Below are 69,767 nucleotides of genomic sequence, written 5' to 3'. Positions count from 1 at the left end.
CCATTCCCAAGCAGCAAGGAGATGTTGCGCTGAAAGCGCATGTTGCAAACGTATGTTTCAAGTGTTTTAGATGTTTCAGAGGTATGTTGCAAGTGTTTCATATGGATGTTGCAAAAGTAGATCGGGATGTTGCAAATGTTTCATAGGCATGTTGGAAGTGTTTGTTCAAAGTGTTTTATCTATTTCAGATGTATGTTGCAAGCGTTTTGATCTGGATGTTACATATGTTTCACACATATGTTTCAAGAGTATGTTCCAAATATTTCAGTTGTTTCATTCTTATGTTGCAGTAAGTATTTTCACGTTGCAAGTGTTTTATCTAGATGTTGCATATGTTTGCCACATATGTTGCAAGTGTATGTTCAAAATGTTTTATCTGCTTCAGATTTATGTTGCATTTAAGTGTTTCATGTTGCAAGTGTTTCGTGTTTTAGAGGTATGTTCCGAGAGTCCTGGGGGCACGGCCTGGGTGCTGGGGGAAGGGGCACAGCGAGTCGGGGCCGGCAGATGGGGCGCACGACGTGCCTGGGATCCTGCGGACGGGATGTGCTCGCCTCATCCAGGCTCCCGGGTCCCGCCGGCGCGGAGAGAGGAGGGGGTCAGCGGGAAGGAGTGGCAGGCACAGCCAGGGTGCGTGTGCGGGGCAGGGCGAGGCGGATGGGGAATGGATGTGCTCATGTAGCAGCGGTAGGCGTGGGCGGGGCGGGTTCCGACAGCAGCATGCGTGGGGGCGTCCGGACATGCTCATTTGCTGGACGTCTGCGCGCTAGTAAGTCCCTTATGAGTTTAGGTAGTCTCTATATACTCGAGAAAGTCTATGGAGTTTGACTTGCATACTTCAATTAGAGGGGATATTTTTTACAGCCTAATAGGACTGATAAAACAATTGACGTTAAACCATGGACTCCAAAGAATGAACGCCACACACGTCTTTAGCAGAGTCGTCGTCAATGGACGTCTGATTCCGGCCACACTGGAGGAGCCGATGGAGTACCTCGCTCATGGGCGGCCTTGAGGACGGATCCTCGCTAGTGCAAATCACCCCGAGCTCGAACACGGCCACCATGTCGTCCAGGTTGGCCGGGTCCTGAATTTCACCGTCGACCAAGTCCGCGCACGGGCCGCCGTTCTTGAACCGCTTCGACGCCCACTTCGCTAGACAGCTCCCGGAATCCGTGCCGCCGTCCTGTGGCCCCCTTCCTGTCGTCAGCTCCAGCAGCACCACCCCGAAGCTGTAGACGTCCACCTTCTCGCTCACCTTCACTCTGCTAACATACTCTGCAGCCAAAATCTCAAGTCAGGTACATCACAGATTCACAGGCCACACATGGAAAGCCTTAGCCTTCCAATGTCCTGGGCTCCGGGCACACACCTGGAGCAATATAACCGAACGTTCCGCAGACAGCCGACACCGGCTCCGATTCGCCGGACTTGGCAAGGATTCGAGCAAGGCCAAAGTCAGCGATCTTGGCTCGGAACCCACGGTCGAGCAAGATGTTGCTGCACTTGATGTCGCGGTGGATGACGGGGCTCGTGAAGCCGTGGTGCATGTAGCTGAGGCCTCTCGCGACGTCGATGGCAACGCTCAGCCTCGTCGGCCAGTCCAGCGAGCCCGACGCGGCCGCGCGCTTGCCGCCGCGGCGGCGGTGCAGCCAGCGGTCCAGGCTCCCGTTCTCCATGTACTCGTACACGAGCAGCTTCGTGTTCGTGTCGCCGCCGGATATGCAGCAGAGCAGCCTGACGATGTTGCCGTGGAGGAGACCGCCCAGTGACCTCGCCTCCGCCTCAAACTCCTTGTCGTCGTTCGCGCCGGGCTTCCCGTCGTCGTTCCCGATCTTCTTCACGGCCACCGTCGTCGTCGTCGAGTGACCGTCCCCGCCGTCGCCACCGTGGTGTCCTCTTGCCTTGTGGCTGCTGCCGAGATGGATGCGGTACACCTTTCCTGACCCACCTCTGCCGATCAGATTCTCCTCGCTGATGTTGCCGATTATGTCTTGCGCGCCAAAATTCAGGGTACCGAACGGTATCACCTTCCACGACGTCAGAGCCCTCGAGTTATTCTTGCGCCGGAGGACAAACCATCCCGTGACAGCAACGAAGCTGATGGCAGAAATGCTGGAAATTGTTGCGGTTAGGATGATGATCATTCTGGCGGAACTATGACCTCCTCCATGGGGGCATATCCGGAGGAGCATGCCGGAGTCCTGTCTGGCGCACAAGCAATGGTTGTCAAAGAAGGCGGCGTCGAACACTGGACTCTGTAGTGCGGCTGGCACCTCTCCGACGAGCCGATTGGACGAGAGATTCAGGTAATTGAGGTGGAGATTGTTGAACTCCTGAGGTATTTCTCCGGTGAGCTCGTTGTTGGAGAGATCAAGGATGGTGAGCACCAGCAGCGACCCGATCTCTGCCGGAAGTAGCCCAGATATCTGATTGCTGCTAAGGTTCAGGTAATTCAGAGCTCCCAGTGATTGGATGGAAGGTGGAATCGAGCCAGATATCCGGTTCCCGGCGAGGTACAGCTCCATGAGGTTGGCGAGCCCCGACATGTTGTTCGTTAGAGGACCGGAGAATTGGTTGTTCTCCGCCCGGAAATTCTTCAACCCCGGCGCGGAGGTCGGCACGTCGCCGGAGAATTGGTTGTTCCCCATCTCGATCCGTGTGATTTTGGAGGATATCACACTGGGCATAGTGCCAGTGAAGCTGTTGTTCTGAATCATAACAGTCGTCAGGTCTGGGAACGCCGACCATACCTTCTCGGGGAACTCTCCGGTGAAGTGGTTGTTGTACAGCATGATGTTGTTCACCGTCTCGCAGTCCCCGAGGATCGCCGGGAACATGCCGGAGAAGCTGTTGTTGAAGACCACGATGTCGTAGAGCTTCTTGTTGAAGCAGAGGGTGTGCGGCAGCTCGCCGCTGAGGAAGTTGTTGCTCACTTCAAGGTTGCCCAACAGCGAGTGCTTCCCGAGCTCCGGCGGGAGGGGGCCGGAGAGCCTGTTGCTGAACAGCCGGATGTCCTCGAGGTTCGGGAGCCGCCCGACGCTCGAGGGGATCGGCCCGGTGAGGTTGTTGAAGTACAGGTAGAGCAACGACAAGTTCTTCAAGTTGCCGATGCTCTCCGGTATAGGTCCCGTGAGGTAGTTCTCGGAGAGGTCGATCTCTTGTATGCTCACGGCGGTGATATCTGGCCCAATTGCACCGGTGAAGTTGTTGTCATAAAGGTACAGGATCTCAAGCTTCTGAAGATTCCAAACCCACGCCGGGATTTCACCGTGAAGGCTATTTACGTGTAAAGCCAACGTCGTCAGCTCAGTGAGCGACGACAGTTTGCCAGGGATGCCACCAGTCAGGTTCATCCCTGACATCCACAGCATCTTCAGCTTCTTCAACTTGCCAAACTCGTCAGGGATGGGGCCTGGCGCGAAGGGGTTACTTGCCAGGGTTAGCGTCTCGAGCTGCGTGAGGTTGCCGATGGCGGCACCCGGGTAGCTCCCATTGAAGCTATTAGTGTCGAGGACCAACGACTTGAGCTTCGGGAACCCCGCGATCGCCAACGGCACACTGCCGCTGAAACCGTTGCTTGACAGGTTGAGGTGCTCCATCCCCGGAGACAGCTTGTCGATGTCAGTTGGGAGGACTCCGGAGAAGATGTTGTTCGACAGGTCGAGGAACCGCAGAGCCGAGCAGCGATAGAGTGCAGCCGCCGGGAACTCGCCGGTGAGATTGTTGTAGGAGAGGTCCATGTACGTCAGGTTCTTGAGGCTGCAAATGGACACTGGGATTGGACGGCTTATGTTGAAGTTTTGGAAGGAGAGGGCGGTTACTTGGCCGTTGCTGCATGCAACCCCAGCCCATTGGCAGTGAGTGGACGAAGCAGAGGCACTGCTGTTCTTCCATGATCTGAGGGCAGCAGGGTTGCCCCAATCTTTCTTGATGGTCAAGAGAGCTCGGAGCTCGGCGTCGTTGGCATGTGCCGAATCGGAGATGGAATTAAGCAAGAGAAGGATAAGGAGGACGACGAGAAGGTTAGGCATGCTACTGGTGATGGTGAATGAACTGGAGAAGCGTGTAGCAGTGTGTCGTTGCACTTGAGAGTTGAGACTTCAACCTTGATAGACGAATGTGATGTATAGTAGACCGTGGACCTGGGCTGAGTCCTGAGTATGTGTAGCTGCTGAAGCTTTGCCTCGCCGTGTTAGCTCCGGCTGGACTAATGACCTGGGCCGGGTCAACGGTCAAGTCTCTGCCTCTATGTAGTTTCCACTTTTTTCTTTTCTTTCATTTTATTTTTATTTTTTCATATTAACCTATCAATTTTGCTTTTATATACAAGGAATATTTTTTAAGATTTAGAAGTTTGTTTGGAACAAGTTATGTCAAAAAATTGTTAGACAATATAAACATGTGTATAAGCTATGTTATTCGTACAATTTATTATACAAAAATTATGTCAAAACAATTATGTTAAAAATTATTATGATAAATTTGTTCGCTAATAGTTATGAACAAAATTGAGTTATAAAATCATGCAAAAAAGTTGTCATGATAAATTATGTATAAAGTTACGTAAAAACGTATCGAAAAGGCTATGATAAAAAATGTGGTAATAAACTTTGTTTCACAAAAGTTATGAGCTTGCTAAGAAATTATGGATAAGGTTTATTAAGTAAAATGTTATACACAAAAAATATGAATGTAATTTTGTAATTTTCCAAAAACAGAAAGTTATGAAAATATTTTTTTTTCGAAAAGGAAATGTCTTGTCTGATCATACGCTGCTATTTTGTCCGGTGAACGTCTGTGATTAGCGCTTTCCCTAGTCTTATAAGTTGATAAGGGAAAGAGAACAAAAAATCAACATGTTGCAACAAGAACAACCAAGAGTCCTAGTAGTAGACTCATGTCCTAGGTTCGTCTCCCTGTGAGAACGAATTTTCTAAGGATTTAACGGCCTTGTGTATCCAGTGAGTGGTAGGTGGCGTTCCCGTTGACAACAAGATGCCTATGATGACTTCGTTAATCTCAAGGATTTGTCGATCTTCGAAGAAGCTCATAGTGATAGAGCTTGCGTGTGTACGTCCATAGAGATGAGTTTGTGTGCATTGTAATCGTCTGTCCTGTAATGTGTAACTAAAAAAATCAACAAAACGACAACCGAGACATTGCCATCGCTTTACTGTTTTGCATGTATCCAAGTGATATTTATACGTTTTCTTATTTTGAAAAACATGAGGGAATATAGGCAAAATAGGTGGTAAAATATCTTGCAATTGGATCTATTAGCTCTATTGTGATGGATAAACGATGGAACCCACGCTAACGAAGAAGCTGTTCTAGCACTCCAATAATATTAACTGTACACAGATTCGGTCATAATTTGCCGTAAAAACATGTTGGGAACTCTTCCAAAAGGAACTGAAGAAGAAACTATTATTAGGTTATATAAATTAAAAAAATCCAGAAGAGTTTCTCGATTTCGGTCTTTTTCGTTTTTCTTCTTCTGTTTTTTTATTTTGCCAGTGCTTTTTTGTTTAAGCGTACTCAGTTATGTGTTATGTATCCTGTTCAAGTATCGATGTTCGCTATCCTATGATCCGTATGTACGTGCCCGTAACCAAATTCAACGTATATTTTTATTCAGTTCCAACCGTGGATTTTCTATTTTTCTACCCGTAAAGGAAAGATTAGCAACCCTAGATAAATACTTAACATTCTTATTTTTGTTTTTCATAAATGTTTTGATTTTTTTCTTCAATTGCAAGACACAGACACCTTGCTAGTAATATTAAGGCCACGTCTGGTATGGCTTCTCCACTGGTTTTAGAAGTTGTTTGGAGCCGTTCTCTATCACATGGGATAAAAACAAAATTGCTTCACCCAGAAAGCCCATTAAATCGTGCTCTCATGGAAGTTTAAGATGGGATGGAGCCAACAATAATAGCTTCGTCCGGCTTCACCTCGTCCTAGTGGATTCTGCATGAAGTTTTATGAGAGCATGTTTTAAGAAGCTTTAAATATGAAGCTATTTTGCTAAACGGCTTATCTCCAACTCCACCGATAAGCTGTTTATAGATCTAAAGCCAAAAAACTGGCTTCAACTAGTGAAGTGAAGTCGTGTCAAACGAGGCCTAAAACTAGAAAAAAAATCTAAATTACTCCCTCTAAATTTGGCCTTGGTCTAGATAACCTCTTAAACTAAGTGTCGGTGCAAAAAGTGACCAACAAGTAAATATTTATAGTTTTGTCGTACGTTGCGATCGGAGGTGGCCTAGCACTCAATGACACAGGGTTTATACTGGTTCAGGCAACGTGCCCTACATCCAGTTCGAGTCGGTCGGTGACTTTATTCCTGAGCCTAGGTGCTCGAAGTTTGCAGTGGGGTAACAAACAAGAAGGAGAAAGACGGGGGTACAAGAGGTCCGGTCGAACTCCGATCGGAAGGGCCAAGAGCGACAGGAGCTCCGCTATGAGCTAAGTGTTTAAGCGTGTGCTTATGGTTTGAACCTGACGGTTCTGTGGTTGTGTACCAGTGAACTTGATCGATCTAATAAATTTAGAATCACTTGAATATTGGGAGAGAGCGTATCCCCTTTTATAGATGAAGGGGATGGCCTTACAAGTGAGAGGGAGAGAGTACGTATGCTTCTAAGCCTTGTTGTCCACGCCGGTGGGTACATGATGGTGGTAGACGCCCACAACACTGTTGGATTGTCGGATGCACGTGGGAGGTTGCGTCATTTTGTTCGGGTATGGCAGATGTCGGTACCTGCTATACTATTGATGCCCAGAGACATATGAGGAGTTTCACCATGTTCACTTGGTACGGTAAATGCCGGCGCCCACAACACTGTCGATGCCCAGAGGCATGTGGGGGGAGCCTTACCGTATGGGAGTTAATGGCGCTCACAATACTGTAGAGAAAATATCGGCGTCCACAACACTGTTTGTGTCAGGGAGGTTGCAGAGTACTATTTCTACAGGTGTACAGGGTACGGTCCCTGGTATCGTAGTTTGACTTGCGCGCCTTGCTTTGCTTTCTCCATTCGTTCCCTGGTTCTTTCTGAGCAGGCGTCCCTGGTCGGTTGGTCCCAGTCGGCTCTGATTGCTCTAGTCGAAGAAGAGCAGTGAGCAGGGTTTTTGCGTACCTCGGTCGGAGACGTGGGGTTAGAGTCGGAAGTAGTGCTTTGGCCAAGCCTTCTGGTCGGAGAGGCCGTCCGAAGGCGGGCTAGAGACCGAAGTAAGCCCTACGGTCGGAAAGGTGTGCCGGAGTCGGAAAACGGGCGTCGCTCCTCCTCGGCCAGACCTTCCGGTCGGTGATTGGATCACCCTTCTGGCCTATTATTTAGATACTTGGGCCGGCCCTATGAGTTGCACGTTGTCTGCTTGGGCTGAGTCTTTGTTGGGAAGCCGGTCTGCGAGGGACCTTGGGTTTATGAACCCGACAGGATCCCCCGAGCCCTCAGACGATTAGGGCAGAATCGTCTGGGAGATTTTTATCTTGACGGTGGGTGCGCGCGAGCGCACCCGCGGGTGTAGCCCCCGGGTGATTCAGGCAGAATCGTCTATGGGGGTTTTTGTGTTACCAGCGGGAGAGGTTTTTGTTTTGTCAGTGGGTGCACGTGGGTGCGCGCACCCGCGGGTGTAGCCCCCGAGCCCCCAGGCGATTCGGGCAGAATCGTCTGGGGGTGTTTGTTAGCGGGCGTGTGTGCGTGCTTTTTAGTCGAGATGGAGTTGTCAGCCAAGGCGTCGTTGCGCAGCCGAGGCGGTTTAGTTTTTTAGGGATCGGGTAAGATGGAGCTCGCGGATCCTGGCGTCGATGTGCGCCATGGGATCGGGCGAGGTAGTTAGTTTTAGGGATCGGACGAGACGGAGCTCGCGGGTCCTGGCGTCGGTGCGCGCCGTGGGATCGGGCGAGTCAAAGTAGTGGATCCTGGCCTCGGTGCAGCCCACGCAGCCGAGGTAGTTAGTTAGTTAGTTTAGGGATCATGCAAGCCGGAGCTCGTGGATCCTGATGGGGCGAGTTTGGGGTCGTAGACCCAGGCGTTTAGTGTACAGTCGAAGCGTAGCCGAGTGGATGGGGCGAGTTTGGGGTCGTAGACCAAGGTTTTTGGTGTGCCTTGAGCCCCCGAGCCCTGTTGGGCTTCTGGTAGGGGTCGGTTTGAGTTGTGTGCGCTACCCCGTCCTTGGTTTCTCACAACTGGAGGGGTTGAGTTTTGTCCCTTGTCCCGATCACTCGGGCTCGAGTGACGCACTAGGTGAGTTCGCTAACGGGTATGATCGAGTGGAATCTGGGTCCGTCGTTTGTGACGGGGTCGGCATAGCCCTCTTGTGACATTCCACTGATCCTTTACCTGCAACCCGGCATATGCTTGGGTCGTTCTGGAGATCGACCCGGGTGGCCTGATGGCCTCCTCTCGATGGAGATTCTGTGGGCTTGGTAAGAGGTTCAGGATCGAACAAGAAGGTTGAGATGACCCTGTTTGCTTTGGGGCAGGCGGGGCGAGGGCCGCATGGGGCTCATCTGTGTTTTCTCCCCTGGCTCTGTTTGATGTGGGGTGGCCTTGAGCCCTTCGTGGGCCAACCTTCGAACCTCGATCGGTCGTTGCTCATGTCGAATGAGGCAACTACCGCTCCGTGATGCAACACAGAGCGTTGTGATGCATTTCGCTGCATGTGCGATGCTTAGTTCCCGTGCCCCCAGGCGGTTTAGGGCCCGAATCATCCGGAGGGCACGGACGTATGGAATGAATGCGTGTATGAATATATGAAATGATTATAAAGAAATAGCGGGGGTTGGTAGTGTTACCTTGATGACTCGAGTGAAGGGGTTTGAAGAGCTTTAGTCAGAAATGTTCGACCGGGACCCGTGCTCATCGTTCGTGATGGAGTCAGCATGTCCTACATGGGGCATCCCTTTGCTCCTTACCTATCTCTCGGTGTTTTTCTGAGCCGTTCGATCGACTTAGGAAGCCCGATGGTCTCCCCTGGCGGAGATCCCGTTTTGGGTTTTTCCAAGTCCCACCTAGGGATACGGAGAGCTACCCGTGTGTGGTGGCGCTTTGGTTCTTGTGATCGGCGTGCGGTAGTGGTGGGCCATACCCTGGCCATGTCTCGCCTTACCAGGCGGAGTTCCATCTGACCAGGCATCGTTCCGTCGATCAATGTGCGTCCCATCGGTCAGGGTGCGTCCCATCATTTCCCATCCGCATTGAATGGGGGAAGGGAGGGAGTTTTTCGCTCTGATCTTTTGCCCCTCTTCGGCTGTCGTGTTTCCTCCTTAAATAGGGGGAGGGAGGGGGCTCTCCATCATAGTCCTTTACCTGTTCTCCAACTATTGTCTCTCCTCCTTCTTCCTCCTCACCGAGAGTGCCTGTATGCCGCGACGGTTCCTAAGTGAGAGGGTAAGCGAGGGGGAGGACTTATAGACCCTTTCATGAATTCGGAGCGTGATGTCGAGCTAGAGGCTGCCCGGGGCGGTGCTGGCCGTCTTTGCCTGAGAAGGGGTGGCTTCCGCTGAAGGGGGTGGCGTGCTGGATTCATCTATGAGGCCTTTTTTGGGATGGAGCCGTGTGAGGATTTTCTCCGATAGATCTTCACCGTGCGAGCCTTGTCGGAGGGGAAGTTGCTCAGGATCATACCGATGGAGGGTTCCGCTCTTGCAGCTGCTCAGGTTGGCCAGTTCATAAAGTTTGATGAGATTTCTTCCAACCATGGCAGCCATACCTTGGTAGCAGCGTCCTTGCCCAGGAGCTGCCTTGACTGCATGAGAAGGTCAGGAGCTCCATGCTCTTCTGCTGAGCATCTATGGGTGCAACACCCTTGAGATACCCGTTGCGCTCGCCGAAGTCAAGGGGACGGAACCAGGGGCCCCTTGACCTCCTGGGAAGTCCACACCCACGGGTGTGGTATTTGGAATAGAAGTAGTTTAGAAAATGTAATAGTTGTGGGTGAGCCCCCATGTGAACAGTTTTTTTGTATCAATGAATCCATCAGTTCTGTTCTTGTGATAGAACCACTATCCGTTCCTTGTTTTTTATCCTGGCATAACTTTTGTTTTTATCCTTTTCTTTTTCGCACCTGCCCATTAGTTCCGTAGGCTACAGCTGTTAAGAACCTAGGCATGGCCCACAGGGCTCGGCTGTTTATAACCGTAGGTCATGGCGGGGTGCGTTCGGTTGGGAGTAAGAATAGAGTCACGTGGGGCAATCAAAGGAATGGAATGTGCTTCCGTTTGGGGACAAAATTATTTACCATGTGATAGTAAAAAAGAGAGGTAATATTTAGTATTGTACCCTTATGGAGCCCCCGAGCGCCCCAGGCTAAAAATGTTTGGGCTGGGGTGCTTTTACAGGAGCAAGTGTTGACTAAAAAGCGGTAAGACCAAATTTAGGGGAAAACGACGTAGCTGTTCAATGTTCCAAGTGTTGGTGAGAACGTTGCCATTGTTGTCCTCTAGTCGGTAGGTGCCCAGTCGGATTACTTCGGTCACCGTATAGGGCCCTTCCCATGGTGGAGAGAGTTTGTGCTTTTCCTTCGTTGATTGGGTTCTCCAGAGTACGAGATCACCGACGTTGAGTATCCTCCCCCTCATCTTCCTTTCGTGGTACCTACGGAGGGTTTGTTGGTAGCGAGCGGAGCGGATGACGGTTGTCTCGCGGGCCTCTTCGAGCAGGTCGACTGTGTCTTGCTGAGCCTCCGTGGCTCGGTCGCGGTCGAAAGTTTTCACTCTTGGGGCACCATGGTCGAGGTCAGAGGGCAGCACTGCCTCAGCTCCGTAGGCCAGGAAGAAGGGTGTGAACCATGTGGATCAGTTTGGGGTCATTCTCAGGCTCTAGAGGATCGCTGGGACCTCTACAACCCATCGCTCGTTGTACTTGTTGAGTCGGTCGAAGATGCGTGACTTAAGTCCTTAGAGGACCATGCCATTGGCACGCTCGACCTGACCGTTAGTTCGTGGATGTCCGACCGAGGCCCAGTCAATCCTGATGCCGTATCCATCACTGAAGTCTAGGAACTTCTTTATGGTAAAGTTAGTTCCGTGGTCAGTGATGATACAGTTAGGAACGCCAAACTGGTAGATGATGTCGAGGAAGAATTTGACTGCCTCTTCCGAGCGGATGTTGGTGATGGGCTTGGCCTCTATCCACTTGGTGAACTTGTCGACTGCTACGAGTAGGTGAGTGAAGCCGCCTGGGCCCTTTTTGAGGGGTCCTACCATGTCGAGGCCCCAGACCGCGAATGGCCAGGTGATGGGGATGGTTTGGAGCTTTTGTGCCGGTAAATAGGTTTGCCGAGCGTAGAACTGGCATCCTTCACACCTGCGGACGACCTCCTCTGCATCTCGTAGCACGGTGGGCCAGTAAAAACCTTAGCGAAAGGCTTTTCCGACCAGCGACCTTGGGGCCGCATGATGTCCACAAATCCCGACATGGACCTCGAGGAGGAGCTGCTTCCCTTGGTTAGCGGGGATGCACTTCATGAGCACCCCTGATGGACTCCGTTTGTAGAGCTCGTCACCGAGCACGACGAAGGTCTTAGCGCGTCGAGCGATCCATCGGGCTTCAGTCCTTTCGGGTGGGAGAACCTCCTCGAGGAGGTAGGCGAGTAGCGACGCTCACCAGTCGGTTTGATCGAGAGCCAATACGGCGACGTTGGCGGGTGACGTCGTCATGGAGGTACCAGGATCGGAGCCCCCGAGCGCTGGCTTGGCGTTGGGGTCGGAGCCCCCAGGCGCCGGCTGGGCATCGGGGTGTGTCTGGATCGGACCTTCTAGGATGCAGGCGGACAGCTCATGGACGTCGTTGATGAAGACCCTGCTTGGGGATGGATCCCGCCTGGCGGCCAATTTTGCAAGAAAATTGGCGGCATCGTTGTCCTTTCGGTGGACGTGATGCAGCTCAATCCCCTGGAATTTGTCCTCGAGCTTGCGTACCTCTTGGCAGTATGCTGCCATGAGGGGGCTTTTGCAGGAGGACTCCTTCATGACCTGATCAACGACTAGCTCCGAGTCTCCGCGAACGTAGAGTCGCGTAGCACTAAGCTCGATGGCGATGCGTAGTCCGTTGACGAGGGCCTCGTACTCCGCGGCGTTGTTTGAGGCTGAAAAGTGGAGGCGGATGGCCCTATGAGTTGCGCGTTGTCTGCTTGGGCCGGCCCTATGAATTGCGCGTTGTCTGCTCGGGCTTGCCAAACGAACTAGATACTTGGGCCGGCCCTATGAGTTGCGCGTTGTCTGCTTGGGTCGAATCTTTATTGGAAAGTCGGTCTACGAAGGACCCCGGGTTTATGAACCCGATACTAAGATTTTGTTCAATTTAGATGCCGTTTGACATGGCTTCTACACCATCTTCGGGGAGCCGTAAACTTCACTTGCACGGCTTCTCTACCGGCTTCAGAGCCGTAAACTAACAGTTTAGTTCGTTTGGCACGTCTTCTCCACCGGTTTCAGAGCCATAAACTAACAATCTGATTCAATTTAGGTCTTGTTTAGCACGGCTTTTCCATCGATTTCAGAAGATTTTTTTTACTAAATGAGTGAAAACAAAACTTAGCCTCAGTGATAACCTGCTAGATTAACATTTGGTTCAATTTATTGCTCCCTCCAACTATTTCACCAGTAGACGATAAAAAAGTACACGAACTCGCATGTCATACATTAAACACACTTCTCCGTATATCGCAGTTCACACTCCGCACGGGAGCACCCATACAGTGGCAATACACACCTCAACGTGTCGCAAAGGCAGTACAGGGCGAACCCAAATAAGCAGAGCAACGGCTCCACGTCATCATTCCATCAAGCGAGCTTGCGCTTCTCCTCCTTGGCTCCTCCGGTGGCCTTCCCTTTCTCGCCTTCTACCGGGACGAGCTCCTCCTCGCCGGCCACGATCCCCTTGGCGTGCTGCGCGAGCCCAACCACCGTCGCGCCCACCGCCTCCAGGACGTCGCCCAGTACCGTCGTGTCTTCGTCTTGGCCACCCTGCATCACAACTAAGCCGTCAGCTACGCACACGCTTGCCGCAAAGAACAAACGCGACGTCGAACACCACCTTGCGCGTGCACGTACCTTCGCCTTCGTCGTCGCATCGCCACCGCCAGTCTTGCCGGTCCCTGACGCGCTTTCTTTCACTTCCCCTGCCTTCTGCTCATCAGCGCGCCAAGCGGTGTCCTTCGCCCTGTTCCCGGCCTGCGCAGCGGTGTCCCTCGACCTCTGCGCCATGCCGCCGGCCGCGTCCTTCGCAGTCTCCTTGGCATGTTCGGCGGTGTCACCCGCCTTCTGAAACATGGATACGGCTGTATTCTTCACCTTCTCCTTGGCCTGCACGGCCGTGTCCGCGGCCTTACGCGCAATTTCGCCGGCGGTGTCCGTGGCCCTGTCCTTGTGCTGTCCGGTCATGTCGCGAGCCTTGCTCGCCGTCTGGGACGCCGTTTCCTTGGCCTTGCTCGCCGTCTGGGACGACGAGTCCTTGGCCTGCTGCGTGGTTGCGCCACAGCCAGGCTCCTCCGCCTGGTCGGCGGCGCGGGCCTCGCGCTCCCTGCCTTGCTCCGCCTTCTCCTTGGCGTACTCCGCCACCTTGCGCGCGGTGTCGGCCGTCACCTCCGTCGCCTTCTGCGCCACCTGCGCGCCCGTGGAGACCGTCACGTCCTTGGCCTTCACCGCCGCCTGCTGCGTGTACCCGGCCGTCGTCTTCGCCGTCGCCACCGCCGCCTCCTTCGCCTTCTCGGCCGCGGCCTTGGCGAAATCCGCGGCCGTCTCGCCGGTGCTCAGCGTCACCTCCTTGCCTTTCACCGCCGCCTGCTTCGCGTACTCCGCGGCCGTCCCGGCCGCACCGGCAGTGACATCCTTCACCTTCGCGGCCGCCTGCTTGGTGTAGTCGGCCGCTGTCCCCGTGGCCTCCTGGGTCTTCTCCGCCGTGGCGCCAGCCGCGCGCGTCGCCGTGTCCTTCACGCCCTGTCCCGCGGCCGTGCCGGTCTCCCTGCCCTTGTCGTGCTTCGCCGCCGTGTCCTTCATGCCCTGTCCCGCGGTCGCGCCGGTCTCCCTGCCCTTATCGTCGTGCTTCTCCACCGCAGTGGCGGCTTCGAGAGCTAAGATGAGTACGTAGAGCGTGGCTACTGTGCTGATGAACGGAGGTGTGTGAGCTGATTGATGGTCACCGGTTGTGATCGCTCGACGCTAGTGGCTTCCGGCTTGGTGATGGCTGGCGTTGAGCGGTCCGGGTTTGATCGCCTAGGTTGCCGTGGCACCGGAGCGTGACGCGTGTCGGGAGGAGCTGCCACGTGCGACGGAGCGGATGGGATCGAGGAGCTCGTGGTGCGTCAGCGGCTCACCGAGAGGGGACAGGGGAGCACCATCCACCACCACGCAGCGTGTACCGCGAGGGGACACGAACACGACGCGACTCATCAGAGTCCGTGCGAGCCCATCTCATCCGCACGCGCGTGGACGGACTCTTTCCGATTTTTTAAATTATTATTATATTATAGGGCCATGCCCCTGTCTTAGCATTAGCAAAGACACCACCAGGCTTACAGCATTCAGGTGGGATACACCTGTCCATACAGTCTCAGGAAACACCCTCAAGTTTACGACAGAAATCCTCAACGAAGCACCAAGAAAAGCTAACTAAAACTGATGCAAAACTCTTTCAAAAACAGCAAGCGAAACGGATTCTTATCACTTCTTCATTGTTTCAAAGTCGACCAGCTTCAACCAGGATCTCTCCTTCCCATCATTTGCCTTAGTACTTTCTGAAAGCTTCCTCTTCACTTCCTCACGTACAGGCTGATCATCCCAGTTACGTGCCAGCTGGAACATCAGGGCATCTCCTATGCCCCTTACTTTGCTCAGCCACAAATTCTTGTTGGATTTGTAGCAATGTTCTTCAGCTTCTCCAATCTCAGCAAGAACTCTTGTTTTTTTCTCCTGGGAACACAGGACAACCCATGCCTGCAGCATAGCTGCAATTCTCAAGAGCAGGAGCCTCAAATCCACCCAAAACTGTCCCTGAAAACAAATGCCATTCCTTAGCTTCCAAAGCCCCCACAGGGCTGCAGCACAAAAGGAATTGCATAGTAAAAATTTCTTATTACTTAACCACAACTGTCCAATAGACAGGAAATCCTGACCTACATCTCTATCACAAACTTCAGAGAAATAAATCCACGTCTGCTTAGCTACAGCACACTCAGAGAAAAGGTGCTGCACTGATTCATTTTCAGAACAGAAAAGGCATGTCACATCATCTAATTTCTTTCTTATGCTCAGATTATCACGAGTCAAGTCTTATTTTTAGATAACAGCCGTAGAAAGAACTTAATTGTCGGTGCAGGAAGTGATCAACACGTAAATATTTGTAGTTTTGCTGTACGTTGTGATCGGAAGTGGCCTAGCACTCAATGACACAGGGTTTATACTAGTTCAGACAACGTGCCCTAGTCCAGTTTGAGTCGGTCGGCGACTTTATAGCTGAGCTCAGGTGTTCGAAGTTTGCAGTGAGGTTACAAATGAGAAGGAGAAAGATGGGGGTACAAGAGGTCTGGTCGGACTCTGGTCAAAGGGACCGAGAGTGATAGGAGCTCCGCTATATGCTCGTGGTTTAAACCTGGTGGTTCTGTTGTTATGTGCTAGTGAACTTTATCGATCTATCTGTTTGAGAGAGAGAGTGCATCCTCTTTTATAGATGAATGGAATGGCCTTACAAGTGAGAGGGAGAGAGTGCGTATGCTACTAAGTCTTGTTGCCTACGTCGGCGGGTACAAGATGATGGTAGGCGCCCACAATACTGTTTAATGTCAGAGGCACGTGAAGGTCGCGTCGTCTTCTTCTGGTATGACAGACGTCGGTGCCTGCTATACGTTGATGCCCAAAGGCACGTAGGGGGTTTTACCATGTTCGCCTGGTATGGTAAATACCGACGTCCACAAAACTGTTGATGCCCAGAGGCATATGGGGGAGCCTTACCGTATTTATCTGGTATGGGAGTTGATGGCGCTCACAACACTGTAGGGGAAATGTCGGCGCCTACAACACTGCTTGGGTTCTGTTATGCCAGGGAGGTCACAGGGTATTGTCCTGCAGGTGTACAGGGTACGTTCCTCAGTATTGCGGTTGACTTGAGTGCCCTGCTTTACTTTCTCTGTCCGTTTCCTAGTCCTTACCGAGCAGGCATCCCTGGTCGGTTGGTCCCAGTCAGCTCTGATTGCACCAGTCGGAGAGGAGCTGTAAGCAGGGGTTCGGCGCATTCCCGGTCGAAGAAGCGGGTCGGAGTCAGAAGTGGTGTTTTGGCCAGGCCTTCTGGTCGGAGAGGCCATCAGGAGGTGGGTCGGTGTCGGAAGCGGGTGTTGTTCCTTCTTCGTGAGGCCTTCCAGTCAGAGAGGCGGGCTGGAGTTGGAAGCGGACGTCGTTCCTCCTTGGCCAGGCCTTCTGGTCCGAGATTGGATTGTCCTTCTGGCCTATCGTTTAGGTGTTTTGGGCCGGCCTATGAGTTGCACGTTGCTCATAACATTTGTCTGTTGGGCCAAACCTTTGTTGGGAAGCCGGTCCATGAGGAACCCTGGGTTTATGAACCCAACAGGAGCCCCCGAGCCCCCAGACAATTGGGGTAGAATCGTCTGGGAGATTTTTATCTTGGCGACGGGTGCGCGCGAGCGCACCCGCGGGTGTAGCCCCCAAGCGATTCGGGTAGAATCGTTTGGGGTTTTGTTGCCAGCGGGGGACATTTCATTTCGTCGGTTGGTGCGCGCGAGCGCACCCACGGTGTAGACCCCGAGCGATTCGGACCGAATCGCTTGGGGTTTTTTTATCAGCGGGTGTATGCGTGCATTTGAGTCGAGACAGAGTCGTCAACCAAGGCATTGTGCGTAGCCGAGGCAATTGTTTTTAGGGATCGGGCGAGACGAAACTCGTGGATCCTGGCGTCAGGCGCAACTGAGGGATCGAAACGGACTCGTGAATCCACGCGTCGGGCGCACAGAGGAATTTTGGGCGAGTCGGAGTCATGGACCTAGGTGCAGCCGAGGCATTTTTTGGTGTCTTGAGCCCCTGAGCACCGTTGGCCTTTGGTAGGGGTCGGTTGAGTTTTGTGTGTTACCCCATCCATGGTTTCTCGCAACCAGAGGGGCTAAGCTAACGTCGCTTGCCTCGATCGCTCGGGCTCGAGTGTCGCGCTCGGTGAGCTCGCTAACGGGTATGATCGAGTGAAATCCGGGTCCATCGTTCATGATGGGGTCGGCATAGCCCTCTTGTGGCATTCCACTGCTCCTTAACCTACAACCCGACAGATGCCTGGGTCATTCCAGAGACCGACTCGGGTGGCCCGCTGGCCTCCCATCGATGGAGATTCTGTGGGTTTGGCGGAGGATTAGGATCTAATGAGAAGGTTGAGATGGCCCTATCCGCTTTGGGGCAGACTGGGCGAGGGCTGCTCGGGGCTCATCTATGTTTGCTCTCCTGGCTTTGTTTGACACGAGGCGCCCTCGAGCCCTTCGTGGGCTGGCCTTCGAACCCCGGTCAGTCGTTGCTCATGTTGAATGAGGCAACTGCCGCTTTATGACGCAACACGGAGCGTTGTGATGCATTTGACTGCATACGCAATGCTTTAGCCCCCGAGCCCCCAGGTGATTCGAGGTAGAATCGCCTAGGGGACGCGGGTGTATGGAATGAATGTGTGTATGAATGTATGAATGATTATAAAAAAAGAGCGGGGGTCGGTAATGTTACCTTGATGACCTGAGTGACGGGGTTTGACGAGCTCCAATCGGAAATGTCCAACTAGGATCCATGCTCGTCGTTCATGACAAAGTCGGCATGGCCTACATGGGGTGTCCCTTTGCTCCTTACCTATCTCTCGGCATTTTCCTGAGCCGTTCGATTGACTTAGGAAGCTCGATGGTCTCTCCTGGCGGAGATCCCGTTTTTTGGGTTTTTCAAGTCCCGCCTGGGAAGGTGGAGAGCCGCCTGCGCATGGTGGTGCTTTGTTTCTCGTGACCAGTCAAGTGGTAGTGGTGGGCCATACCCAGGCCATGTCCCGTCTGACCAGGCATCGTTCCGTCGGTCAGTGTGTGTCCCATCGGTCAGGGTGCGTCCTGTTGTTTCCCATTCGCATTGAATGGGGGATGGGAGAGGGTTTCTTGCCCCAATCCTTTTGCCTTTCCTCAACTGCTCCGCCTTTTCTTTAAATAGGGGAAGGGAGAAGAAAAAAACTCACAGACCCGTTCGTGATTCTAGAGCATGATGTCGAGTTGGAGGTCCCCCAATGTAGATGAGATGGTGCTGGCCGCCTTCGCCGAGAAGGGGCTGGTTCCACCAAAGGAGGTGGTGCACTAGAGGGTGCCGTATGTCACCGGCTTTGTCACCATCTGCGAGGCTTTCATCGGTATGAAGTCGTACGTGGACGCCTTCCAGCGAGTCTTCTTTAGGCGAGCCTTGTCGGAGAGGAAGACGCTTGGGACTACGCTGGTGGGAGGTTTTGCCCTTGCGGCTGCTCAGTTTGGCCAGTTCATAAAGTTTGATGAGATATCTTCCAGCCATGGTAGCCATACCTTGGCGGGCAGCGTCCCTACCTAGGAGCTGCCTTGACTACATGAGAAGGTCAGGAGCTCCATGCTCTTCTGCTAAGCAACTATGGTTGCGACACCCTTGAGGTATCCGTTGCACTCACCGAAGTCGAGGGAGCAGAACCGGGCGACTCCCTTGTGGTACCCATTGCGCTTGCCAAAGTTGAGGGAGCAGAACCGGGTAGGGCCCTTGCGGCGGTGGTTATGTCCGGCGGCGTGTGTCGTGGCGTCTCCTTTGGTGTCAGTCGATCCCGTCGAGCGGCCACAATAGTATTTGGAGTAGAAGTAGTCAAAAACTGTAATCGTTGAGTTCGTGGGTGAGCCCCCGTGTGAACAATTTTTGTATCAATGAATACATCAGTTCTGTTTTTGTGATAGAATCACTATCTGTTCCTTGTTTTTTATCCTAGCATAGCTTTTGTTTTTATTCTTTCTTTTTCGCACCTACCCATTCATTCCGTAGGCTGTAGCTTTTAAGAACCTGGCCATGGCCCGTGGGGCTCGGCTGCTCGTAACCGTAGGTCGTGGCGAGGTGCGTTCGGTTGGGAGTAAGAACAAAGTCACATAGGGTAATAAAAGGAATGGAATGCGCTTTCGTTCAGGGACGAAGTTTTTACCATGTGATAGTAAAAAGAGAGGTAGTATTTAGTATTATACCCTCATGGAGCCCCTGAGCGACCTGGGCTAAAAGTGTTCGGGCTGGGGTGCTTTACAGGAGCAAGTGTTGAATAAAAGCGGTAAGACCAAATTTAGGGGAAAACGACGTAGCTGTTCAATGTTCCAAGTGTTGGTGAGAATGTTGCCGTTGTCGTCCTTTAGTCGATAGGCGCCTGGTCGGATCACTTCGGTCACCGTATAGGGTCCTTCCCATGGTGGAGAGAGTTTGTGTTTTTCCTTCGTTGATTGGGTCCTCTGGAGCATGAGATCACCAACTTCAAGGATCCTCCCCTTGATTTTCCTTTCATGGTACCTATGGAGAGTTTGCTGGTAGCAAGCAGAGCGGATGATGGTCGTCTCATAGGCCTCCTCGGGCAGGTCGACTACGTCTTGCTGAGCCTTCGTGGCTTAGTCATGGTCGAAAGCCTTCAATCTTAGGGCGCCGTGGTCGAGGTCAGAGGGCAGCACTGCTTCAGCTCCGTAGGCTAGGAAGAAGGGTGTGAACCCTACGGATCGGTTTAGGGTCATTCTCAGGCTCCAAAGGATCGCTGGGACCTCTACAACCCATCGCCCAGCTTACTTGTTGAGTCGGTCGAAGATGCGTGGCTTAAGTCCTTAGAGGACCATGCCATTGGCACGCTCGATCGGACCGTTAGTACGTGGGTGTCTGACCGAGGCCTAGTCGATCCTGATGCTGTATCCATCACTAAAGTCCAGGAACTTCTATCCAGTGAAGTTAGTCTAGTGGTCAGTGATGATGTAGTTAGGAATGCCGAACCGGTAGATGATGTCGAGGAAGAATTTGACCGCCTCTTCCGAGTGGATGTTGGTGATGGGTTTGGCCTCTATCCACTTGGTGAACTTGTCGACTGCTACGAGCAGGTGAGTAAAGCCGCCCAGGCCCTTTTTGAGGGGTCCTACCATGTTGAGGCCCTAGACCATGAATAGGCAATTGATGGGGATGGTTTGAAGCTCCTGTGCCGGCAAATGAGTTTACTGAGCAAAGAATTGGCATCCCTCACACCTGCGGACGACCTCCTCTACATCTCATAGTGCGGTGGGTCAGTAAAAACCTTAGCGAAAGGCTTTTTCGACCAGCGACCTCAAGGCCACATGATGTCCACAAATCCCAGCATGGACCTCGAGGAGGAGCTGCTTCTCCTGGTTGGTGGGGATGCACTTCATGAGCACCCCCGGTGGACTCTGTTTGTAGAGTTCATCACTGAGCACGACGAAGGTCTTGGCGCATCGAGCGATCCATTGGGCTTTAGTCCTTTCGAGCGAAAGAACCTCCTCGAGGAGGTAGGTGAGTAGCGGTGCTCGCCAGTCGGTTTGATCGAGTGCCAATACGGCGACGTCAGCAGGTGACGTCGTCATAGAGGCACCGGGGTCAGAGCCCCCGAGCACCGACTTGGCATCGGGGTCAGAGCCCCCGGGCATCGGCTTGGCATTAGGGTGTGTCTAGATCGGACCTTCCAGGACGTGGGTGGATGGCTCATGGAGATCATTGATGAAGATCCCGCTTGGAGACGGATCTCGCTTGGCAACCAATTTTGTGAGAAAATCGACGGCGTCATTGTCCTTTTGGGGGACGTGATATAGCTCGATCCCCTAGAATTTGTCCACGAGCTTGCGCACCTCCTGGCAGTATGCTGCTATGAGGAGACTTTTGTAGGAAGACTCCTTCATGACTTGGTCAACGACCAGCTCCGAGTCACCGTGGACGTAGAGTCACGTAGCGCCGAGCTCAATGGCGATGCGTAGCCCGTTGATGAGGGCCTCATATTCCGCATCGTTGTTTGAGGCCGAGAAATGGAGGCGGATGGCATAGCGGAGCCTACTCCCATCTAGGGAGATCAGAACCACTCTAGCCCCTGAGCGGGGCATCATCATGGACCCATCAAAGTACATTATCCAGTACTCGTGGGTGACGTCCGGGGTCGGTAGCTGCACCTCCATCCATTCGGCGACAAAATCCCTGAGAGCCTGAGATTTAATAGCGGTATGGGGGATATACCTGATGTCATGGCCCATGAGTTCGAGTGCCCACTTGGATATCCGTCCCACGGCGTTGCAGTTATGGATGATGTCCCCAAGCGGGTATGAAGTGACGACCGTGACTTTGTGGTCGGTGAAGTAGTGTAGGAGCTTTCGTGTCACCATCAGCATGACGTATAGGAGTTTCTGCACCTAGGGGTACCAGACCTTGGGGTCGGTGAGTACCTCCCCGATGAAGTACACGGGCTGCTGGACCTTAAGGTGGTGTCCTGGCTCCTCCCTTTCGATGACCAGGGCAGCACTTACCACATGGTTGCTTGCCGTGACTTAGAGGAGGAGGGGTTCTCCCCGTTCAGGAGCGACGAGGATTGGCGCCAACATCAGGGGTGCTTTGAGGCTTTCCAGAGCCTGTTGAGCTTCCTCAGTCTAGACGAAGGCATCCGTCTTTTTGAGGAGCTTGTAGAGTGGCATCCCCCGTTCGCTGAGCCAGGAGATGAATCATCTCAGGGCAACCAGACAGTTGGTGAGCCTTTGCACGCCTTCGACATTGTGTATAGGGCCCATGTTGGAAATGGCCATGATCTTTTCGGGGTTGGCATCGATGCCACTCTCGGACATAATGTATCCTAGTAGCTTTCCCTTTGGAACCCCGAAAACACATTTCTCGGAATTTAATCTGATGTTGAACCTTTGAAGGTTCACGAATGTTGCGGCCAAGTTTGCGATTAGGTCGCAAGCTTGAGCCGTTTTGACCACTATTGCATCAACATAGACGACGATTGTTGGTTTTGGCCGCTCGGCTTGACCAGGCTGATCGAGCGGGTTGATTTGGTCAGTGAAGCATTGCTACATGCACCTTTGGTAGGTGGCGCTAGCGTTCTTTAGACCGAAAGGTATGGTTACGTAGCAGTACGAACCATACAGGGTGATGAACAAGGTTGTGTGCTGATCAGATCCTTTTATCATGATCTGGTGATAGCCCAAGTAGGCATCCAGAAAGGAAAGGATCTCACAACTCGAGGTGGAGTTGACTATCTGGTCTATGCGCGGCAAAGGAAAGTGATCCTTTGGACACGCTTTGTTGAGCCTAGTATAATCAACGCACATTCTTCATTTTTTGGTCTTCTTTTTAACAAGAACAGGATTGGCGAGCCTATCAGAGTGGAATACCTCTCTGATGAATCTGGCTGCCAGGAGTTTGGCAATCTCTTCGCCTATGGCCCTGCGCCTCTCGTCGTCGAAGCGGCGCAGGCGTTGCTTAGCGGGCTTCGAGCCCAGGATGAGGCACAGTGCATGCTCGGTGATGTCCCACGATATGCCTGGCATGTTAGATGGCTTCCATGCAAAGACATCACGATTGGCAAACAAGAAGTCGATGAGCTCATATTCCTATTTGGCCGAGAGCTGGGTCCTGATCCGCACCGTCTTGGTTGGGTCGGTGGGGTCGATTCCCATCGTCTTGGTTTCCTCGAGCGGGCAGAAGGCCATCGAGGAGGTTGGCTTGTTGCAGTCTGGGACTACTGGGGTCGACGACTCCCCAAGCCACAGGAGCTCAGATGAGTTGATGACCATGGTGGTGAGCTCAAAATGCTCATGGTCGCATGTGAAGGAGTGCGAGAAGGCGCTGCTCATGGTGATGATGCCGTTTGGTCCTGGCATCTTCAGCTTGAGATAGGTGTAGTTGGGGATTGCCATGAATTTGGCGTAGCATGGCCACCCCAAGATGGCGTGGTAGGACCCTGGGAAGTCCACCACTTCGAATGTGAGGACCTCCGAGCGGAAGTTGGCTCAGTTGCCAAACATGACGGGTAGGTCAATCTGTCCGAGTGGGTATGCCTGCGCTCCCAGGATCACCCCATGGAAGGGAGAGCCCACTAGGCAGAGTTCCAACCACGGGATGCGCATGGCGTTGAGGGTGTCGACGTAGAGGATGTTGAGGCCACTGCCTCTGTCCATTAGCACCTTGGTGAGGCACTTCTTGCGGATGATGGGATCGACGACGAGCGGGTAGCATCCCAGTCTCACAATGTGGGAGGGATGGTCCCTCTGATCGAAGGTGATTAGAGATTCCGACCAGCTAAGGAAGGAGGGGACGACCGTCTCGGCGACGCATGCCTCCCTACAGTGCACCTTGTGCTGGTGTTTGGACCACATGGCGTCGGATCCACCGAAGATCATGATGCATTCCTCGGTGTCAGGGAAGCCATCTCCATCCTTGCCCACCGCGCCTCCTTTCTTGGCTGCTACCTCTTTGTCGTCTCCCTCTTTTAGCCCATCGGCCTATCAGAGGAAACATTTGAGGAGCTCGCAGTCCTTGTAGAGGTGTTTGATGGGGTAGGTATGGTTGGTGCATGGGCTATCCATGAGGTTGTTGAAGTGGTCAGATAGGCCCTGCTGGGGCTGCTTGCCCGTGCGATCAGCTGTGGCGACCAACGTGGTGTTATCCGGTCGGTGCCGATCCTTTTTGTTCTTCTTGCCCCTCTATGTGGAGAGGCCCTCGTCTTGATCCATGTGCTTGTCCTTGCCCATGTCTCGGCCTTCGTTGAAGACCGCTCTGACTGTCTCCTCGCTAGAGGTGTGGTTAGTGGCGACGACGAGCAGGTCATGGGTGGAACGGGGCTTCAGGTAGCCAAGCTTGTGGATTAGGGACTGGCAGGTCATCCTAGAGAGGAATGTGCTGATGACGTCCGCGTCGATGACATCAGGGAGGGAGTTGCATCATTGGGAGAACCTACGGATGTAGTCCTATAGGGACTCGCTGGGCTCCTGCTGGCAGCTCTTGAGGTCCTAGGAGTTACTAGGGCGGACATACGTCCCCTGGAAATTTCCGACGAAGACGCTCTTGAGGTCCACCCAGTCACAGATGTTGTCATGTAGGAGGAATTTGAGCCACGCCTGAACATATTCCCCCACGCAGATGGGGAGATATTGGATGATGAAAAGGTCATCATCCACCCCTCTGGCTCGGTAGGTGGGCTAGAAATTTTCAAGCCAAATACCAGGGTTCGTCTCCCCGGTGTGCTTGGCGATGTTGGTGGGCGCTCGGAAGCGCTGTGGGAACGGCGCTCTCTAGATACGCTGGCCAAGAGCCCGTGGTCCCGGACCCTCAGGACTGGGACTTCGGTCGTCTGGCCAGTGACCATGCCTGGGGCGCGTTTCATCGCTCCCTTTGATGGTTTAGCCGGGACCCATGCCGCCTGCCCTCATCGCCGCCCGGTGGATGTCATCATCATGCCAGGCCTGATGCCAGCTGCTAATGACGCTGCGAGCATCTTGGTGTGGACCAGGCCATTCATGTACCGGTGGTCGGCGTGGAGTAGGCACCAGGTCGGACCGTGGCGCAGCCGCTGCCTCCTGAGCCGCGCTCGGCGGCTGTAGCGGTGAGCGGATGGAGCGATCCATCTGGTGCATTCCCATTCCCCCAGTGGGGAGAGAGGGCACATGTCGGAGTCATAATGCAGAGCTTTCCACCTATTGAACGGCGACGGTTTCTACCAGCGCCTAGAGGTTCCAGTAGACCGCCCGCTCCTATGGATCGATGGGCTCGGGAACGCCGCACAGAAGCATTGCCGCAGCAGCGATGTTCTGGCTAGCCCGAACGAACTATGGGGGGTCATTCCCCTCATTCATGATGTCATGTTGGACCTAGCGGGCGCGACCCCGGGTGCCGCCCACCGGGTCATGCGCCTGGGGCGCAACGTGCTGCACCGAGCGCGCCGGCGTAGGTGGCGGCTAGTTCTGCCGCCGTCGTCGTAGCTCCTCGGTGTGCTCTTGTGCAAGCGTGAGGGCCCCTGCATGCGGGTCCAGAGGGTGTGAGTCTGCACAGACTCCACAGCCACCTGCGGCTACCCCGGAGCATCCGCCATAGCGCACTCCAGGGACGGACGGTGGCTAGGCGCCACGTTGTCGATGCTAGAGCTGTCGCTCTCAACCTCATCATCCAGGAGTTCGTGGAAAGTGGTGGGAGCATAGCTCGCCATTTCCACGAATTCGGATGTGAGAGGGAGCGACGCCAGCATCCTTCGGAGCCCCCGAGCGCACACGTCCGCGAGAGACGCGAGGCCATAGGGGAATAGGTCGTACGGTGTTTGTGGTGCGGACAGTACAGTCCCTCCGGATAATCAGTAGGAGATAGTGAATAGAGAGTAAATAATAGTATGCACATTACTCACAGTGGGGTTTGAGTAGAGAGTTTGCTTGGAATAAAGCGCAGGCGCCTCATCGTTGAAGTCATCATGCGTCCCAGAGCCGATGGAGGGTGCCCCTCTGACGGGCGCCGGAATGAGTGCCTCCTCATGGAGGTGTAGTACACCGAGCCGGTCGGTGATGAAGTCTAGGCTTCCAAAGAGGAAGGCCTAGGACGGCTCAAAGATGGGCGGAACCCACATCCCAACCGGTGGGAGTGCGGGAAACTCTAGTGAGCCAAAGCGAGTCGTATCGCTTGAGCCTACCATGGCGAAGGTGGCGGAGAAGTGAGCCATCCGATAACCAAAAAGTGTTGAATGTACAGCGTCTTCCCCACGGACGGCGTCATCTGTCGGTGTAGAAAGTGACCAGCATGTAAATATTTATAGTTTTGCTGTACGTTGTGATCAGAGGTGGCCTAGCACTCAATGACACAGGATTTATACTAGTTCAGGCAACATGTCCTATGTCTAGTTTGAGTCGGTCGATGACTTTATTCCTGAGCCCAGGTGCTCGAAGTTTGCAGTGGGGTTACAAACGATGAGGAGAAAGATGAAGGGTACAAGAGGTCCGGTTGAACTCTGGTGAGAGGGACCGAGAGTGACAGGAGCTCCACTATGTGCTAAGCGTTTGAGTGTGTGCTTGTGGTTTGAACCTGGTGATTCTGTTGTTATGTGCTAGTGAACTTTATCGATCTATCTATTTGAGAGAGAGCGCGTCCTCTTTTATAAATGAAGGGGATGGCCTTACAAGTGAGAGGGAGAGAGTGCGTATGCTACTAAGTCTTGTTGCATACGTCAGTGGGTACAAGATGATGGTAGGCGCCCACAATACTATTTAATGTTAGAGGCCCATGGACGTCGCGTCTTCTTCTTCTGGTATGGCAGACGTCGGTGTCTGCTATACTATTGATGCCTAGAGACACGTAGGGGGTTTTACCATATTCGCCTGGTATGGTAAATGACGGCGCCCACAATACTATTGATGCCTAGAGACATGTGGGGGGAGCCTTACCGTATTTGTTTAGTATGGGAGTTGATGGTGCCCACAACACTATAGGGGAAATGTTGGCGCCTACAACACTGCTTGGGTTCTATTATGCCAGGGAGGTCGTAGGGTACTATTCTACAGGTGTATAGGCTATGTTCCTCGGTATTGCAGTTGACTTGACTGCCCTGTTTTACTTTCTCCATCCGTTTCCTGGTCCTTACCGAGCGGGCGTCCCTGGTCGGTTGGTCCCAATTGGCTCTGATTACGCCAGTCGGAGAGGAGCTGTAAGCAGGGGTTCGACACATTCTTGGTCGGAGAAGCGGGTTGGAGTCAGAAGTGGTGTTTTGGCCAGGCCCTTCGGTCGGAGAGGCCGTCCAGAGGTGGGTCGGTGTCAGAAGCGAGCACTGTTCCTTCTTCATGAGGCCTTTCGGTCGGAGAGGCGGGCTAGAGTCGGAAGCGGGCGCCGTTTCTCCTCGGCCAGGCCTTTTGGTCTGAAATTGGATTGTCCTTCTGGCCTGTCATTTAGGTGTTTGGCCGACCCATGAGTTACGCGTTGCTTACAACGTTTGTCTGTTGGGCTGAACCTTTGTTGGGAAGTCAGTCCATGAGGAACCCTGGGTTTATGAACCCAACATGAACTCTAGGTGGAACTTTGAGATTCCACACTGCTAGAACATGGACTGGTGTTATGCCTCTAAAATTAATCACTCTATATAGAGATTGTGAGGAGTAAATGCCAGATGAGTTAAATTGCCAAACTAAAGTATCTTCCTCATCAGTAAAACAGCCCATTAGTTTGTTGGTTTCAGCCAGCCAACAGTGTTTTCCTCTCACAACAAACTAGCACCAGCCAGCCCAAATTAGCCTGGAAACCAACCAGCGAACATGGTGAAAGAGATGGTTGAAGCCAACTGTATAATTTCTAGCCACATGTTATACAATCTCTGATTAAAACCTCTTCTAAAGGTACATTTCAAATCTACACCATCCCAAAGCTCAGCTACAGTCCAGCCTATTCCTGTACTAACACATACACATCCCAAAATTGAATAGCTAAGCTGGTGGAACCTAACCAATTATCTTCCCAAAACTTGACTTTCTTTCCATCACCTATTTTCCACTTAAACCCCATCTTAGCTGCAGAAGCGGCCCACATAAGACCTCTAAAAAATTGTGACGCCCCAGTAGTATTACTACAGAAGAGATTTGGTCTATTTGTATTATACTTAGAATCTATGACTTGCTTCCACAACTTATGCTTATCTATGTTATATCTCTTAATCCAAGAATTTAAACAACAAATGTTTAAATCTCTTAAGTTAGGGATCCCCAGACCACCAAAATCCTTCATCATTGACACACTCTCCCAATTTACCAAATGTATCTTATGTCCTCCAGGATTATCATCCCAGAGACAGTTTGCTAAATGTGTATTGAGAATCTTAATGGCCCACTTTGGAAACTTGATAAAGGACATGAGGTACACTGGTATACTAGTAAGACAAGCCTTAATCAAACCACTCTTGCTGCATAAGAGAGGAGTTTACCCCTCCATCCAGCAATCCTTTTGAGCATTTTGTCTACTAACGGCTGTATATCTTCTCTCCTCAGATTGTCATAGTGTAGTGGAACCCCTAAGTATTTAATCAGAAAACTTCCTAAGGGACATGCAAAAAGGTGAGAAATATCATGAGCTACCTCTTCTGGCGGATTCATTGCAATTATCTCACTTTTGTGAAAGTTAACTCTCATCCCTGATAGCTGCTCAAACCACATTAAAACCCCCTTAAGATCAAGTAAACGATCTAGATTAGCATCAGATAACAGTATTGTGTCGTCTGCATATTGCAAAGAAATAACACCTCCCTCCCTGAGATCAGAACCCAATCCTCTAATCAAACCCCCTATTTTCACCTTTAACTAGCATTCTTGTTGGCACATCTCCTACTAGGTTAAAGAGCAGAGGAGATAAAGGATTTCCCTGCCTTAAGCCCTTACCAGTTTTAAAAAATTTACTCTCCTCCACATTTAACATGACTCCCACAGAGCCTTGTTTAATGATTCTCTCAATCCACAGAATCCAAGAAGAACTAAAACCTCTAGATTCTAAGATCTCAAAAAGGAACTCCCAGCTCATTCTATCTTAAGTTTTTTTCATAATCTAATTTAATGATACACCCTGGTTCCCCACTTTTTTCTATACCATGAACTATTTCATGGGCAACCACCACACTTTCTAAGATATAACGCCCCTGTATGAAAGCACTTTGCTGAGGAGCTATCAATCTATCAATAATCTTTCCCAATCTCAAAGTTAAAGCTTTTGAAAAGATTTTAAAACTACAATCTATCAAACTAATGGACCTAAATTTCTTCATTGATCTTGATCCATCCTCTTTTGGAATCAAAGTGATCATGGCAAAATTTAATCTATGCAAGTCTAACCTACCCCGGTGAAGATCATCAAACATTGCTAAAAGATCTTTTTTAACTATATCCCAGTACTTCTGATAGAACATGAAAGAGATTCCATCTGGGCCTGGTTCACCATCAGAGTAGCAACTAAAAACAACTTCTTTGATTTCTTCTTCAGAAAAAGGTCTTGTGAGAAAATTATTCTCCTCTTCAGTAACCAAGTCCTCTCTACTCTAGAAGTCAGCAGCTAATCTAATGTTCATTCTATTTTCCTTAGCAAAAAGTTTTTTTATAAAAGTCAACAGCAATATCCATCGTCCCCTTCTGGTCTTCTACTAAACCATTAGGACCTTCTAGCACTTCCACTCTCTTTTTCTTACTTCTTTGGTTTGCAACAGCTTGGAAGTAAGCTGTATTTCTATCCCCTTCTATAATGTTTCTATCCCTAGATCTCTGTTTTGCTTTAATCTCCTCTAAAGCCCAGATGTTGTCTAAATCCTTAGCTACTTTCCTAAATCTAATTAACTCTAGTTCAGTCAAGGCTCTTGACTCCATCTCTTTTTCTAAATTGTTATATTCTAAGGCTAATTCTACTTTTCCTCTATTCATACTAGCCACTTCATTGGCAGCCCAGCCTCTAGCCATACGTCTAAGAGTTCTAATCCTAAACTGCCAGACATCCAAGCTATTTGTTGCCTGACAAGGTTGTTCCCAAACTTTTTCTACCATCTTATTAAAACTTTCCTTCTGTAGCCACCATTTCTCAAAACGAAAAAGTTTTTTTCCCAAAGTAAACATTATCTCCAGTATCCAAAAGAAGAGAGTTATGATCACTAGGAAACTTATCTAGACCTTTCACCCTAACTAGAGGAAAAGCTTGTTCTCAGTCAGTTGTGACAAAGATCATATCAATCTTAGCTAAAATAGGGCAATTCTACTTATTGGTCCAAGTAAACTTGATATTATTTGGATTAAACTCCACTAAGGCCCATTTATCTTAGCGCTGCTGGGCCGACGGGAAGACGGACTCTTTCCGATTCTCCCGGCGTGCGGAGATAACGTGGGCTAAAACTACCATGCTGGCCTAATAATATCTTAGCGCTGTGTTAGCAGTGGGAATCACTTGCTCAGGAAGAAGAACGGAATCCGGAATACTCGACTAGAATTGTGATGTACTGAATATAATTTGCAGGAAGTAGCAGAGAAGTGCTTAACATAAGAGTACTTGAACAGTAATGAACACGTTACATTCCAGTCTACCCTCCTCCCCCTCTCATACGCTAGTCTTATACTAATATGTCTAAGCCCTCCATTCTGGGCCGAACAGCCTGACGTTGGGCCGGCGTTCGTGGACGGGCCGGGCCTGCTCATTCATGGAAGGTTCATCATATTGTATCACCGGAGCCATAGAAGAAGTGCTGACAATCCTGCCTCCTTTGGAACCGGCATGACCCCAGGCTGGAGCTTCTTGGAAAACGCTGCTTCAAGTGCTCCAGTGGCTCCCAGGTAGCCAGCGACGGTGGCATTTGGGACCACTGCACAAGGATCTCCTCCACAGGTGAAGCACCCGGAGTCTAGCGGTGATCTAGTATCCGCTGAGGCACCTAAAACTGGGCAAGCTCATCTGGAAGAGCATCAGACACCGGCAGCTTACCATGAGAAACCTTGAGCTGTGATACATGGAAGACGGGATGGATGGATGAGGAAGAAGGAAGAGCCAGCTTATAAGTTGCTGCACCAATACGCTCTAGGATCTGGTATGGGCCAAAGAACCGAAAGGCAAGCTTCTGATTAGCACGATGTGCAAGTGAAGACTGCACATAAGGCTGAACCTTCAAGAAGACCCAATCACCAACAGCAAAAGAACGTTCAGAACGGTGCTTATCGGCCTGGCGCTTTATGCGGGTCTGAGCCCAGCTAAGGTGTTGCTGAATCAATAATGTCATCAGCACCCGGTCATCGAGCCAAGAATTGAGATCAGCAATAGGTGTGGCAGTAGGAGGACGAAGGCCAAAATGCCTAGGAGGAAAGCCATACAGTACTTCGAATGGAGATCGACCCAATGAGGAATGATGAGAAGAATTGTACCAGAACTCAGCGAGGGCGATCCATTGAGTCCACCTGGAAGGACAGGCGTGGGCGAAGCAGCGGAGGTAGGTTTCAAGACACTGATTAACACGCTCCGTCTGACCGTCCGCCTGGGGGGTGATAAGCGGAACTCATACGCAAGGTTGTGCCCATAATGCTAAAAAGAGTCTTCCAAAAGGCACTTGTAAAAATGCGGTCATGATCCGATATGATGGCTAGCAGCATTCCATGAAGCCGATAGATATGATCCATGAAGAGGCGAGCCACCGTAGCTGCTGTAAATGGATGACGCAAAGGAATAAAATGAGCAAACTTCGATAGCTTGTCGACCACCACCAGGAGTGCATTGGCTGAGCCAGAAGGTGGAAGTCCTTCTACGAAATCCATGCTGATGATTTCCTAGGTGGCCGAAGGAATTGGGAGGGGTTGAAGTAATCCTGGAGAACGAGAACGGTCAGGCTTGGTGCGCTGACAGATATCACAAGCTCTGATAAAATGTGTTGTGGCAGCATGCATGCCAGGCCAAAAGAAGAGCTGCCGCAACTTCTGATAAGTAACTGGTATGCTAGAGTGACCACTGAGTGGGCTGGAATGCAGAGCTTGGAGCACTTGAGTCAGGAGTTGCTCACTGTGGCCCAGCCATATACGACCTTTGTAACAGATAACTCCATTGCTTAGCAAATAATGTGGTAATGCAGCCGGATTAACGACCAGCTGAGACAAAATCTCCTGAGCCAGTGGGCTGTCAGAATAAGAGCTGGCCACGTTGGACAACCACTATGGTGAAGAAGAAGAAACTACCATGTAGACTGCCTCAGTATCTCTGCGCGACAATGCATCAGCGACGGTGTTATCTGAACCCCTTTTACACACAATCTTGTAACTCAAGCCTAGCAATTTGGTAAAAACTTTATGTTGCCAGACCGTATGAAGACGTTGCTCATTGAGATGGGTGAGACTGCGGTGGTCAATGTGGATGAAGAATTCACCTTGGATGAGATAGTGATGCCAGTGCTCAACTGCTAGGAGGATTGCCAGGTACTCCTTCTCATAAGCGGACAACCCATGGTTACGAGGGCATAAGGTCTTACTGATGAAGGCAATGGGATGCCCATCCTGGTGAAGCATGGCGCCAATACCAACCCACTAGCATCTGTATCAATGTGAAAAGGCCGCTGAAAGTCAGGAAGCGCCAGGACTGGAGCAGTGCTCAAGGCGAACTGAAGAGCAGTAAAAGCCTCCTACTGTGAAGATGTCCAAACAAAGGGTGCATCCTTCTTGAGAAGCTCAGTCAAAGGTTGTGCAATGATGCCAAAATGCCGAACGAATTTACGGTAGTAACCCGCAAGGCCCAAGAATCTGCGAAGGGCATGAACTGTTGTAGGTCTTGGCCAGTCCTTGATAGCCTACACTTTAGAAGGGTCTATAGCGACGCCATCGGCGCTGAGCACATGCCCGAGATAGGCGACGGATCATTGAGCAAAGGAGCACTTGGATAATTTCAGTTTCCATGAATCCTGGCGAAGCCAAGACAGCACCTAGGAAAGATGAGTGATGTGCTCGGCCAGAGTGCAGCTGTAAATTAAGATGTCATCGAAAAAGATGAGGACAAATTTGCGCAACCTAGGAGCTAGTGTGCAATTCATCGCCCCTTGAAAAGTACCTGGTGCCCCGGTCAATCCAAAAGCCATAACACAGAACTCATAGTGCCCCAAGTGGGTCTGGAATGCTGTCTTGTGTTCGTCTCTAGGCTGCAGCAAAATCTAGTGGAATCCGGCTCGCAGATCAAGTTTGGTGAACCAACTGGCATGAGTCAATTTGTCTAGGAGATGATCAATGACAGGAACCGGATACTTGGACTTAACAATCATAGAGTTTAATTTCTGGAAATCAACACAGAACCGATATGAGAGATCTTTCTTCTTCACTAAGAGGACTGGTGAATAGAACATGCTGCTACTTGGTTGGATAAGCCCTTGTGACAACATCTCATGGACTTGGCGTTCAATCTCATCCTTAAGTGTTGGAGGATAACGATAAGGATGGATGTAGAAGGGTCGGGAACCAGGAAGAAGGGGAATTGAATGGTTGCAGGGGCGAGAAGGCAGTAAGCAGTCTGGAGCTTGAAATAAGTCAATGAACTCATCAAGGAGGGACTGTATAGAAGTAGGAAGACCGGCAGATGAGAATGTGTCAGGTGTACTCTCCATATTGCAGACTTGTAAGAGCAACTGGCTCGGAGCGTCCACGGACTTGCCTTGCAAAAGAACAGTGCTGCCCTCATAAGGTATGACCAGCCGTTTAAGTTGCCAGTGGACCTACATAGGACTGAAGGATTCCAGCCAATCCATCCCAATAATCATATCAAATGCAGTTAGTGGAAGGACTCGAAGGTCAGAGGTGAAAGAGACTTGGCCGATAGACCACGGAACAGCAAGCAAAATAACTGGACTTGTGAGAGTACCACCACCAGCAATACGAACTGTGCACGAAGACTGCTTGACAGACACCTAGCTAAGCTGAGCTGCCACCGACTCACTGATGAAGGAGGTTGAACTACTGGAATCGAGCAAGATATGCACTGGAAGGCCCTGAACTGTGCCTAAAAACTGAACGGTGCGAGGAGCAGAACTGCCAGTGAGAGCACATTGGGAAAGAGCCAAAGAAAACCTAAGGTTCAGAATCGGCAGGGGTAGCTAGATCTGCTGTGTAGTCTTCATCTTGAAGGAGATCCCATAGTTCCTGCACAACATGGAGCTGGACCTAAGGATTACACTTGTGGTCCTTGCTCCACTTGGCGCCACACTTGTAACAGAGACCCATGGTGCGGCGATATGTTTTGACGGTGGCCAACTTAGCATCAACAGACATTGTAGCTGGGGTTGGTGTTGCAGCAGTAGGGGTCGGCTGCTTGTCAGGCCGCGGTGGAAGCGGCAATGGCAGCGCCGTCTTGGGGATAAATTTGTTGGACAATGTCCAATCAATATGGGACGACGCGCGAGACATCAGCACCGTGGCCACCTCCTCCTGCACCAATGCCATAGAAATAGCAGCATCCAAGCTTTTGGGTTTGGAAACAAGAATAATTGCTTTGAGCTCAGGTCGGAGGCCATCAACGAAGCGCATAGTATAAAAGAGTGGATCGGTGGTAGCAGAATAGGCCTTAAGCTGATCAACGAGTTTGGTGAAACGCTCAACATAATCGGTGACAGTAGAGGTTTGTTTAATTTGGCCTCATGTTGGTCACGATCAAAGCGATCATGCAGAGATTGACAGAAGGTGGTCCATGTAGCGATGGCCGGTGTGTTATCGATGGACTCATACCAGCAAGCAGCATTGCCCTCCAAATACATGGAAGCAACGCTGACCCAGAGAGACGGATCAACTGCGTTCATGTGAAAATATTTCTCGCAATTGGAACGCCAGAGATGGGGATTTTCACCATTGAATTTGTTGAAGGGAAGTTTGGGAAGGCGACCGGCAGGATGATGAGGAAGATTGTTTGGGGAAGGAGCTTGGAACAGAGGGGATGGAAATGGTGGACGAGGAGGAATTGTGAGCGAAGGTGGGGAACGATAATGAAGGGAAATAGGAGGACGCTGCATGGCGGATGAAATAGGCAGAGGAGGAGGATGATCGGGAGGCTTACCCGTGATCGGGACATTAGTCCAGGTCATGACTGACCCAAACCCAACGTCCTGGTGAGACGATGAAGTGCCATGCCCACTGGGCGACTCGACGGGCGCGTCGGCGAGAGCACGGGCGGACGTCGAGGAGGAAGGAATGCCGATGCTGGGCCACTGCGGCTGGGCGTCGAACACCTTGCGATCAGGAGCCTGGGAGAGCTTCTTCACCTCGAGCTTTAGATCATCCACGAGGGCCTCGATCTCCGAGTGCCATGTACCGAGATCCGTGGTGGCGACCTCGAGAGCCATGACACGGTCGGAGCTGTTGGTGAGGAGTTTACCACCGCGGAGAGCTTCTAGATCGGCGACCCGCTTGCTGATGTCGAAGGCGAGGTCGGAGCATGTGGACTCAAGGGCGTCGAAGCGCTTGTCGACGGCGGCGGCGCGGTCGAGATCGGCGAACCGGCCCTTCCACTGCTCGTCGTGGGCGTCGAATCGACGATTGAAATCCTCCTTGGACTTCTGGATCTCGTCGAGGATGACCTTTAGTTGGGGATCCATGGCGCCTTAGGGTATGACGGAATCTGGTGAAGTGGGTGTGGTGGATTTGGTGAGGTTCCAGCGCGTCCGGGGTGCGGATCAAACTGGGAGATAGAGCAGGATCGAGGAAGGCGAAATCTGATACCAATTGTTAGCAGTGGGAATCGCTTGCTCAGGAAGAAGAACGAAATTTGGAATACTCGACTGGAATTGTGATGTACTAAATATAATTTGCAGGAAGTAGCAGAGAAGTGCTTAACATAAGAGTACTTGAACAGTAATGAACACGTTACATTTTAGTCTACCCTCCTCCCCCTCTCATACGCTAGTCTTATACTAATATGTCTAAGCCCTCTATGTTCTGGGCCGGACAGCCTGACGTTGGGCCGGCGTTCGCGGACGGACCGGGCCTGCTCATTCGTGGAAGGTTCATCATATTGTATCACCGGAGGCATAGAAGAAGTGCTGACACGCTGCTGGGCCGACGGGAAGACGGACCGAGACGGCCACTAAGCCTCTCGTCGCCGGCGGCCGCCCTCCGTCTTCCTCTGCATTTCGTCGCTGCCTAGTGCCTGCTTGCCTTCAAACCCTACCCCGTACGGGCGTCGTCCTACGGGCACCCTCACCAGTCACCACCGAACACCCATGGCGCTTGCGCCTCCTCTCGTACGAAGGCGAGCGGCGTAGCTTTAACGGGGTCTCTCTCTGCCGCATCCAATGGTACGGCCGTTTGAGGGGCGCCCAACAGCTGCCTGGCCACGGCATGCTCAGCGGCGCTGGGTCCCTTGTCGCCGTCCCTGAAGTCTAGCCTTGGTTGTCGATCTTGCCGCAGATGTGGTCCTCCATGACTTCTCCGCCCGGGCGCCCATTTCGGCCACACCTCGGTCGGTTGGTCGGACGCAATCCCTTGCCACGTCCAGCTTAATCTGCAGCCCGTTGCTTGTGAGGGTTTCGATTTATTAACATTATTACACAGTTGAGTGTTCAGGATTGACAGAGTTGTGCTACCTGGATGGTTGGTTGCTTCATTGATAGGATTCATTGTGTTTACAGATTGTCGTATTTTGGACGACGCCAACCTTTGTTTCCGCTGCGCCTGCCAAGCTTGTGGATTCGTTGGGTGCTGCTCAAAATTTGACATGCTAGGTAATTTGGGATGCTTATTTGATAACATAGCTCATGTGCTCTAGGCATGTCCTGTGTACCTGATATGGTGGCTTCTTTTGGTGCCATCATGCCAACATATTTCATGTCAGGCTTTAAAGGTGCTATTATTGCCTCATTGATTCCTGCATCTTATAGTATTTTTGTTTGCGCCTTGCTCATATATAAATATCCATATCATATCTACTGAAACAATCATTTGCAGACGATACCTTATGTTTATGTGGAACTATATTTTCTTGTTTGATTGACCACTATAACTAACGCGATGGTGCCAAACAAAGAGTGTTGAAAATTTGGGAGTTTGACAGTTTGTCTATGTAAGTTCCCAGGAATATATTCAAAGCTGCTTAACTTCCGTAACAAAATCAGGAATGTTCTATGCAACATGGTCTCTAAAACATAACAAAATTGGGAATGTTATATGCATCATGTTCTGCAAAACATAACAAAATTAGGAATGTTCTGCAAAACAGAGGCCAAAATTACAACACAAATGTGTGGCCGTTGGTGGCAATGTGCTGTACACAAACCTTCCTTGACACCGTCCTTAACTAACTTCATCTCTCTTGAATCTACCTATTGCCACGTTCCATTTTTCTATCGCATATTTGTGACGGTTTCATTCTTTGTTCTTAGTGCCGATATATTTAGGGTATGATTAGTTTCATCTCATTGCGTGAATCATTTTGTATTTGACTACAAGATTTTGGAAGGAATGTTTAAGGGTTTGGCAAAATGTTTGGTGCAAACAACATACTAAGTGGAAACATGGAAACCAATTCAAAAAATGTATTTTCGTTGTTAAAAAAACTGAAATCTGGCACTTCTATAGTGCATAAAAATATGTACTCACATGCAAAAGTTGAGATGCAGAAGGGCGGGCCTGGTGTAAGCGGTAGAGTCTTACCGCCTGTGACCGGAAGGTCCCGGGTTCGAGTCGCGGTCTCCTCGCATTGCACAGGCGAGGGTAAGGCTTGCCACTAACACCCTTCCCCAGACCCCGCACAGAGCTCACAGAGCGGGAGCTCTCTGCACTGGGTACGCCCCTTTATGCAAAAGTTGAGATGCAAACTTGCTTTTGAAAATTTCATACGAAAATGACAAATATCAGGTGCATGTGCACTAAAAGACAAAATTGCTTCTAAAATTTATCATATTTGTATGATTTTTTTCTATTTTTTTTAGAATTGTATGAATTTTTCTAGTTTGAGTTTGCATCCCAACTTTTGCACATGAGTACATATTTGTATGAACTATGGACATACCAAATTTCCAATTTTTTTTGAATGAGCAAAACACGTTTTTTGAATTGGTTTCTATGTTTTCACCTAATATATGGTTTCCACCATGTATTTTGCCGGTTTAAGGAACATATCGCAAATGGTCAAACATTTGGTTATAATGCATTATGTCCTATGTCACAGTGCTTATAGCTCCTTAATGCTTTACCCGACATATGGTATGCTTATTACTTTTTAATGCTAGTTAGATATCACATCCAACAGCTTTTTCACCATTGATTTCCAGGAAATCCTTCTACTTCTTTCAAGGTTTTAACACTAATTAGATATCACATGCCTGCTGTTGCATGCTACAACTAGGTGCCACTATCGTTTGGGTGTCCAGCAAACACCAAATTTTGTCATCTCCCACTTTCTGTCACATGTATGCCATTTCTCTCTAGCCAAGCTGTCCTATTCCTGTTCCATATTTTGTCCAATCCTATCTCCTCTACCCCAACCGTAGTTGCTGAATGAAAGGGGCAATACCATTAAGACATGCCTATCTACCTCTTGCTCTTTCCTCCATCCTAGAATCATACAACTCATAATAGATTAAATACCGTAGAGAAGTGAACCAGAGAAATATGATTGTACTTTTCAAAAATCAAAAGGTTGGACCTTTTGAGTACACATAACCAATTCTCTTTTTATAAAAAAAGAAAGTAGGTCCCACCGGGATTTGAACCCAGGTTGCCAGATTCAAAGTCTGGAGTGATAACCACTACACCATGGAACCATTTTATGTGTGTTCTCCCTGGATAATATATTTATCGTAGCACATCTCGATAGCAATATTTTATTTTTTTTTCTATGCTTTTGCTAACCATTCCAAAAAAATGTGTCAGGAGCGAGCTAATTTATATATTTTATTAGGCAGTTGAGTGTTCAGGAATTAACGTTATTAGGCAGTTGAGCGTTCAGGATTTAAAGAGTTGTGCTACCTCAATGTTGGTTTCCTCATTGATAGGATTCATTGTGTTTACAGATTGTCGTATTTTGGACAGTGCCAATTTGTTTCTGCTTCGCCTGCCAAGCGGGCCTGGTGCAAGCGGTAGAGTCTTACCGCCTGTGACCGGAAGGTCCCGGGTTCGAGTCGCGGTCTCCTCGCATTGCACAGGCGAGGGTAAGGCTTGCCACTGACACCCTTCCCCAGACCCCGCACAGAGCGGGAGCTCTCTGCACTGGGTACGCCCTGCCAAGCATGTGGTTTCATTGGGTGCTGCTCAAAATTTGACATGCTAGGTAATTTTTTTTCCTCGAAAACGCAGGAGAGCTGCGCATCATTGTATTAAGAAGATAATAAAATGGGATAAGAACCCATACTACACAACACACACAAAAACCACACACACTCCACTGCTGCTGCTGCTGCTAGAAAACTAACACGCCCGTGACATAAAGATCACGACCAAGGTAGACAGGGCTCTAACCACCCAGAGCGAGGGCATCCAAGAGGGATAATCCTCGAGCCCCCGCCAAAGACCATGACCTTCTTTCATCTTCAGCTACAGCAAGTGCGCCTACAACATTTGGGGCTGCTCCATCAAAGATGCATTTGTTGCGGTGTGTCCATAAGGTCCAAGCTCCAAGGATTATGAGAGAGTTGGTTCCCTTCCTTAACTATCACTAGCAGCATTGCTCACTTTCTCCCACCAAAAATGGAAGGATGTTTCTGTCGGTTGCGGGGAAAAGGCTTGGAGTCCAATCCGAGAAAAGAAACGGAACCAAAACTCTCTTGCAAAGACACACTGGACTAAGAGGCGATCAATAGTTTCCGCAGCCTGGTCACACAAAAGACAGCGCTCAGGATGAGGGAGCCCATGGCGTACAAGGCGATCCGCAGTCCAACATCGGTTGTGAGCTACCAACCAAACAAAGAAGCGGCATTTGGGCGGTGCCCAAGTCTTCCAAATTCTCTCACAAGGCTCAAAAGATGTAGTCCCCACAAAAAATCCCTTGTATGCAGTCTTGGCCGAATATTGCCCATCTGATGAAAACCACCAAATATGTCTATCTTCAACATCCGGTTGCAAAAAGAAATCAGATAGGACATCCCATAGATGGAGATAATCAATAATTACACCTACCGTGATTGCCCCTTTTATGTCAGAAATCCAAGACTGGTTGGTGAGGGCATCCTGGACAGTTCGTTGTTTGATCCTCCTTTTAGGAATGATGGCGAAAAGACGGGGCGCAAGATCTGCGATACATTGGCCATGGAGCCAACGGTCTGTCCAGAAAAGGGTTTTTGTTCCATCTCCTACTTCGGAATAAACAGCCACTTTGAAGAAGGCTCTGGGACATACATTGGCCATGCTAGGTAATTTCGGATGCTTATTTGATAACATAGCTGTTGTGCTCTAGGCATGTTCTGTGTACCTGATATGGTGGTTTCTTTTGGTGCCATCATGCCTAAATATTTCATGTCAGGCTTTAAAGGTGCTATTATTGCCTGTTGATTCCTGCGTCTTATAGTATTTTTGTTTGCACCTTGCTCATATACTAAAACAGAATGGATGAAAGAAAACATCCATATCATATCTACTAGAACAATCATTTGCAGACGATTCCTTATGTTTATGTGGAATTAGATTTCCTCTTTTGGTTAACCACTATAACCAACGCGATGGTGCCAAACAAAGAGTGTTGAACATTTGGGAGTTTGACAGTTTGTCTATGTAATAAATTCCCAGGAATATATTCAAAACTTCTTAACTTCCGTAACAAAATTAGGAATGTCTATGCAACATGGTCTACAAAACATAACAAAATTGGGAATGTTATATGCATCATGTTCTGCAAAACATAACAAAATTAGGAATGTTCTGCAAAACAGAGGCCAGAATTACAACACAAATGTGTGCCCATTGGTGGTGATGTGCTGTACATAACCTTCCTTGACACCGCCAGTAACTAACCTCATCTCTCTTGAATCTACCTATTGCCACATTCCATTTTTCTATCGCATATTTGTGACGGTTTCATTCTTTGTTCTTAGTGACGATATATTTAGGGTATGGTTAGTTTCATCTCATTGCGTGAATCATTTTGTATTTGACTACAAGATTTTGGAGGGCATGTTTAAGGGTTTGGCAAAATATATGGTGCAAACAACATACTAGGTAGAAACATGGAAACCAATTCAAAAAAATGTATTTTGGTTGTTAAAAAAAACTGAAATTTGGCACTTCTATAGTGCATACAAATATGTACTCACATGCAAAAGTTGGGATGCAAACTTGCTTTTGAAAAATTCTACGAAAACGACAAATTTCAGGTGCATGTACACTAAAAGACAAAATCCTGCATCTAAAATTTGTCACCTTCGTATGATTTTTTCTAGTCTGAGTTTTCATCCCAACTTTTGCACATGAGTACATATTTGTATGAACTATGGATATACCAAATTTCCAAAAAAATTTGAATGACCAAAATATGTCTTTTGAATTGGTTTCCATGTTTTCACCTAATATATGGTTTCCACCATATATTTTGCCGGTTTAAGGAACATATCGCAAATGGTCAAACATTTGGTTATAATGCATTAGGTCCTATGTCACAGTGCTTATAGCTCCTTGATGCTTTACCCGACATTTGTTATGCTTATGACTTTTTAATGCTAGTTAGATATCACATACACAAGCTTTTTCACCATTGATTTCCAGGAAATCCTTCTACTTCTTTCAAGGTTTTAACTCTAATTAGATATCACATGCCTGCTGTTGCTGCTGCTGCATGCTACAACTAGGTACCACTATCTTTTCGGTGGCCAGCAAACACCAAATTTTGTCATCTCCCTCTTTCCGTCACATGTATGCCATTTCTCTCTAGCCAAGCTGTCCTATTCATGTTCCATATTTTGTGCAATCCTATCTCCTCTACCCCAACCGTAGTTGCTGAATGAAAGGGGCAATACCATTAAGACATGCCTATCTACCTCTTGCTCTTTCCTCCATCCTAGAATCATACAACACATAATAGATTAAATACCGTAGAGAAGTGAACCAGAGAAATATGATTGTACTTTTCAAAAATCAAAAGGTTGGACCTTTTGAGTACACATAACCAATTCTCTTTTTATAAAAAAAAGAAAGTAGGTCCCACCGGGATTTGAACCCAGGTTGCCAGATTCAAAGTCTGGAGTGATAACCACTACACCATGGAACCATTTTATGTGTGTTCTCCCTGGATAATATATTTATTGTAGCACATCTCCATTGCACTATTATTTTTTTTCTGTGCTTTTGCTAACCATTCCAAAAAAATTGTGTCAGTAGTGAGCTAGTTTCTATATTTTAACTGATGCACCTTGCTGCTTTATTGAGTGGTGTCTATGAAATGAATTCGATGGAAGGGAAATTTCCCACCAATTTAATTTTATGTATTTTAAATAATTCGTTGCCATGTCTCCATTCAGCCTGTTATGTTTTGTTGTGAATTTGTTGGGCTTGCGTTTATGTTCACCATTTTTTTAGCCGGGAAATCATAACATAGTTATGCCAGTGCTACTAGGTTTCACTATGCCTGATTCTGATCCTGCTTTTGAGTCTATCATGATTATAGGGCTGTTAATGATGCGTACATTGTCAATTGGAAGTACCATGTCAACAGGCTGATTAAGAAATACAGTATCTTTGCTTTGGTGGGCCGTATTTGCAAAATACCTCCTACATTAAGAAATATGTGGTGTGTCAAGCTTCTTTTACAAATCTGTAGCAAATAGAAAACTAGTTGCATTGGTCATTTGGAAATATCTCGTCTGTCTCATGTGTGTGATATGGCGTGGGGAGCGCAGAGGATAGCGAGGCAATGGCGCGGTGGGTTCGTTGCCGGTGACCACGGCTGAATCGCCGGCAGCCACCGTCGAAGGAGAAGACCTGCCGCCTTGGGAGGTCCTATTTCCTTCGATGCCTTATTCACAGCAGATCCAGTGCCCTTTATACTCAAGCGCACTCCTAACAAACTAGGAAACCAACTCCTAATAATCCTCCCGACTCCTTCCTTCCTAACCAAGGATGGCGCATGCGCCTTCTAACCAATGATGCCGCATGCGCCTTCTTATTTTAGCCTCTGGACCTGGCGTGCATGCCCATGAAGACCTGGTGGCCGTGCATGCTCCTGGAGACCTCTTCCACTGCCATAACAGTATGTTGCTTATCTTTTGTCTCTTGAGTCTTGAGAATCACTAGCCAACTTGCTTATCTCTTGTCTCCCTCTTGTATGTCGTTTCTCTCCAGCTGAGCTGTCCTATTCTTATTCCATATTGTCCGCAACTCTTATCACCTCCATCTTAATCCTTTCTGTAGGATGGTAGGCCACAAATATTTACCAATCTACCTCGTGCTGATCCCTACTACGTTCTCTATCCCAAGCTCATTAAGCATGCAATAGATTAAGTAAAAAAAAAAAAACTCGACCGGGGGGGTTAAGACTGCCCCCGCAGCATTACAAATAAGAAGGACCTTCTCACCCGGCCAAGAAAACCCCCGCCCCCACCCTTACACAGTGGCTTTCCGTCGCCCAAGTGAGAATTGGGCCGGTGCCCCCCCAGTGCTTTGGTTATGGGGACGGACGAGGGGATTTTTTTTAACCTCAGCCTGAAATTCGCTCCCACGGGGAGTCGAACCCAGGACCTGAGGAGTGCCGCTGGGTCACCTAACCGTTTGAGCTAGGCGCCCTTTGGCATAGATTAAGTACTGGAACAGATGATGACAAACTTTCTGAATCACATGAAAGTGAACCAGGATATGCTAACTGGATTTTTCAAAAGCTTGGATCTTTGAGTGGAATATCACAAATTCTCTTTCCCTGTTAAAAAAAAGTAGGTCCCACCGGGATTCGAACCCAGGTTGCCAGATTCAAAGTCTGGAGTGATAACCACTGCACCATGGAAGTATGGAACCATTTACGTGTGTTCTCCCTGGATAATATATTTATCATAGCATGTCTCCATAGCATTTTTTTTGTGTGTGTGCTTTTGCTAGCCATTCCAAAAAAAAAAAAATTCATGTTGCGCGTGAGCTAGTTTCTATATTTTAACTGATGCGCCTTGCTGCTTTATTGAGTAGTGTTTCCGAAATGAATTCGACGGAAGGGCAATTTCACACCAATTTAATATTATGTCTTTTAAATCATTCCTTGCCATATCTGCATTCAGCCTGTTCTGTTTTGTTGTGAATGCATTGAGCACTTGAGCTTGCATTCTTTTCACTGTTTTATAGTCGGGAGATCAAAACATAGTTATGCCAGTGCTACTGGGTTTCTCTGTCTCTGATTCTGTTCCTGCTTTTGAGTCAAGATTTTGGGGCTGTTAATGCTGTGTGACTTTGTCAAATGGATGTACCATGTCAACAGGCTGATTAAGAAATACAATATCCTTGCTTTAGTGAGCCATATTTGTAAAATACACCCTAACAGAAAACTAGTTGCATTGGTCATGCATAAATATCACGTTTCTCATGTATGTTGCTTATCTCTCATCTCCTGCGAATTACTAGCCATCTTGCTTATCTGTGGTCTCTTTCATGTATGTTGTTTCTCTCCAGCCGAGCTGTCCTATTCTCGTTCCATATTGTGCGCAACTCCTATCACCTCCATCTCAGTTCTGCCTGTATGATGGAAGGCCACAGCCCACAAATCATTACCAATCTACCTCGCACTGATCCCTACTACTTTCTTTATCCCAAGCTGATTAAACATGCAATAAATTAAGTATTGGAACATATGATGAAAAACTTTCTGAATGGCATTAAAGTGAACCAGGATAGGCTAATTGGATTTTCCAAAAGATTGGATCTTCGGAGTGGCATATCACAATTCACAAATTCTCTTTCTATGTTAAAAAAAAGTAGGTCCCACCGGGATTCGAACCCAGGTTGCCAGATTCAAAGTCTGGAGTGATAACCGCTACACCATGGAACCATTTTATGTATGTTCTCCTTAGATAATATTTTATCATAGCACATCATCATAGAACCTTTGTTTTACTTTTCATGTTCCCAATAAAAGCATGTATAAGGAATAAACTAATTTCTATATTTTAACTAACTGATGCACCTTGCTTCTTTATAGAACGGTGTTTATGAAATGGATTGGATGGAAGGGGCATTTTCCCTCCAGTTTGATGTTTTATCGTTTATATCATCCTTTGTGATGTCTGCATTCTACCTGTTAAGTTTTGGTGTGAACATATTGCAATTGTGTCCATTTTCACCAATTTTAGTTGTAATATAGAGAAGTGATCAAAACATAATTATGCCACTGCTTGTTCCCACTATCGAGCTGTTCAAGGTTATTATAGGGTTGTTAATGATGCATGACTTTGTCAATTAGATGTTCCATTCCGACGGACTAATTAAGAAATACAATCTTGGCTTGAGTGAGACATATTTGCCAAGTACTCTATCAGAAATGTATGGAGTGTCAAACATCCTTTACAAATTAGTAGCATATACTCCCTCCGTTCCAAATTATAAGACGTTTTGACTTTTCTAGATATATTGCTTTTACTATGTATCTACACATAGTGTATATCTAAATGCATAGTAAAAACTATGTATATAGAAAAGACAAAATGTCTTATAATTTGGAATGGAGGGAGTAGAAAACCAGTTGTATTGGTCATATGGAAATAGCACCATTCAAAATTTCTAATCAACTTGCTTTTTCTTGCCTCTCTCATGTATGTTGTTTCTCTCCGGCTGAGCTGTCCTATTCTTGTTCCCTATCGTCCTCAGGGGCGGACCTGCGCGCTGGGGTGGGAGGGCTGCAGCCTGGGGCAAGCCAAGAAAAATCAAGTACTCCCGTTAAAATTAGCCCAGGAACAGCCCATAGCAAAGAGAATAGTAAAGGTCCAACCCCACCCAGATGAAGCTCTTGTGGCTCACCCTCTCCCAATGACCACTCCTCCATTCTCCCGTGGCAGCACCACTTTTCTCGTCCGCTCGTCGTGACCTAATCCGGCCGACCTCGCCTCCTCCCCGGCCCTCGCTGCATAGATCAGACCCTGCTGGGCACTGGGCACTGACTACCTATGTCCTGCATGGCAGCGCCCCACCGGCTGGTGCCCATCTGCGCCAAGCCTGGCTTGGCTGCCTGCTATGCCCTGGTAGGTGACGCATAACGGCATAAGCTAGCACCCAGCGGAGTCACCCCCAGCCGGCCTGCCCCTAGGCCAAGACACCCTGCTGCTGGTTGCTACACTTGCACATTGAGTCGGTGAGTATTAATTATTGATTATGATTACATCAATGCATCCTTTTTGATTGATGAATGCCAGCTGTTAGTTTCTAATAATTGCATTATACAACGGTAGGGCATAGGAGGTTAGGATGGAAAAGTATTTTAATAAGAAAGATATGGTAAAAATGGTGCTGGAATGAAAGAGAGTCAAGTTGAGTAAAAAAGAACACAGATTGAGCCTAATATTGATGACATAGTTGCTGATCTAGGCCTTTGAAAGATAACCATTAAAATTTGCCGCTTATAAGATCTATAGCCTTAAATTATTTAGCCTCCCTCTTGCTCGATTTCTGGATCCACCACTGATTGTGCTTGTGCACAACTCCTGTCTCCATCTTAATCCTGTCTGTAGGATGGAAGGTCCCAAATCCTTTCCTATCTACCTCGTGCTGATCCCTACTATGTTCTCTATTCCAAGCTCATTAAGCATGCAATAGTTAAGTACTGGAACAGATGATAACTTTCTGAATGGCATTAAAGTGAACCAGGATAGGCTGATTGGATTTTCCAAAGACTGGATCTTTTGAGTGGCATATCACAAATTCTCTTTCTATGTTAAGAAAAGTAGGTTCCACTGGGATTTGAACCCACATTGCCATATTCAAAGTCTGGAGTGATAACCACTACATGGAATCATTTTGTGTGTCCTAGATAATATTTTATCATAGCACCTATGTTTTGCTTTTGCTTTCCATTCCCAATAAAATCATATCTAAGGAATCAACTAATTTCTATATTTTAACTAAATGATGCACCTTGCTGCTTTATAGAGCGGTGTTTAAGAAATGGATTGGATGGAAGGGGCATTTTCCCTCCTATTTAATGTTCTATTATTTGAATCATTCCTGGCATGTCTGCATTCAGCCTGTTAAGTTTTGGCGTGAAGCCGTGAATATGTTTGGCTTGTGTTCATCTTCACTATTTTTTTTGTACTAGAAAGAAGAGATTGAAACATAGATAGGCCAGTGCTTGTTCCCTCTATTTAGTCATTCGAGATTATCGGGGCCGTTATTGACACAGCTTTGTCAATTAGCTGTACCATGTCAATAGACTAATTAAGAAATAAAATATCTTGGTTTGAGTGAGACATATTTGCCAAATACTCCCTCCATTCAGAAATACATGGTGCGGCTAACTTCCAGGGGCAGAGGATAGTTGAGGCCATTGTGGGCTGTTGCCCTTCTGCCATTCAAAATTTTCTAATAAGTCATATGCTTCACATGGTTAGTTACCCCTGAACAATGTGGCAGCCTCCTATGGCTGGCCCCCTTTGGTACTTGCTCGGCTGTTCAAAGGCATCGTGCAACAAGTACAGCTAGCCCAATGGCATATCTGTTGTCTGTGCTGACTGCTTAGTGCTGGCTAGTTGTTTCTTAAAAAACAATTTAATTGTGTGGAATTGTAAAACTATGTGATTGCATAAACCTAGAAAAACAAGTCATTGTTCTTGTCCTCAGCATTTGAGGCATTAAAAGGGCAAGAAGGAAGCTGGCTTGCAATTTACTGCATTGTGTGACTATCCGTGGAGGAAGAAGTATCTGCAGAACACACAGTAAAGCACTTAAGGTGGCCGAGCTGGCCAGCACAGGTGCGTTGATGGTCTTGCCTGTTGCTCACTGGAAGTTTGAATTAGTTGTACAACTCTAAAATTTCGTAGAATGATTTCTCATTGACCTTGCCCCCGTAAGATTTCCTTCAAGCTCGGCCACTGCTAACTTCCTTTACAGATCAATAATATATAGAAAACTAGTTTGATAATTTGATTGGTCTCATGAAATAGCACCATTCAGTGTTGGTGTGTCACGAGAATTACCCAACTCTCTCCCCCTCTCCCTCACCCTCACCTCTCTCTCCTCTCTCCCCCCCCCCCCCCCCCCCCCCCCCCCCCCCCCCCCCCCGGTCTCCCTCCCTTCCCCTCTCAAGTTTGTTTCTCTCCAGCCAAGAATCCTTGGTCTCCATTTTTTGCACAACTCCTAGGGCGTGGGATTTTAATCCCAAACTGAGGACTGAACCGAGCCGAACTATCGTCTATCAGCTTCGATTCCGTTTTTTGGTAACTCCAGTGATTTGTGTTGGTATTGGTTTCCAACCACGACATTGAACACCTGTGCAAAACTGAGTTACCAGTCACTGCAGGTCAGCATCTCACCCACGTCTGCAAGCATTCCAATCTACAATTCAGCCTAGGCTTGCCCTCCCCACCGCCACGAGTCTAGAAATTTCTGTCATTCTATGATTTCCTTCTGTAGGATGGAATTCCACAAATCCTTCCTGATTTACCTCTTGCTTATTCCTAGTAAGTCCTCTACCCCAAGCTCTTTAAACATGCAATAGATTAAATTCTGTCACAAACAATGTAAAGCTTTCTGAAAGGTATTAAAGTGAGCCAGGAAAGGCTATTTTGATTTCCCAAAAGATTAGATCTGAGTGACACAAATTTTCTCGTGTAAAAAAACGATCCCACTGGGATTTGAACCCAGCTTGCCAGGTTGAATGTCTGGAGTGATAACCACGCACCCTTTCTCAATTCTTGGTGAGAAAAAAAAACTATTTTCCATAATTTTTATGATTTACCTTGCTGCTTTGTTGAACGGTTTTAGGAAGAGCAGGTATTTTATTTGGATAGTAAAGAAGGAATGGATTTCAAGGAAGAAGCAATGTCCCTCTAATTTAATAAATTTCTTTTGTTAAATATTTCCTTTCCATGTCTGTATTGAGCTTGTGGTTGTAGTAGATGGTCTGTTAAGTAGCATGTCATTTTCTTGTCTTGGTGTGAACTGGGATGGTGTTGCATCCGACTGTTATCACATTTTGTAATATAGAGTTTGAAGCATAGTTATTGCAGTGCTACTTGATTTTCCTATTTTTAGTTCCATATTTCCATTACAGATTTTGAATGCTTCATGATTATGGGACTGCTGATGCCTCTCACTTTGCGTATTAGATACCATGTTAACAAACTCTTTAAAAAAATACAGTATAATGGCTTGAATGAGAATTATTGGTTGTACCCTCCATTGAGAAATACATGATGTGTTGAACTTGCTTTAGTTCTATCAGTAATACATTGAAAACTATTTGAATAATCACATGGAGATAGTACCATTTGATAGTCTGAGAATTGCTGTCTTAATATAATATTTTCTATACTTTTAACTAATGTACTGCTATAGAAATTGATGATCATAATTGCTTATCAAAGACTGTATGTTGTCCACGGGCTAAATATTTGTGAACAAATTTGATTAATAAAAGGAATGTTGACTTTTTATTTTTTTTAATATTGTTCATTTGAAGTCTGGTAGCATTTTGTCAGACTGCAGAATTTACTCGTACTTTACATTTCCTCAGTTATCCTTACTAAAATTTTTTGTTTGAATTTTGTCCTGATTTTGCACAGAAATAATGGTTTTAGTCTGGTCGTTCATTACAAAAATCTAAGATAGAAAATGGGCTAGCTTTTCCCAAGTTTCTGTCGACTACTCTTTTACTGTCCCGAAAATTATCTGTTAGTCTTGCTGTGGGAACTGAACATTTACAGTCTAATGTCTTAGCAAATTATCAGTAATGTACCATTTGGAAGATGGTGGATGGTGTTGTCTTAGATGGCTTGATGGTGCTCTTGATTAGAAATACAGTATCATATTATGCAACCTGCCAGACCAACAAATCTTGTACCAACTATTGGTTCCCTTTTGATGTGGCTTACATGCACTTTTATTGTAGTGGTTTTGGTGGGTGCTCCAGCTAATTTATTGTTTTTTCCCCATGAAGGTATTGAGCTGAGTCAAATGAGAGTGGTACTGCTGTGGAGAGATGTGCTACTCAACTCCTGTGCAACTGATTGGGGATCCATGACCTACTGAAGGCACAAAGATTGCGCAAGCAAAACAGTTCCAGTTCATCCTATGAACATACTACGTTTTTTTTTTCCAGATTGGAGAACGCCCAGGGGCTTGGCAAACTGTGGTCGGTGGCTTTGAACTTTGCCAATTCGATACCTGATAGATCATTTTGAGACGAGTTAAGCCCCTGTTTGGAGTGCCAGAAACCAAAACAGATGTAGAAGGAACGAGGTGTAAGAGGAGAGAAGACCCAGCGCCTGATCATCGTTTATTCGTTTCTGAATCTATAGCCACTGGAATCAGTCTGCAACCAAATTGTAGCCCTATTATCTGGAAACTGTAATGAACAACAGTTAGCATATATTGAGAGATGCTGAATGGGTTGTAGAAAAGGATCTGCATCAAATCCCAGTAATTTCCGCTAATTCACTCTGTTGTGTTAGCCATCTTTCAGTGATGTTGCGACATGTTAATATTGCTCTCATTGAGGGCAATATGCTAAACTGCTGGCTCAGCAAGCGGCAAAAAAACGTCTACAGTGCATCTCCAGCATTTCGATAAAACCACTTACAATCTCCTTTAACAACTATTTTAATTCCTAATCTATCCGCGCTCGTAAGAAATGGTGGTCTATCCGCGCTCGTAAGAATGGTGGTACCCAAGCTCAAAGAAACACGGACGACTGCGACTCCCTCCCTGTCTCCATAGGTTGATTAATAATCGGACCAATCTTAAATGGGCTATGTCTTAATGGGCCGGTGCTGGGCTCGGTCAGAAAGAAAGAAAAAGGAAAGGAAACCACGTTATCCTCTTTTCATAGACGGATACGGGACATACGGCCGGCTCAACACGCCTGAGGGCTGAGGGCTGAGCCTAACCGGCCTCCAGCCCGCTCCCGCTCGGCTCGTCGACGACGGGCAACCGCCGCCGCCGTCCTAGGTCAGGCCGTCAGGTGCCCAGGTATCCGTCGGGCCGTTCTCCAGGCCCTTCCCCGTCGACAGCAACCACCAGGTATGCCAGCCCCTTCTCTTCCCTGCGGAACCGAGAACCCTAACTTAAGCTATTTGGCTATTTGTATTCGTAATATATCTGATCGAGTTACAAGTGTATACTTCTATTATGCCAAACTTCGTTTTGTTTGGCAATAGGTATCGGCTGAATCCGTAGGAAGGAACTGATATACAATAATTTCTTGTTTTATATGCAAACTAATTGACAGGGAATTGCTTGGTTTAGCACAACACAACGGTACATAGAAAATGTGATGTGGGTTTGATGGTGTTGTGGTTGAATTGCACATCGATGATTGGATTTGCCAACATTTTTGGTAGGCTGTAGCATAGCAGTGGACTACACAACGGGATCGAATAAAAAAAAGAGTTACTTCCTGAAACAAAATACCCTGCACCAGCACTAATGTTGATTGATTTTGATAATATTATGAGAGATTAACTGTGTTGTCAAAGATCTTGTAGGCTTTATTTCTTCTTGCCTATTGTAGTAGCTACCCCAAATTCCGGTTCCAGTCCATCTTATGTTGTCCAGCACACCAGATAGTTTAATAACAAGAGCTTAAGGATTTCCTTTTAGGCAGATATGCTGACAAATCTGTTTGGTTCAGTGGGCAGCATTGCTAAATAACTTACAGTCTAACGGAAAGTGTACATTATGATGACTTGAATACTTTGTGCTTGGCATTACTACATGATGACTTGTATTATCAGAATCGTAGCTAATACACTCAGAGATTGAACATTCTTGGGTAGTCTCAACCTAGTGTCATGATAATCAGAAGGGATGTGCTTCTGCAAGTTATGGAATTCTTTTTGTATAAACCACGCCATTAACTGCAAACGATGCTTAGATAGCTGAACAATAGGTTTTGTAATTTTGTCATTCTCAATTATATGTTAGCAGTTACATGTCTACATTTGTGTTTAGTTTGCAGTCTTTATGAAACTTTTTTGCTTTATATGTGTTATACACGCGCTATTCTGATCTCTTATTGTTTCTGTTAACACTGCAGGTATCAAATCAAACTTCTGCACACTTATGGATGCTTTAATTTCATGTTTAAGAAACATGGTAAGTTTACTTTATATATTATTATTATAGGGTTGTTGCATGTATGCAAATTTTAGTACAACCGATATTATGTGGCTTGAAGGAGATGGAAACCAGTCAGATGCCCAAGTCAGGGATTCATCAGAAGCTGGGACCGGAGATCAGTCAAAATCCCATGGAAAATCATGTTAACCCAGAAAAGGAAACTGATGAAACTCCAGTAGCTGAGGTTAACCAAGAGCCTGTGGAAACATGTCAGGGCGCAGTGGTGGAAACTGATATTATCCCAGAAAAGCAAGCTGTTCCAGAGGCAGGCTTAGAGGTTAATGAAGAACCTACGGAAACATGCCAGGAAACAGCTGCAGAATCTGATGTTAACCCAGAGAAGCGAACTTCTGATCCAGGTGTTATTTACCGCTGCAGAAAATGCCGGAGAATGCTTGCAACACAAGAATTTGTTGTTACCCATGAAGTAGGTGCGGGTGGCAAGAGCTTCAGAGCAGGAAAACAGTCTAATGTGCATGAGGATGACGAAAAACCAGAATGTCCATGCATCTTCGTGGAGCCCATGAAGTGGATGCAAACTGGTCAGTTTTCCAGCATGATGTTTTACCTCTTGTTTTTAGAGCATTGTCATGAAATCTCTGATGTTCTCATCTGCTCCATGTTTTATTTGCAGTGGAAGAAGGTTATGTTGCGAACAGGCTCTTTTGCATGGGATGCAAAGCTCGTCTGGGACAATTCAACTGGGCTGGTATGCAGTGCAGCTGTGGAGCCTGGGCGATTCCAGCATTCCAGCTGACCAAAAGCAAGATCGACAAATGTTCAATGTAACACCAGGCAATTAGCTAAAGTTTTAATCCCTTAGCAGTGATGTTACAACATAAATATGTAGCAAGGAAACAGTATCGTTTAGACATGTATAGGCACTCTGGCAGTTGGTTAAGTGGTTATCAGCTGTTTAATCTGCTGCTGATGTTGTCATCCTGAGCATCAGCACGTGGGTTTCACCAAGTTGCAACAACTAAAAAAGCTGCAACTAGGAAGCATTAGGCGGGCCCTCAGTTTACTGATTTGTTTTGCCCTGCTACTTAGTTCTTTGGTGAATTCATATGATAAGTCAAATCTCTTGAGGTGATCTATTGTCCTGAGATGGGTATGATATGATAAATGTGATGAGTGGGTCTATTTCCTTGAGATGGATACTATAATTCTGATCTGCTGATAACTTGTTACGAGGTTGCCTTTCATAATGGTGCCCCGCTGTTGTAGTTACTCCAGGTGCTCGAAGCCAGCTATGGGATTGGAACGGAGCTTACTGTGTTTTTTGTTTTGTTTTTGTTTTTTATACTAGCATAAACTAAGTGTAATTGTTCGTCTTGCATTTTTTTTCTTAAAAAAGAGCTAATGCTTTGTACCTTTTTTTCATCTAATAAAACCTGGAGCAAAGCTTCTGCCAACCTTTTGAAAACAATCATCGTGCTCTCGTCAACCTAACATTTACTTTACAAAAGAAATGAGATTTCATTGGCCAATGGAACCCCATCCTTTCTTAACCGTTGCTGAAATTCATCATGATGCATAGGAAGAAAGGATTTTATGGGAGGCATTGCAGTAAGGAAGAAAAAAATGTAGCGATGACATATTACACTAATTAATTAACAAACATATGTAACTCTAGACCTTTGACTGCAATTATGGCCCTGTTCGCTTCGCTGAAAAAACAAGTCGAAACATTATTCCAACTGATTTGTTGGGAGAGAAAAACACTGTTCCGGCTGAAAAAACAAGCTGAAAAGTACGGATTATAAGATAAGCGAACATGGCCTATATGCTATAGGAAGAAAATGACTGGTTTGATCTTCAATGTACTTTTATTTTTTAAGGCCATTTTATGTCAAATTGTTCTTTTGTACGGGCTATTGTTTTTCTTGATATGTCAAATTGTCAAATTGTTCTTTTTCTGGTGCAAGCGGTTTGTTTCTTTAAGAGTTGTTTACTTGATCGAATCAAATCTTTGTCGAGGCAGTTCAGTTGAGGCTTGAGAGTGCTTGGGGCCAAAAATTATCGAGTAGTTTCAAAATTTACAATGAATACTTACAGGGGTGCAAGCTAAGTACATACAAACTATACTGAAACGGGGAAAATGAATGGAATGGTTGTTTAGGTAATAAACTCTTTTGTACGTAATTCGATTGTTCTCGCAAAGCCAATCTCCGTACATCAATACGGGAAACCGCCGCAACAACCGTCACTCCGTTCACTGGCAGCACCGACATAGAACAGATCGGAGAAGTCGCCCATGCCGATGACGTCGTCCAGGCCCATATCCTCCAGGTACGTCTTCGGCGTGCGGCTGCTGATGACGGCCGGGCGCACCTCCGCCGCCACCGGGTACTGATAAGCGCCTTGCGGCCCAGCTCCGGCGGCAGCGGGCCTACTCCAGCCCCGGCGGCCGTCGTCATGTCGGCACGGGAGAGGCCTGTGCGGCGCCGGCGGCAGAGGTGCGGACCTCCCGGTGAGGCGCTGCACGAGGTCCTTGAAGCCGGCGGCGTCGGAGGTGACGAACTGCGTCTCGATGTAGGTTACCTTGACGCCGCGGCCGCGGCTGGTGACGTTCTTGTTGTCCATGCTACTAGATCTTCCGTCTTGGTTGAAACGAACTTGTGCCTGGAGCTGTCGTGGCAGCGTAGCGTACTGCACGCACCGCGCTTTGCCTGCTGATCGATCTTATCCGTGCGGTAGGAGGCTAGGAGCTATGCATTTGTCAACCTGCCTTTTTGCTCTATTTATAGGATGGGGGTGAGTACACGTGTACGTGCGTGAGGGAGACCTGGAGCGAGACGCCAAGACCTAGTCCGCCGGAAATGATTTCTGTTTCTGGTACTCACTCTGACTGTTCTGACTCTGGTAGCAAGCTGAGGCGTTTGACTGGTCGTCACTGAGGAGTGGTCGCCACTGACAGCGAGGGAAGACGGCGGGGCCTGGCCACGGTCAACTTTGGCGGGTGGGTGGTCAGACGCTCGTGCGGAACCTGTGGCTGTCTGTGTCCTTTTACGCGGCCCACCTTCCTCGCTGCTGCCGCCGCGCGCCCGCACCCCTGCACTGCACGGCCGGAAACCGCACACGTACGTGACACGACTGGGCATACGGTGACAGTAAAGTTGATGCCTCCAGGCTACTACTATATGCACGCATGTTCCTCTTTCCCTTTCTGAAGCCAGGTAGAAGAACATGCAGGCATTCATCCTTGATTTGCACCGCATGTAGTGGCACACAAGAGGCTTCCGGTCGTGCCCAGTGTGTATATGCACCGCGATGCCATTTGACTGGCACTAAGGCAGTTGCGCGCATTGACTGTTCCTCTTCCACCTATTGGCTATTGGTATTGGATTAGCTAGTCAGAGCTGCTGGTGTACAACTGTAGACTGCAGGAACTAAAAGAGCACCAAAAAAACAGGCGCACTGTAATTTTTGGACACGGTTATACCGCGACCGGTCAAGCACTTGGGGGAGCGTGCAATCTTCTTTCACCTCACGTTGTCTTTGTCCCCGATTCGAAACTACTCGTGTCGGTCTTCTTCTCCCTCCTCGCGGCGCGCTAGGGTCGGTTCGCTGGAGCTCCACGGCCACGGCGGCCGCCTTCTTCCCCCCCCCCCCCCCCCCCCCCCGCCGCGGCGAGCTCCGACGATGGCGCCCCTGCCCTGACCTAGCCCGGCCGCCTCCCGCGCCGCTAGGACCTGAACGCCACCCTCCCACCATCCCCACTGCGCCTAGCATCCCCTCGAGCCCCCTTCTAAGCCCGTCGGAGATATAGAAGAAGAGAGGGCACTGAACTCTAACGCCAGGGAGCTCGCCAGAACCCTAGGCGCCTTCTTCCCCAACTCTGGCGCGGCGACGAATGCGGGCGTAGGTGCGGATGCGAACACGGGCGTGTGGGAGGGAGGGGGAGAGGTGGGCCGCCCCGCGTCGCGCTGTCCGCCCTCCGCGCGATGGGGCACGCGATAGAGTTTGCGTAATTTTTTCGGTGGCACTAAAGTTCTCCGGTGGGTGACACTAGAGCTTTTCGGTGGGCCTAGGCCCGAAGCAATTCACAAAGTTGTGCATCGCATATTTCCGGTGTAGCACCAGAGTTATGCCCCGAAGATTGAGTATACAAAGAATAGTGCATATGCACGGTGGAGGCTTTTAGAGAGCACATGAGCTCTCAGGTCCGTGTACCACAAATATGGGTGCTGTCAAGTGAAGAATTGATGCTCTGGACTAAGCACCCGGTATTCTCCGCTGTGGCACCGGATAAACCACCATAGGAAAAAGGCGGCAACGGTCGACAAAAGCTAGTTGACATAACATGGTGATGCAAGCCCCGCAACAAGCAATGTGTATACAGCCCAACAACAGCAATTGTGTAAAACCCCAGAATACATGGCATAAATATGGATTTTAATATGGATTAAGTAATTTATTTAGTGAAGGTTGACTGGCTTTAACGGGAGCTAAAATTTTGACTTTTTGATCCATCGCTCGGAGGGATGAATGGAGACCACCAGTGCATAGAGCTCCTCGAATGCTTTCCGTTTGACTACTTATTCACATTTTCGGAAGACTAAGTTATGTTAATTGCTATTTATAAAAAAAGAAAAAAAAGAAAAAATGGCGTATGGAAATATACGTACTCCCTCCGTCCCGTAATATTTGCACCTCTAGGTTTGGGCGCGCAAACCAAGGTGTACGTGAAATTACGAAAATGCCCTTGCAAATATCAGCCGCGATACTTCCTTCAGTGACCTGTCCCACCACTCCCTCGCGCTCTCGCACAGCTCTGTTTCTCTTTCCGCCCGCGCGCACCCGCGTTGCTGTGGCTCTCGCCGGCCAGAGCTGAGCCCCCGCATCGAGCGCTAGTTGCGCCTTGCCTATGTTGGCGTCCATCTCCACGCCATGTCCCCATTCCCGCGCGGCGCCAGGGACGAGCTCGTGTAGCCCGTGGTAGCCGGGGCCGGTGCTCCACCGGCCGGAGCTGAGCCCGCGTGCCAATCGTTGATCGAGCCCAACTTGAAACGACCCCGATTTCCGCGATGGGAAATTCACAGCGTCGAAGTGTAATAAGACCGTTGTAGATCATATTACCCAATTTCCAGTCGAATATCACATCCATATAACGATAATATCAGAGTACAAATAGTGCGGAATTACATAAATTATTACATCGCCGCATTGGCGGAATCAAAAGTAGAATTCATTCAGAACAGCTTGAAGATAAGATCGCCAAACTCGAGCGTAGGCACGAACCCCTCAACCGTCAAACTCCTCGGAGCTAAACTCCTCAGCAGAACCTGTGTGCCAAAATTTATCAGTACGATTTGTACTGGCCAATCCCACCCTATGAGCATTGCTTTGTGGAAGTTGAATGCATGTTGGATACAATCAAAAGGAACCTATGAGGCTAGGGTTTCCTATGCAGTAGCATAACAAGTAAATTATAATAGTTTGTCAAGTTTTAACACCATTCCCACACATCACCCACCCCATTCCCTTTCTCGAGCCAGGTTTCGATCCTGTGATCGATACACCACCATCTCCACCAGCACCATACCATCGCTCAGTCGACAGGCCAACTCCCTCTCGGCACTGTCTCAAGGCCCGTAGCCCCTGGCTACGACCAACACTCTCTCACGAGGGAAGAAGAGAAGGACTCATCTCTCTATCTAGTTTAAGCGAAACCCAGGAAAAGGTCTATAGCCGACAAGTCGGCACATGTATCGATCGATCAACCATACACTCTGCAGAGGTTTTACATAACCACAAGATCCGCCTTCTTCGCTGACCGTCGTCAACTGGGCTGATTCCGGCCGCTTGCTAGCCTAGGATAATGCCACTCTACCATTCAGCCCTGGTACACCCCAAGTCTAGTCTGGGGTGGCTAAAACTGTGAGTCATGAGCCGGGTCCACAAGGTCTCCATGAAGTCTCGGAAGGGTGTGGGAAAAATCCTTCGCGCCCCGTACCTCCTTACACTGTCCGCTATCAACCTAGCAGTAGTGGCAATATCCTACCAAGTAGTCCGCCCGTCCCGCACCATATAGGGCGAGTGGTACGTAAGGCTTCCCGGTGAATCTGAGTACTAGTAAGTCCTTAGGGATGACCAAGCCAGAATGTCTCCATCAGGGTTTCCATTTATCGTGCCACCACAGCACCTCCATCTCGGGCTCCTCCCATCACAGGGTCACACCTAGGACCACCTCATATACCATTTACCCACCATAGGTATCCATTTCCAAGGGTGCCCAGGTAGCACCCCATGGCAAAACTTGCCCCAGGCTCGTCATATACTCCAACTTGGTCGACACAACCCTCACCCTCCACACACCCAAGTCACACACGCAATACTCTCCCCATAGTCTAGATAACACCAGTTTCCACCATGCATTTAATGTAGTATAAGCGTGGTAGAAGTATAAGCAATGTAATATAGCAGTAAGCGTGTGTTTAGCCTAATAGCAGGGTATGCAGGGGTAAGGTTGCATCAAGGTAAAGGCCATCAAGTAAGCATACTACCATGCAAGTCATATCGTATGATTATAGCAGTAAAGTATAGCAATAGCAATTCTATATTAGCCATGCGTAATAGGTGCTACGAGATTGGGTGGGATGTGGCACCTTCAGTGAAGTCGTCTTCGTACTCCTCATGGTACTCTTGGTCCTCGTCCGTCTGGTTCCCCTCCGAGTCTGCAAACGATCACATTATAGTCGCGTTGGCGACGTCTATAGAATAGCACAAAAAGCAATGAAAATTCAAAAGAGCCAAATGCGCTCAAACATGGGTTCATTGCGTAAAGCTCGATTTTAGATGAATTTTGGTCCTGATTTCGTATTTTTCTGAGGTCGTATGAATTAGTTATGAATTTCCGAAGTTTAAATCATCTCTGAAAATGGAAAAAGGCTGAATTAATCCTGGGCTGACACGTGTCACGCTGTGACTGGTCCACGTGGCATGCTGACATCAGCATGACGTTATCTACGTCATCAGCTACTGACAGGTGAGGTTCGCATGGCGATGTCACTGACCGTTGACCGGTCAATGGTCAATACAGGCCGGGCCTCGACTGGGCTGGTTGGGCCTAGATACGGGCTGGGCTTTGCCTGCCACGTGGCGCGCGCTGGTGCGGCCACATCGTCATACTAGGCCACTAACGGGCCGTGGTCCACGAGCGTAGGTGAGGCGCGGTTCATGGTGAACCTGCCTGCGTTGGTCCATAGATCGTAGAGTCGGTCTATGAAGGACTTGGTCCACTTACTCCTTCCTAGGGTTTGGTTCACGTGCACGACGTGGTCGTGGTCGAAGCTGCTCGACGGAGCTGCTCGGGACGTGGTCGGCGTGGTTGGCGAGGTCGTGGTCGGAGCTGCTCGGTGGAGCTGCTCGGGACGTGGTCGGTGTGGTCGTGGTCGGTGAGGTCGTGGTCGGAGCTGCTCGGTGGAGCTGCTCAGGACGTGGTCGACGTGGTTGTGGTCGGCGAGGTCGTGGTCGTGGTCGGCGTGGGTTCGTCGACATGCATGGACATGGTCGCAGTGGTAGCGAGAGCCCAGTTGAAGGAGCGTGTGAGCTCCCTGGTGCTTCTACGGCCATGGTGGGCGTGTTGATGGTGCTCCTGGTGCTCCCAGTGGCTCCAGCCATGGTGGTGGGGGCAAAACAGAGGCGGTGGCGCTCCAACGAGGTGCGGTGTGGCAACATAGGGCTCCGGTGGGCTTCTTCCTCGGCTAAGGTGAGCGCGGTGTGACTCTTGTCATGGCGGAGCCAGTCAGGGTGTCAACGATGCCTTTACCGCAACATAGAAGATGCGGTGGTCTCGCCATGGTTGTGCTCTCGGCCATGGTGAGTGTGCCCGTGCATGTGCGCTCCTGTTCTGATGTACAACGTCATGGCTGGGGTCCTCCTTTTGGCTAATGGCAGCGCACATGGCGCGTCCTGTGTCTCGGCAAGCGTGGCCATGGCGGTCTCCCTAGCTAACCAGTTGGGCTAGGCTGGAGCTCGAAGCTTCAGCAAGGTTTCGATCATGGCGGTGCACGTTCCATTTGGCTAGGGAGGTGGTCTCAGCAAGATGGCTCACCGCAGGGTTCGTGGCGGTAGGATGGCGGTGCAGTGGCGAGGCGAGGCCGTGATGAGGCGATGCAGTGCCGTGCCGAGCAGCTACGTCGCTGTAGCTGATCAGGGCGGCGCTCCTGGCTCCGGCGAGGTCCTCCCCGTAGCGGCTTCCTTCTCCACCTTGCTTCTCTCTCCTCTCTCTTTCTTAGCTTGACGTTGTGTGGTGCTGTGCCACCAGCGGCGGCGGCAAACGGGCTGAGAGTTAGGGCTCACGGTCGTTGGCTTTTATAGCCGAGCTCCAAGGATTCCAATGCCGGACGGCGATCAGACGGTGGTGATACGTGCAGCGCATCCGACGGCTCTCGTGCGGTAGCATAGGCGCAGCGCAAGGGGGAACAAGGTCATGCGATTTGCGTGACCCTAGGCCCGCGCCTGCCATGCTGGTCGGCCTCCGGTCGTGCGGGGAGATTGCGTGGGCGAGGGGAAGAAGATGCTACTGTGCTGACAAGCGGGGTCGGGTCGTCAGGCGCTTGGCGCGATGTGGTTGCATGTGGCGCGTGATAGTTGACAAGCGGGGTCGGCTTGTCAGCGGCTGTGCGCGTGCAGGTGGCGATGCTGGGCCGGCTTCGTGGGCTTCGTGCGTGAAAGGGCAGGCAAGGCTCGGCTGAGCTAGCTGGGCCGGTTTGCAAGGCCGAGCAGGCCTGGGCTGCTGCTGCTCCCTCATCTTTCCTTTCTCTTTTATTTGTTGCCAATTTGGTTAGGGTTTATCATAAATATTAAGTGAGTTAGTTAAACATCACATAAGGCAAAAGAATTCAAATCACCATGTTGAATGTAATGCAACTTGATGTATTGCTATGTGGTAAAACAAATTCAAGGTGATGAGGACTAATGCAACACTTAGGGTTAGCTCCTACAAATATCACTCATCATCACATGGGGTTAAAACAAAAATTTTGTAGTTGTGATTTTTGGAGTGTGGATTTTTGGGTTGTTACACAACTTCACTAGGCATAGATTCCGTTGCGGGGCTTCATGAGAGTGCCGCCCAAGCGTTGGATCCAGCTATGCATGCGCAGGGAGGAAGATGAGCAGGTGTGGCGGCAACAACGGCCATGCGGAATAAGGCTGGGAAGATAACAGTTCGCAGAGTCCACGAGGACGGAGGGATAAGGCTGGGCGTCCATTTTCATTTTTTAATGACAAATCATTCCGTGGCTAGTGGGAACGAGTGGACAGGAAGCGTTGGAATGACTGTTTCATGTTTTTTTTAATCGCCTCTGCCACGTTCCAAGATTCGAGGTTACTGCTGCACTGCTATGCCACGTTCAGGCCTATGCGAACCGATTATTTCAGGAAAATTTTTGAAGTGCAAACGTGCACTTAAACTGGGACGGAGGGAGTTCTTGGAGTCACACCTACCCTTTGGTCTCTTGGCCGCTGGTTCTTTGTCCTCCACGGGAAAAAGAGAGAGAGAACAGAAAAGAGGAAGAAGGCACAAGGGAGAAGGGATAAGGGAGAAGAAGAAAGAGCCTAGGGTTTCGCCGCCGCCACCGTCGGTGCCGTCCGTGGTGCCCGTTCTTCCTCCTACAAAACCGGTTAGGATCTATCTCGTATCTTGGCTACCCCATAGATATCCTTCTCTTGCTGTCCGTGAGGGCTTTGCCATGTTTGGCATAGATTAGAATGGCAAGACCTTCGTAGCGACGAGGATCGTTGCGAGTTGGAGACGACGGGAAGGGAAGAGAAGGGGAGGAAGGATTAGTCGCCGGGAGTTTTTCGGTGTCGTGCTCACTATGGTTTCCCTAGGTGAGAAGACAAATATTAATCCCTCCTTTTGATCAAGTTTTGTGGATTAAAGCGCTTGCTTGGATGGGGTTTAGTGGAGTAATCCTCGAAATCAATTTCATCCATGTTATGAAATTTCCGTCAGATTGAACAGTCCCTGTTCATCGTTATGTTTGGGCATCTTAGAGGCCTTAACAATTTTTGGGCCTGCAGATAAAGTTGCAGAGGACTTCAATATATTTCTCTGGACGCTAAGAACACTGTCATAGCCCCCTATATTCTGGGAGATATCGGTTTTACAAATAGATTGTTTTTCGATGGCGAAAATCTGGACTGTTTTTTATCTAAGCCGTTTTTGACCATTTAAATAAAATAATTAGATCTTTTGATATGAACAAAAGTTGTAGGATTTTTGTTAAGCTTTCCATATTGGTAAAGCTTATAATTTTTGAATTATTATATCTCCAGTTATGAATTTTTATGCTCTGTTTTGGACTTCAGAAATATTCGGTTATAAAAGGGCGTACCCAGTGCAGAGAGCTCCCACTCTGTGCGGGGTCTGGGGAAGGGTGTCAGTGGTAAGCCTTACCCTTACCTGTGCAATGCGAGGAGACTGCGACTCGAACCCGGGACCTTCTGGTCACAGGCGGTAAGACTCTACCGCTTGCACCAGGCTCGCCCTTCAGAAATATCTAGTTATGTTCCATGGCTAATTACACCATCTTAGGATATGATGCCGATCTAATTCGATCTCGACCGGGTGAATTAATGTTGCTGTAAACTAATAACAATAAAAACATTAGCAAGATCGGTAACTTAATGAATCTACCCGAAGGACGCCACCCTTAGATAGAGCCGATAACTTACCTTAATCTAGTTCGAGCAGTGGAGGTCGACTGGATCGATGCAGCCGTACTTGAACTAGACAAGAGTCGATAACTAGCTTATACCAGAGTCACAGTGGAGGTCGACTGGATCGTCGTACGAACAGAAGTATAAGCCATGACGGTACTTATAGACAAGCCGGAGGTCGGTCGGACCAATGCAGCCTAGCTCGCTGAAGAACTCGCCGAGATCTACTCTACTCCTACTCCTAAGGGGTGGCTGGAGCCGAAAAAGTAAGTAATTTGTATTTGATTGATTGTGTGTTTTACAATAGCCGGGGTCCAATATTTATATCCGGAGCCTAAACATGAATCATACTCGAGTACGACTCGTTACACTCTTTGGTATAAAAGAAAATATTCCTATCTTAAGATAACCTGGACCCTAATCTTTTCCTTTTTTTAGAGTCCGATATGTAGTTCTTTGATGCCAACCGTAGCTCATCACCGTTATCTGCCAACGTCATTTAAGAGAGCCGATTCCAGTGTTGCATCTAAATCAGCTGACATCGATCCTTATGCAATCGATTCCTTGATTAACACAATCTTAGAAGCCTTTGAGTTCCCGCGTCGTTTTCCCAAATTTTGGTGTAAACAACCATCGAGTGCCATGTAGTTGTGGCATGGTGGCATGATCATGGAATCGTTCAGCAAGCCATTCTACACTCGGTAAGCACTTTCCTAAGACATGGTTTTCCCCCTTATACTTGCTTCCAAAACGGTGTTCCATCATTTGTTCATGCCATCTAATTATTCATTGTCTTACAACTTTGTTGGAAATAGGTTGTATTCGGGAAACAAATGGTTTCAAGTGGAAAGATGGTATGGTTCTATTTATATAAAACATTTGTATGGTTCTTGTTGGAAATATATTCTCTTCTTTAACTCTTACTTGGCCTTTTTCCTTTTTAATTTTTCTTATTTTTCTTTTTGTTTTTTGTGGCCTTTTGTATCTTTGGGCCTTGTTAAATCATGTCCTTGTTATGTTGGGCTTTTTATTGGGCCTTTACATAGTATAAGGCTTGATAGATCCATTTGTTTTGATTAACTCGTAGGTAGTTCCGCATTTTTTTGGTTCTGGTTAGCTTTCATCGGTCTCACCTGTTTCTTCTCGATTCGACGTCCATTTACTCCAACTGTGTGGAGTTACTTCCTTTTTTCTCGGCTATCATGGTTCAATGCCTTTTCTACTTCTCTATCTAGTATATATAACCCATTCCCCTTCCTCTGCCACTTCTGTTCTTTTCTTTCTGTCTCTTTCTCCTCTGGGGTTCTCTGACTGTAAATGTAAGTTGTTTTTCTTCTTATTGTGTATGTTCTTTCTTTGTCTAGTTCTTCAATCATCAAAACTTTCTGTGTTCTATTTTATTTCTTATCTCTTTCATAATCTATCTACAGTGAACTATGGATTTTGTTCTCTAATATTTTGCATTCTTGATCTCGTCTTGTAGTTCATTTCCTGTTATTTTGTGTATTTGATAGATGAAGCAGCTATTTTAATTGGTGATTTTTGCTTTGAATGGAGGGATTAATATACCGCATGAGTATAGCTATGGTTTGGTTTCTATGCACACAGTCCCTTTGTTTAGTCTTGTTTTGTATTTTGCTCATGTTTATTTCTCTTGTCTGTCCATGGACGTTTGCTCTTTTTGACTCACATGCCGTTGATGTTGATGTCTATTCAAGCAAACTATTAGGGAGGGGGTAGTTCACTAGCGTTGTGAAGATCTGACCCACATTTTTGTGGTGGTTAATTTGTATTTTTTTGGGAGGCAAAAGCAGCATTAGGTTTCCATTGTGCTTGAATTCATTATTGATCAGGTCTAACTATGCCCTTCTGAACTCTTTCTTCTACCTCTAGGCGTGGCTATGTGTCAGATCTAGGGTGTTGGTAAGCTAGCCGCTCACATGTGCAGGCAGATCGAGGTCCAACTGCTTTGTTGTGCCGGTCTTGTTCATATCCTGCTTGTGGTTGTAGAGTGCTTCTATTTGACTGGACATTTTTTTCCTTTCTTTGTTTGGAAATTTGGTCATATGCTCTTAATTATAGTTGTTGCAAGGTTTAGATGTAGATGTGCAGGTAGTTTCTTTATATTTATATTGTTTTCTTTTATTATATTTCACCTTTAGAGGTTACAGTGTTACTTGTTTGCTTTTACAGTTTAATTGTATAGAATTCATGGCTATTTGATTGGTGTAACTTTTATGCAACATTAGTATAAGTAAGTAAAGATGAACTTGTTTTTCCAATTTTAGAATGTATATTTCTGATCTCTGATTTTTTTCTTGCTTTTGTTAAATAGCATTATCTAGTTGTTTGTTTTTATCTTTGATTTAATGTAGTTCTGTATCTACAATTCATAGTTATTTTTTATCTTCTGTTTTTTTTTTGTTTTTATTATGTATTTTGGATTAGTAAACTGTGTTAAGTGTTTACCTACAAAGAGAAGAACGTTTCTCAGTTTGTCATCGAGGTGCTTGGTTTGAAAGTTGGTGACTAGACTCGTTTGTTGGCAGTTACAAAGTTTAAGGATTTTGATAATAAAGTGATGGTCGCTGCTCGTGCTTTCAAGTAGATTTGTGGCGTTCATTTTGTGAAGAATTTCAAATTCTATGATGATCAGGCTGTTGTTTTAGCTTAGGAGGATCACCTTGCTGCGTATTATCGTGCTTGGAAAATTGCAGATGGTAAAAAATGTGTCGTAATTTGTAAGTTAGTAGTATTTTGCTAAGAAAGAACTCTTTCAGTTTTTTTTATATTCATGTAAGGATCAAGGTATGTTTCTTATTTTAGGTTTGCTTAATTTTTGGAATTAGAGATGCAGTTAATTTTATTTTTTTCTAATCTTGTGTCTTCTAGTTTAGATGACCTCATCTTTTGTCATGCTTTGTGTGTGCATTTTTTCCTTTTATGTGCTCCTATTTGTTTCTAAGTAGTAGTTGCTAGTGTATGTTCCATTTACAGTTGAAATATATATAAGTTATGCCTATTTCTTTGGTGTAATTTGTATGTAATATAAGTGTAAGTCAAGACTAAAAGGATTAAACTTATAGTATAGGGTTATTTAGTAGCAACAAGCTTTACTAAATCATGTTATCGTATTCTCAAGGTTGTAAGATAGTCTGCTGCTCCCCCTCTCTAGTCTTTTGCTACAACAGAGTTTTGCCATTTTGGTCAGCTCCTTGCTATTCTTGTTGAGGTACGGCAATAGGCCATCACCTCCTTGTACTAGGTGTACATTTAGATGTGGTAATAGACCTTTAGTTGTACTGGCTTACCTCAGTCATACTTAGTGGTAATAGACCTTTAGGTGTACATTTAGATGTGGTCAGTTTATTTGTTCGTCCATTCTCCATGTTCCACGTTCTTGTAACTCGCTTGCGCATGAGTTGGCTAGCTTAGGTTTAAGCTGGGATCTAGGTCAGGCCAATGTTTGGGCATAGCCTTCGTTGGTGGCTCGCAATTTAGCGAAGTCCACAGAGTTGAATGAAAGGCCCTATAGACTGTCGATGTTTTACCACCGATAGCCTGCCACGGGGGTACCCGGGGCAGTATGTTCGGGCTTCGGCGTATACCGAACTCGATGGTTAACGCAAGAGACAGCCAATTTATCCTGGTTCAGGCCCTCGATTGTAGATCGAGTAATAACCTTACGTCCAGTCGGCCTTGGCCTTTGCGTTGGATTGATTGTCAAGTGTTGTGTTGTATAATTGTCGTCTGTCTGCCTCAGGAGCCCTGCCCTCCTTTATATAGTCAGGAGGCCAGAGTCCTAGTTGGTTTACAATGAGATTTCCTGGTAGGATTACTTAATAGTTCTACTACTAAGATTACATGGGAAGAATCCTAGTTGGACTAGATCTTCTTTCTCCCTTGCGGGGTATCCTGTGGGTGCCGCATCGACAAGCCCCCGAGCACTTCATGGTTGAGCTCTGAAAGTCTCGCTTTGCTCTTTCAAGTCTTGTTGAGTAGGAACAAAATGTCATCCGAGTGCTTTCTGGAGTGAAACCTTGTAGCGCTTCTTGGGATCTTCAAGTGGTGAGTGCTTTTTGAAAAAAGTACATCCATCTGGTTGTAGCCCCCGAGCCTCTTGCTATTTAGAACAAGGAGCTGGAGGATCTTGTCTTGAAGTTGCCCTGATTGTTCGTTGAAGTTTTATGAAAAAGAACTCGAATATGGCTCGTTCCGGGTTCTTTTTGTCATAATGTCTTGAAGTGGTCTGTGTTGAGGAAGTCTTTTGGTGACGTGCGCTTTTTCGAAGAAAAAGTGCACTCACTGAGTGTAGCCCCCGAGCCTCTTGCTATTTGGAACAAAAAGTTGGAGGGTCTTGATCCTTTATGTTGTTTTAAAATTTGTGTTCTGAAGTAGTTCCTGAGACTTGGATTATTTCATCATCCGAGTAGTTACGCGGCATGCAGCCTCCAAGCTTATGTCCGGGTTCTTTTTGGTTGGGTGCAATTTTTCGTAAAAATTGCACTCACTGAGTGTAGCCCCCGAGCCTCTTGCTTTTGCTTTGCAAAAGTTGGAGGGTCCAGATTCTTGTCTTCAAAAAATTCTGTGGTTATGTATCCTGCTTTCTTCGAGTTCTTCTCTTTTAGAAAAGAGGTTGGATGAAGAGTCTTGATGTGTCTTGTATTCTTGGTCCTTTGTCTTTGGTTCCGAGCCTCCGGGAGTAGTTGAAAATGAAGGCCGAGCTCCCTAGCTTAGTGTTGATTAAGCTATGATGTTGGCCGAGCCCCCGAGCGTATATCCGTGTTGTTTTGTTCAGGAAGAACTCGGATGCGAGGTCTTGGCGTATTCTTTTGATAGTCTGCTATTGTCAGATGTAGTTGTGTGGTGGTGGTTGAGTGTAAATGCCTTTTGTTCACGGGTTGTACTGTGCTGGTATATTCTTCCGAATATGCCCGTCTTCGAGTACTGTTTCTTCTCGCCTGAGTCATCCATTATTGAGTCCTGTCTTTTCACTGTGTCCTTTGTTAGGCTTATTTCGTTGGTACTCCTGGTCCATGTGCGCCGATCCTTTGGCCTATAAATACTGTCTCGGGTGCTTGTTTTCATCCATTGGACATTCTGTTGAAACCTTCGCGGTTGTGAACATGGTAGTTTGTGAAGTAGAGCAGCCCCCGGGCGTATTTTGTAGTTCCTGTGTGTCTTGTCGTAGCTGGAGGAAGTCTTGTGATAGGGATTAGAGGTAGGCTAATCCCGCGACAGCATTATGCCAGGATGTACGTGGTGGTAGTTGGAGGAAGTCTTGTGATGTGGGCTTCGTTCCTTCATCCGGCAGTTCTGGGTTGATCCTCGTCGCCTGTCTTGAGACCGTCCAGTGCAGATCAACACCATATCCAGCATCACATCGGTCTTGGGTAGACAGATGCCTGTCGGCCTTCTCTGCTCCATGTTGCCCTGCCGTGCTGCCGATTTCTGCCTTGGATGCACTGCGTCCGTCCTTTGAAGAAAACAGTGTAGCTGATGGCGGTCTGTCCTTCCGAGTAGCAATTTGGGACACGTAGTCGTTCCAAAGCCTAGTCGTGTCCGTGTTCCTCTTTGCTACTTTGCTTTTCATGGTGCCGAGTTCGTTGGGTCTTGTAAGATTTGTAATCTCCTATTTTTGAAGTCGCTTGTAATGTAACGAATCTTGTCTTCTGAGTTGTCTTTGACTTTTCTATTGTGATCCCTGTCGTTCATGAGACTACCGAGTTCTTTCTTACATAACCGGGTTCTTTTGTTCCTCGTGAGGTAGCCCTTTCTTTCTTCTTGGTTCAACGAGTTGTTCTTGTGGTTATCTGATAACCCTGCTGTGGTGCTGTGCGGATAAGTCTGAAATCTGCCCATTGGTTTGTACCGTTGTGTGGATTCGTGCCCTCCGTCATTTTAGCTGCGTCGGTAAATGGACCGTTGCGTTTCCACGCTGTGCTTTAACGGGCCTTATGGGCCGTTTGTATCATTGAGAAATCTATTTAAAGACCTTTTATCTTCCTTTCCCTTGTCGCCCAGCTCTTGCCTTTAAACCCTAGTTCTTAGAAACCCGCCGCCGTCATTGTCGCCATTGCCCGAGCACCATCATTCTAGCTTCGTCCTCCTTGGCGCCTTTTTTGCTTCCGCCAGTTCATGGGAAAGAAGAAGACCGCAAGCAAGTCTCAGGCGACCTTCGTGGACGAGGAGTCATCCCTGTCATTGATTGAAAACCAGGAGTTCGTGGCCATGAGGGCAGCTCAGAAGGTTTGGCCTGCTCCAACAACCAGCGAAGACCAGCTGCGCGAGCTCGTTAGTGATGGCTTGATCCAAAGCAAAGTCATCGCTGAATGGAGAGTTCCGGGCGAGCATCGGGTTCCGGCCCCGGGTCCTGGTGAGATTGTCCTTTTTGTTTCTTTTGTGCACGCTGGACTTTGTCTTCCTGCTTCCGCCTTCCTTCATCAGTTTCTTGGTTATTTCGGGGTTAGTCTGAACCATCTAACCCCCAATGCTGTTCTCCATCTTTCTGTTTTTGTTCACCTTTGTGAAGCCTTCCTTGGGATCCCTCCTTCTCTCTCTCTTTTTCGCTTTTTCTTTCGCCTGAAACCTCAACCCCGCCGTGAGGAAACCAGTGCCCTCGGCGGTTGCGGGATTCAGTTTCGCCAGGGTCTCAAAATTAAGTTTTTTGATTATGACCTGGTCGATTCTGTCAAAGATTGGCGTGCCGAGTGGTTTTACGCTGCCAATTTGATCCCTTCCCTTGTCGTTCACTCCGGATCCGGTCCTGTGGTGAATGACCGATGGGACAAGAAGCTTGAGTCACCTGCTGAGATTCAAGCGATCCAGCCACTCCTTGATAGGATTAGCATGCTGAAACAGCAGGGTTTGACCGGCTTTGGTATTGTTTCAAGTTTCCTTCGTCGCCGGGTTCAGCCCCTGAAAGAGCGGGAACATCTCGGCTTTGAGTATTCTGGGGCCGAGGATCCTTCGCACATGGTCCCAGCTCTTGAGCTGACCGGTGAGGAGGTACTCGAGCGCCTTCAGAAGATGCTGAAAGGAGTGAGCGTCATTCCTCCAGCCATCTCTGAGTTCTCGGCCATCAACCCGCCCCCAGCTGTGAGTTGTCTATCTTTTTTATTTGAGTTCTTTATGTACTCTTGCTGCGTCCGTTCTTGCTTAGCTTTTCCTTGTCTCGGTGTTTTGTCTTTTTTCGCAGGAGCTTGGGCGGAACTTTGTCGATCCGATCCCCCTTGATGTTCTCCCTGTCGTGGCGGAGACTGGGGATCGTCTAGCTGGTACTTCTGCAATTAGTAAGTCTCAAACTTTTATAGCCCTTCCTGGGGTTTCTTTCAGATTTGTTGATGTATATGAAGAGTATGTTCCTCGTCTAGTCTCTCGCGGTCCTCGCAGTG

The 69,767-nt window shown here is 48.1% G+C and overlaps 4 protein-coding genes, 4 non-coding genes and 1 pseudogene across 10 annotated transcripts; 2 read left to right on the top strand and 7 right to left on the bottom strand.

The window, feature by feature from the left end:
- Positions 1-859: 859 nt before the first annotated feature.
- LOC136471640 (receptor-like protein kinase 5) lies at positions 860-4,308 on the bottom strand. The gene is made up of 2 exons (XM_066469388.1): positions 1,373-4,308; positions 860-1,278 (listed from the first exon to the last, which is right to left on the bottom strand). Exons 1-2 carry the CDS (start codon positions 4,032-4,034, stop codon positions 893-895), a joined length of 3,048 nt encoding a protein of 1,015 aa, XP_066325485.1. The 5' UTR covers positions 4,035-4,308; the 3' UTR covers positions 860-892.
- An 8,280-nt stretch (positions 4,309-12,588) lies between these two features.
- LOC136471639 (late embryogenesis abundant protein, group 3-like) lies at positions 12,589-14,147 on the bottom strand. Its single transcript, XM_066469387.1, has 2 exons — positions 13,067-14,147; positions 12,589-12,979 (listed from the first exon to the last, which is right to left on the bottom strand). The coding sequence occupies exons 1-2, from the start codon at positions 14,009-14,011 to the stop codon at positions 12,797-12,799; spliced, it is 1,128 nt and encodes a 375-aa protein (XP_066325484.1). The 5' UTR covers positions 14,012-14,147; the 3' UTR covers positions 12,589-12,796.
- Positions 14,148-35,088: 20,941 nt separating this feature from the next.
- On the top strand, positions 35,089-42,239 carry LOC136468877 (uncharacterized; annotated as a pseudogene).
- On the bottom strand, positions 38,169-38,240 carry TRNAQ-UUG (transfer RNA glutamine (anticodon UUG)). Its single transcript has one exon. It is a non-coding gene; the product is annotated as a tRNA-Gln (tRNA).
- On the bottom strand, positions 41,600-41,671 carry TRNAQ-UUG (transfer RNA glutamine (anticodon UUG)). The gene has a single exon. It is a non-coding gene; the product is annotated as a tRNA-Gln (tRNA).
- A 1,088-nt stretch (positions 42,240-43,327) lies between the features above and the next one.
- On the bottom strand, positions 43,328-43,407 carry TRNAQ-UUG (transfer RNA glutamine (anticodon UUG)). The gene has a single exon. It is a non-coding gene; the product is annotated as a tRNA-Gln (tRNA).
- Positions 43,408-44,353: 946 nt separating this feature from the next.
- TRNAQ-UUG (transfer RNA glutamine (anticodon UUG)) lies at positions 44,354-44,425 on the bottom strand. Its single transcript has one exon. It is a non-coding gene; the product is annotated as a tRNA-Gln (tRNA).
- Positions 44,426-50,422: 5,997 nt separating this feature from the next.
- Positions 50,423-52,851, top strand: LOC136471638 (probable inactive dual specificity protein phosphatase-like At4g18593). 3 transcript variants are annotated; one of them, XM_066469384.1, is made up of 4 exons: positions 50,423-50,601; positions 51,617-51,675; positions 51,758-52,241; positions 52,334-52,851. In XM_066469384.1, exons 2-4 carry the CDS (start codon positions 51,643-51,645, stop codon positions 52,486-52,488), a joined length of 672 nt encoding a protein of 223 aa, XP_066325481.1. In that variant the 5' UTR covers positions 50,423-50,601; positions 51,617-51,642; the 3' UTR covers positions 52,489-52,851. The 3 variants fall into 3 exon arrangements, with proteins under 3 accessions (XP_066325481.1, XP_066325483.1, XP_066325480.1); XM_066469386.1 differs by lacking the exon at positions 51,617-51,675; XM_066469383.1 differs by lacking the exon at positions 51,617-51,675 and having other exon boundaries at positions 51,706-52,241.
- An 861-nt stretch (positions 52,852-53,712) lies between these two features.
- LOC136471637 (uncharacterized) lies at positions 53,713-54,396 on the bottom strand. Its single transcript, XM_066469382.1, has one exon. The coding sequence runs from the start codon at positions 54,283-54,285 to the stop codon at positions 53,878-53,880; it is 408 nt and encodes a 135-aa protein (XP_066325479.1). The 5' UTR covers positions 54,286-54,396; the 3' UTR covers positions 53,713-53,877.
- Positions 54,397-69,767: the final 15,371 nt, after the last annotated feature.

This window comes from Miscanthus floridulus, chromosome 8 (assembly GCF_019320115.1).
Source record: "Miscanthus floridulus cultivar M001 chromosome 8, ASM1932011v1, whole genome shotgun sequence".
In the NCBI taxonomy this organism is placed as follows: domain Eukaryota; kingdom Viridiplantae; phylum Streptophyta; class Magnoliopsida; order Poales; family Poaceae; genus Miscanthus; species Miscanthus floridulus.
Note: the sequence above shows the minus strand (reverse complement) of the source record. Positions and strands in the feature narration are given on the sequence as shown.

Excerpts from the sequence above, each read along its gene's own strand:
- LOC136471640 (XM_066469388.1), bottom strand. The coding sequence starts at position 4,034 with ATGCCTAACCTTCTCGTCGTCCTCCTTATCCTTCTCTTGCTTAATTCC. Across the intron at positions 1,279-1,372 it reads GTTCGGTTATATTGCTCCAG|AGTATGTTAGCAGAGTGAAG; the intron begins GTGTGTGCCCGG and ends TTTTGGCTGCAG.
- LOC136471639 (XM_066469387.1), bottom strand. The coding sequence starts at position 14,011 with ATGAAGGACACGGCGGCGAAGCACGACAAGGGCAGGGAGACCGGCACG. Across the intron at positions 12,980-13,066 it reads ATGCGACGACGAAGGCGAAG|GGTGGCCAAGACGAAGACAC; the intron begins GTACGTGCACGC and ends GTTGTGATGCAG.
- LOC136471638 (XM_066469383.1), top strand. The coding sequence starts at position 51,719 with ATGCAAATTTTAGTACAACCGATATTATGTGGCTTGAAGGAGATGGAA. Across the intron at positions 52,242-52,333 it reads CATGAAGTGGATGCAAACTG|TGGAAGAAGGTTATGTTGCG; the intron begins GTCAGTTTTCCA and ends TTTTATTTGCAG.
- LOC136471637 (XM_066469382.1), bottom strand. The coding sequence starts at position 54,285 with ATGGACAACAAGAACGTCACCAGCCGCGGCCGCGGCGTCAAGGTAACC.